Source organism: Cryptomeria japonica, chromosome 10 (genome assembly GCF_030272615.1).
Source record: "Cryptomeria japonica chromosome 10, Sugi_1.0, whole genome shotgun sequence".
NCBI classification, from domain to species: domain Eukaryota; kingdom Viridiplantae; phylum Streptophyta; class Pinopsida; order Cupressales; family Cupressaceae; genus Cryptomeria; species Cryptomeria japonica.
In genome coordinates this window covers 406,335,965-406,408,053 of record NC_081414.1, presented here as the reverse complement: position 1 = coordinate 406,408,053, position 72,089 = coordinate 406,335,965, and positions in this window count along the sequence as shown.

Below are 72,089 nucleotides of genomic sequence, written 5' to 3'. Positions count from 1 at the left end.
TAAACTATTTGGTGGGTATGCAACCCTTTAAAGGGTCAATGTCTCAAACAGTTTCTTTGTGGTTGCTACCCACAATGGTAGCTCTATAGAAAAGAGGCTCAAGGTGGCCTTCTGCTTATGGCCTAAAAACTAAGTCCTATTTCCAATGTTTTATATCACCCTTGACCCGTTATCATCCGTGAAATTATCATCAACATAAATAATTTCCAAAATCATTACACTCAACCAAACCCTAATGTGGTTTTCTATAGTTTAACTGAACAAATGCTAGTTCATTTAAAATTTAACTTTTTAGGCTATCGATCCAAGTGGGATTACCCACCCCTTGGGTTTTAATTTTCAAATGACTCTTATTTATCCCTAGAAATTTATAGGGACGATGCCACAAACGTCATTGTTGCAGCTTTATTAGGTGTTAAGTGTAATAGTTCAGCACACTGATATTACTCATAAGTGTGACCTAGAGGCACCATAGATACCAAACACTACTAGGTTTTTGGTTTCATATCCTCTTGTTTAGTTGTCTAATTAAGAATTCAACTATAAATTCATGAAAGATTAATTAAAGTGTTATACTAAAGAAACTATGAAAATGAAACTATTACATGCAAGGAATTATTGCTTGAAAATTAAAACTAAGATATAAATTTTTACATAATTGAAAGGAAAATTTTTTGAGAAGGAAAATAAATCAACTACTTGGAAAATATTATTTCTTGAAAAGTAAAGACTATTAAATCTAACTTATTGAAAGGTAAATTTTCATAATAACAAACAAATATTCAACTTCTTGAATTGAAGGAAATTTCAACTAAACATTAATTCACATAATTTGGAATACATAAATTATCTTAAAGAAAACTATGAATCTAAATACATTTGCCTGGAAGGTTAAATATTTTAATATTTAATACTTGTAATAATAATAAGAACTCAAGTGATTGAATGCTTTGAAGGGAATCTAATTATTATTAGAACTTATTTGAGACTAACTAGTGATACTTGATGAAAAGAACCAATATTTCGTAATAAGTTCGTTTGTTTTAACTTGTGCAAAAGCTTTCCAAAGTGTATCATTGAGACAATTATTATTTTTTGTTTTTTTTTTGTTTTATTAAATCAAGCTAATTTATTTTATAAGGAGATTTAACTATTATAGCAACATCCTAAGAAAAAATAATCAAGGTAATGGATCTCTTAATGTTTGATTATCCATTTGAATCTAGATTTGTTAATTGATCATTTTCTCCATTGAAATGTAAATATATTTTGATCTAAAAGTATTCATTTTCATCATGAAGAGATAATAACAAATCTTTGTTTGGAAAGAAAGTCTAAATTTGTAAATTAAATTTCCTTTGATAATCTCCTTTAAGAAAGCCATAAAAATAGGTTTTGAAAAAGAAATAATTAATTATAACTTTAATTTTTTTTAATGTTTTAATAAATTAATTTATCACACCCCTTTTTGTAAAAGTCATTTTAATTAAAATAAAAAAAATTAATCATTTTTTAATAATGTATATAAATTTTAAATTCAAACTTAAAGAATTTTTTTAATTATCAATAGTATAAGTTAAATTCTTTCTTTATAATATAAATAGATTGTAATTATTTAAATAAACTTAATACATAAATTTAATTTTAATAATATAACTAAATTTCAAATATTTAAATAAATTCAAAATTATTAATTAATTTTAATTGAATTAAAACTCATTTATTAAACAATTTTAATTATTAAAATTTATTTATAAAATAATTTTAATTATAAAATTTTGATTGTTTTATCGAACAATAAAAAAAACATTTTAAAATGAAAAGCGCGCGAGGGGGTTACGCACCCCTTCCTGCCCTTTGCAAATTTTTTTTGTTTATTTAATATTTTATTTTAAATTTTATTTTTATCTATTTTATTATTATTATTATATACACTATTTGTTTTTGCAGAATCGACTTACTGGTCTAAGAGAAAAAAGATAGACATTTGTTTTTGACAAAGGTAACAAGAAATTTTTGAGAGAGTAGAAAACTTCTACATTATTTAACTCATCATATTTAAAATCCACTTTCATATTTAAATCCTTTAACTACATTCAATTACTAATTCTTCCCAAGAAATTATAACATGCATGTAAACAAACTCCCCTCTTTTTCTATTTTTTCTTGAAAGAAATACACAAGTAACTATTGAGTGGAAAGGAGAAATGCGAACCTGGACTTGCAAGAAGATTGAAACCCTGTTGTTGAATCAAGCACCTATTTCTAGTTGTCCTCCTTCAACTTCTTCTTGAAATCTGATAAGGATCTCCTCCAAAGAGCTTCTAAAATCCTACTTCATACTGTGAAATTCATTCACAAAAAAAATTCCTACACAACTAGCATAATTCTATACAAATATCTTAAGAAATTCAAAGACTAAACATGTCACATAACAGTGACCTCCATTTAAAAAAATCTAGCATCCAATATATAGAAATTGAGAGTCATTTCCCTTTTCAAAAGAAATTAATGATTTAGAGATTCTTTATCCAAAATAATTTCATGCAAAACTATTATTGTCATATTCTATGACATATTCCTTGTGACTTGTCATAGTGGGGTTAACACTTGTCCATTATTTCCTCAACTTTGAATTTGAAATTTATTTTCCCTTGATGTGCCACGTGTCTAGACTTTCTCCCATTTTCCTACACCATGTGCTCAATTAATTTGTTGAGTGATAAGTAATTTCCCAATTTTACATATGGTGGAAGTAACTAGAAATTAATAATCTCATGTGTGTGTCAACAATTAATATTTATTTTTATTTAATTTTCAACCTTATTCTATTTATTATTTCTATCTAACATTACTCACAAAATTAATAATTATAATAATAATAGGTTTCATCAAGGTCTAAAAATAGGGTTATGACATCAGAATTCTGATATAGATCTCCAGACAACTAACAACATAACAATGAGCTTCAAAAAAAATCTTGACATTGCACATTGACTTATCTTAGATTGAATAAACCTAATTGCTTACATCAAATTACTTATCGAGATGATCACATGTGTTATGACAAGAAAACATATATATGACAAGAAGGTTCAATGGTTGTTTCTTGATTTTTGTTATCATGTTTCCTATGATACTCAAGGATGTCTCACACTACAGGAGCTATGATAGATCATGCTTATTTGCTTTGTTTTCTATTTGTGAATTATTCTTTATTAATATATAAACTTGTCTAAGAACATAATTGGAAAAATATCATTGAGGACATTATGGGTTTATATATGAATGGGGATAATCCTTGTCTATTGGTACATGCAAGTGATACTCATATCATCTTGGTTTAATTTGTTGCATATATGTGTCTTTACTATCATTCATGTCAAACATAGTGGTCCAGGTATATTCTAGTCTAGACAACTGGTGCAGATAGAGTTCAGTGTTGAGAAGATGTTGAGCTATCATGGTTCTTAGACTGGAGAGTGTTTTGGTAGTTCTACGTCTTGGCAAGGTGTGTTGAAATAAGTGTCAGCATGTTCTTAATGACGAATTCTGCTAGAAGCATATTTTGGATGGTCTGAGTATTATTTGTTTTGGACCAGACTCTTTTCTTTGAGCAGAGATATATTAGGTGCAAGCTTTCGATCACATGGATAAATAATGTTTCTCAAGTAGTATAAATAATTGATAAGGTGAAACTAGTAATTGTTAGAACATGGATCATCCCGGGCAATGAAATAACAATAACTATGGCAGTAATCGATACCAACATGACGACCATGGTTATATCCCACCCCTCAACATAGAAATGGATATCCTATGCCAATAGATAAATGATCTCTAACAACAGATAAAATATTCATAGAAAAGGTATTCTTTAGAGAACATATGTCCTTATCCATTTGATAGGAACATAATCATGGCACCTTATCCTAGGAACTTTGAGGCTCCCAACTTTGACAAATATAAAGGAAAGGGTGATCCTAGGGATTATATTAATGAATTTTTTACAGTCTACTCAAAGGTTTCTCATGATGAAACATACTTAATGTGCCTCTTTCCTAAAAGTCTAGGAGGATCGGCTATGTAGTGGTTTTCATGGTTTCCAAGTGGAATCATGATATTTGATGACTTAGTTCAAAAATTTGTTGCTCATCATGTACACAACATAGAACATGAGGTCTCAATGACTGATTTATGCAACCCTAAACAAAAAATGGAGAGTTATTCTTATCATTCTTGCAAAGGTGTAGACACCTAGCCAACAAACATTCCTTCCACATTCTCAAGGAACAATTAGTCCAAATCTTCATTTCAAACTTAAATGAAGAGATGGAATTCCACTTGCAAGTCAAATGTTCAAACTCTTTTGAGGAGCTGATAGCCTAAGGAATCAAAATTGAGAAAGCTCTTATCAAAAAGGGTTTGTTAAAAATCTTCAAAGACAACAAAGATGGTCCCCACCCGACTTACAACAATGATAAGGCAAAGTTCTAGTCTAAAAACAAGAACATTATCAACGATGACATTATTGATGCTAGAATCATGAAAATCACACTTGTGAAATTTTCAGGACCCAACATGAACAACAACAATAACCCCACAAACAACCAAGTGAGAAACACTAAACAAGACGTACTTAAGAGCATGTACACTACATACAAACCAAATCGGACTTACACACCTTTTAAGGAACCCATAGAAATGGTGTTAAGGAAGCTTGTATTATCCAATATTATCATGCTTCTGACAACATCCAACTATGAGACTCAAGTGAAACCTCCCTGGTGGAAGGATAATGAATATTGTGAATTCCACAAAGGAAAAGGCCATAGAACGAACAATTGCCATCGCTTGAAGAACATAATCCAAGATCTTATTGATCGAGGATAGGTGGATGTTGGTGACATCAACTAGACAAGCTCAAACATCGACCATACAATGTTCTAGAATCCACTCCCATCATATGAAAAGGGGAATAATTTCCATCAAGGGAAGAACAATGATAATAATGACAATTATACACGAGCATCCTATGATTAGATTGTCAATAATATAATTGAAGATACTAAACACATTGAAATGATAACCATCAAAGACAATCATCCTGAATGCAATGTTGTTACCCATAATAGCAAGGTCACACTACAAGGTGTACCATAAAAAATGAAATATGGTCCAAAGTAGTATAACATTGTTGACTAGTTAGAAAAGACACATGCACTAATTTCAATCCTTGAGATTTTATGGTTGTCACCATCACATAAAATGATCTTGGACAATGCTCTCCAATTAGTGTTTGTCCCATCCAACATTAATACCGATCAGTTTCAAGATAGGGTGGGTAATCTTAAATCATCTCATTACCTCATTTTCACCTATAATGATGATTCATCCATACAACAACCGCATAATGCTCCACTTCACATTGAAGGTTTCATTAACAAACACAAAGTCAAGCGAGTCTTAATAGATGGTGGACCTTTTTTGAACATATGCACATTGCAAAGTTAGTAACAACATTGGGATACTCAAAAAATGTAGTAGATGCTAGAAATAATATCACCATCAAGTCCTATGATGATGCAAAATGATCCTCCAAAGGATGTGTCACTCTACCAATCAGGGTAGGACCTATGGTGAAGGATGTGGTTTTCTAAGTCCTAGATCTATCCCTCCCATATAACCTTCTTGTAGGGATACCTTGGATACATTCCATGCAAGTGGTACCCTCCACATACCATCAATGCATCAAGTTTCCCCATAATGGAGTGGAAATAACAATTTTAGGTGATGCAAACCCCTTTGGCTTTTGCGACAATATAAGGCATCAAGATGATACTACTATGCCTAGCAACAGAGAAGCTAATTCCTCATCGTCCTATGTTAACCCTACTTCTCTTAGTGGTAATCCAATCCCTACACTAGACAACGCCAAACTGAAGATGAAGGTAAAGGATGTTCATGCCCAATAAAATATAACATTAGCCAAATTTTTTGTGTTGGCCAACTACCTCTCTCACCTTGAACATATAGAAAACCTCAATCTTCATGATAGAAATCCACTATATCTAGCACATGTAAATTTGCTAGGTTCACTCTAGGAAGAAGGCAAGATGAATAAAATGTTGAAGAAGATTTTACAAACTGGATCTAGAAAGAGGAGTTAGCCAACGGTAAACACCTATAGACACCTAAATTTGGTTAATTAACTTAATCAAATTTAAATCCTTTTATTTCAATTAATTAATCTAATTAATTAATTTCCCTATCCCTTCCTTCTAATTAATTAATTAACCCCCCAACCCATTTCCTCCTAATTAATTAACCTAGTTAATTAATTCCCTTGTTGCCATCCCATTTGATTAATTACCTTATTAATTAAATGTCCCCTCTCCAAGCCCATGGATTAATTAATTTAATTAATTAATTTTGTTCGAATTCCTATTTGAGCACATGGCTCCTAAATTTTCTCCCTAACCTCTTTCCAAACCTATCCTTCCAACCCACTTCCCTAGCCTAGTCATCCCTCCAACCAACCTTATCATATCCCTTCTAACCTCCCACACATGTATGCACATCCTAACCGATTCCTTATTTTGGGTGGCCTTTTTCCAAAATAGAAACGTGTCCTCAGGGACACATGTCACTCTTCCTATTTATTGGTGGCTTTGACCAAAATAGACATGTGTCCTCATGGACACATGTCATTCCTTTTCCATATAGTTGATCCACTTGTCCTTTTTTGGAGGAGAAGTGTCTCCTCTTCACCTCCCCTTCCCTTCCTCATCTTGCCTATTTAATCCCCCTCATCTTAAGACCAAATCATCCACTTTTATTTAATTATATCATCATAATGCCGAAATAATCTCTTTTTGATCCATCTTCATTCCATGCATCATCACTCTGCAGAAATCACCACTCAACCCATCCTTTATCATTTTTATTCATCATTCCATTTATCATTGCATCAATATCTTGGAGCAATATCAAACATCCAAAGATGTCATCGAGCATACAAAAAAATCGAGGAACTATCAAATCTAAGTGGGATTTTTGTTTGCATTTTCTATTTCATTTGAATTTCATTTTCATTTTATTGTTCTAATCTTGAGGTGTATGATGTCTTGTGCTTGTTTGGTTAATTAGCTTTCTTTTTAGCCCTTAGTTTAGCACACACATTTTCCATCACACGACACCCTATAAAGATACCCATAGAAAACTATGGAAAAGGATTCAAAATGATGCACAAGATGGGTTATGATGGACATAGTTCTTTAGGCTTACAAAAGTAGGGCATGCAAGAACCTTTACAATCTTCATTACAACCTAGAAATCAACTCAAAGGACTAGGATACAAAGCAAATCAAGTAAGCACTTCTCAATCAAAATCCACTAATAAAACAAACAGGCAAAAGGGTTATGTTGCACAAAATTCAATGACTCCAAGGTTCAAGCTATTGTCCATTTTAGACACACAAGCAACATCATCAAGCCCATTAGATACAACACCTTCAATAGCCATTGGCAAAACTTTCACACCTAAAGAGATACGTATGATACTGTGAAAAACTTCTATAAAGTGATTATGAGATAGATTCACATGAATATGAATGGGATGATTTTGATTCTTTTGAAGATAAAAGAGTGGAAGGAGAGGCATGGATCAAATTTTTTAGAGATCTTGTTGAATAAAAGTCACAATGTCCTTCTGATAGAGATGTATCACCCCCTAAGCCTGCATATGAAGAGGAGAGTACTAACAATGACCTCAATATCTTCATCTTCACCTTAAATGCCACATCCTATAACTTTAACCTAGTCGATGAGGTAATGCCACTTATCCATCCCCAAATCATTGGTTGGGACCAACAAGGTCCCCCATGCCTAGATGTGTTTGAAAATGATGACGCGATTATTGACTTCCTTGAACTTTAGGATAACATACCAAGTGGGGATTACAAGGTTGGTTTTTCTATTGAACTCAACATCAGAACTTACTTCAAAGAGAACTTCAAACCTTTTAGTCACAAAAATATAACAATAAAGAATGGATCTTATAGTGAAAACCGCACTGTGACACTTCCAGATCCTAGAAAAGTAAAAATAAAGGACAAATCTAATAGTGAAAACTTTTCTAAGGCACTTGAGGATGGAAGGCTTTATGTTATCACCTTCAACACAAATCAATAAAGATCATCTATCCTTGTGGAAGAAACAAAAGAAATAAATTTGGGAACAATGATAAATCCCCACATGATACACTTATCAGCATCATTGACTCTAGAAGAAGATCCTAGTTTTGTAGAATTCTTTCAAAAAAGACAAATCAACTTTGCATGGTCCTATGTGGACATGCCATGACTAGACCTAGATCTAGTGATGCATCACTTAACAGTGGTAGAAGGAGAAAAACCAATGAAACAAAAGCTAAGGAAAACGCATCCTCAGATCACACTCTTAGTAAAGGGTAAACTCAAAAATCTATTTAGGCAATTTGATTATGGAAAATGGATATCTAATATTGTAACAGTGGAAAAACCAACTGGGGGCATCTGCATTTGTACAGATTTCAGGGACTTAAAATAAAGCTTGTCCAAAAGATGAATTCCCCCTTCCTAACATCGACATGATTGTGGATATGACTGTTGGACATGAAATACTCTCACTCATGGATGGATTTTTTGTGTATAACTAGATCAAGATATCACCTGAGGATCAACACAAAACAACCTTCACTTGTCCATGGGGCACTTACTATTGGAATGTGATTCCATTCAATCTAAAGAATGGTGGAGCTACATATCAACAATCTATGACTACTATCTTTTGTATCTTTCTCCATGAGCAGTTAGCCTTGGATAGAAAGTCTGGAGCAGTGAACTCTATCCTTTTTATAATCATTTTATATATAGTGGATTATCTTGTGGGTTGACTACCACCATGGGTTTTCCCTGTTCGATTTTTCCATGTATAAGGATTGGTGTTCCTATGTGAGTGCTTATGCTACTATTGTTTAATTCTTTATGATATGGATAAATGAATTAATTGTGTTATTGAGTTCTAGAATTTAGTTTATGTTGATTATGTTGGCAATTGACACTCATCTGGTTTAGTTCTATTGTCATTGATGAAAACACATATCATTTCAGGTTGGACACTTAACTGGTACTCATCGGTATTCATGATTCGACAACCGACAAACTAGGAACCGATACATGATGTCGACATAGGAGATGAATCTGGTAGGTCTACACAGTAGCAATCACTGGCATCGGTCATGAAGTTTAATGCATTTATTTTTGTCTAGGAAAACATGTAAATAAATTGTAATATCATTGTAAGCCGACATAAGGCATTTATGTTTATGTTTGGGAAGGGTATTTAAGTCAGTTCAGTTAGGATATTTTGGGATATGATGATATTGAGAGATATACATATGATGCGAGATATAGTGCGAACAATATTGATTGACTATGTGCAAATATAATATTTTGTAGTCTTCTTGATTATTGGTTTAAAGGTTTGGGATGCAGAGCAATTTACTGGTAAAGGAGTACATAGTGGAAACCGGTATAGTTAGTGCTTGAACCGGAACTCATCTAGCATAGAAAATGCATTCTCTGAGTTGAAGATTTTGTTTGTAAACTAGTATTTGGTGCTTGTAGTTAGTGAGGCTCCTTTTGTGATGAGCAGTGTGCTCTAGGTTGTTGGCCTTCCTGCATGTATAGCCCCCTATTGTAATATTTATTCATTTGGCCAGTGGATAGATATTGTGGGTCACCAATCCCACCGTGGTTTTTCCTCTTTGAGGTTTTCCACGTATAAATATTTGTGTTATGGTGTATATTCTTGTGGTTGCATTATTTATACTTATTGTTATATTCTCGTATGGTTACCGAATACTTAAGCACTTTGTTAATAAGGTTAAATTTTATCTTATTGGCACAACATTGATTCACCCCCCCTCTTAGTGTTCTTGGATTCCAACAGATTCACCCCCCTCTCTGCATCTAGTGTGCTCAACAATTGGTATCAGAGTGTGGTTCCTCTTGAGTAAGATTAATTGCTTGAAAAAGACCCAGAGCCTTGAACACTATGTTTGAAGAAGAGATGAATGCTATGGATGGTTTAGATCAAGGTGATTGGAATGATATTGAAGGAGTTGTTGATATGGAAGGAGAACTGAGAGTTACGTTGGTTGATCTGGATGATTGCAAAGAAAAGTACAAGAAGGTTGTGGAGAAGATTACTTTTTAAAGGGTTTAGTTGACAAAGGAAAAAGGGACATTGATGATTATGAAACAAAGCTTGATGGGAGGTCTAAGAAATTATTGAAACTAGAAGAGGAAGTGTCAAATCTGAAAAAGGAACTTAAAGATGCTAGAGATTAGATTGGTAATGGCTTAAGTCTGAAAGGTGGAAAATAGATTCGGGAATCCATCTTGCAGTTTCAAAACTGTGGAAATATTGAAGAATGTTATAAGGAAAATGAAAGAAAGGATGAAGGATTGAAGAATTCTATTGAGAATAAGAAGACCTTTTCATGCCTAATCAAAATTTTTGGAAGTCTATAATGGGCTAGATACCTCCTCCTATTTCTTGTAGTTATTTATATTTTAAAGGAAATATTTTTCATACAATCAGGTAGGGTACAAAGCAAGTGGGTGTAGAAATCAAATAAAGAACCACTCTTTTAATGGAGATTGTCATTTTTGAAACAAGTTTGGACACAAGGCTAGTGAATGTAGAAGCAGAATGAATGTGAACATAAATATCAAATCTTTCAATGAATATTGTTATGTTTGCAATAGATATGGGCACAAAGTTGTTGAGTGTAGGAATAAGAATTTCAGGAGAAATGTGATTTGAATTATGATGTATAATGGTTCGGTATGTTATAATTGTAATGTTGTTAGGCATATTGAAAAGTTTTGTAAAAATGTTAAAAGAAGGAATGCTTGTCCGATGAATGAAGTGGACTCTAAAGGAAAAGAAAATACCATATGGGTAAAGAAATCAGAAGAGAAGGCTGAAGGAAGCATATTTGAAGGTGGTTCGACATCCACTATTGATGCAATTCCTTATTTTGGTAATTGACTCAGGCTACAGAGTCTGTGGCGGAGCATCAATGAAAATATATTTTTGACCCCTCTTGGTTTGATGCTGTATTCCTCTCAGCATGAGAGATATGTGTGATAATTTTCCAAAGGTTTAGGGTTTATCATATGACCAAGAAGCAATTTTTCAGAGGTTTAGCAAAAAGTGTATCAACTTTTTAAAGACCTAATTTGTGAGTATTTATTTTGGCAATTATGATCATTTGTACTCTTGTGAATTGAGAAGCGAAGGAGAGTGAAAGGAACGTATTCAAGGAGAAGTGTGAGAAAGAAATTTGCAGAGTAGAAATTTGGCATTATGACAAAAATTGTAAGTATCAACAATAATCCTAGACCTGTGTATGAATTGAAGTCTTTTATTCCATTAGAAATAGATCTTGTTGGAGTTTTTTATGGAGTCGATGATTGAATTATGTGTAAGGAAGATGCTTTTCAATATATTCCTGTTGCTTTCTAAGAATATGATCATAAAAAGATTGGGGATTTTAGGCAGAGGAATCTGGTTGATAATTCATAGAGGTTGAAGAATGAATTTGATTCCCTAGGTCGCAAGGGTTTGGATACATGGAATATCTTTCCAATGATCGAAGATGAAGATATTGTCAAAATTATTTTGAGTAGAGTTCATGGAGAGTATTTATGGCTTGAGAAATCATACATAATTTTGAAAGAAGCATTGTAGGCTATGATAGGGTTATGTTTAACCGGTGAACTGTCGATGTTGAAATCCATTAAAAATGTTGAGGTAAATCATCTAAGAAGTGTTGCATCAGATGGAAGAGCCTTGATAATTGACACCATTAGAGATATGGACATTAGGTATGTTACAATGAGAATATCATACAAAGTCTATTATAGAAATATAGAGGGTTCGTGTGCATCTATCAGTGTTCATGTGGCATACAAGATGGCTCGAGAGAATTTCAATTATGATCTGTGTGAGATTTTGCGATGAAAATTGTTCGACAATATGGATAAGACGAAGAGTGATATGTATCCGTTTAGGTATGGTTCTCTGATTGTGTGCTTAGTTTTCTATTTTTTGCATCAATTGCCTAGAGTTGAAAATATTGCTTGGAGAAATGATACGACCATTGGGTTCTAGATTAAAGGATATTTAGATGGTTTGGGTAATTGTTCAAATATGTGCAAGAATTTCTTTGAGAAGCTATGAAGTGTTCTATTTTTGAGGAATTGGATTCCTCCTAAGATTTTGGACTGGTATGGAAATTTCATTGTGTTTTTAGTTGATAAATATTGTAGACACCTATTTCTATCCACTTAATTAAATAGATATTTGATATTTATTTGATTATTTAACCATCATTCAACTATTAATTAAACTAAAAAAACATATTTGTTTAATTAATTCCTTATATCCTAAAATCCTCTCTCTCACATTTAAATAAATTAATATTTATTTAAAATCCTAAAAATCCCATCTCTCACATTTAAATAAATAAATATTTATTTAAATTCATAAAAATCCCTCACCCACTTGCATCTCTTAGAAAATGCAAGTTGCAAGTTAACCCTCCTCCTAATCATTTCTAAACCCACGATTATTAGCCTAATCACCCTCTAAGTGCTTGCACATTCCTAAACCAAGGGATTAGGGAAGAGTCACTTCTTAAACATTTAAGGCTCTTACAAAGCATTAAAGGCCTTCTCCCTTCCACAAGAAAACCCACATGGGTCTTTGACCAATATAAACCATCTTTAACCCTTGCAAATTCTCCCAACCCTTGGTTAAAGGATTATCAATTAGCCCAACCATCCATGGTAACCCTCAAGTCCCCTCAAACCCACATGGATCTTTAACCAATCTAGCCCACCTGTATCCCTCGCACATTCCTTTAACCCTCGGGTAAAATCCTTGTCCATTAACTTTACCAATCATGGTAACCTTCATGTCTCTTTAAGCCTTTAAGACTTTGTCCATCCTCTCTCAAGTCTTTGCTTGTTGACACTTGTCAACATGTGGCTTCTTGAGCAAAAGCACATGGATTGAGGATCATGGAATCCTCAAGCAATCCTGACCCTTCCTCATCCCAATCAATATCAACCCTTCATTGCCTCATTTTCCCTATAAATAGATCTCTTTCCTTCATTGTTAGAGGTCCCAATAATTATCCATAGGCATTGTTACTTTACTTAGAATTTGAATGTTTTGGTAGGAAGGATTTGTATTATTTTTTAGCTCTTCCACTTGTTGGAATTTCTATTTGACATCTAATACTTCATTTACATCCTCATTCAATACTTCTTATAATCAACCATCTCCCATCATCCATTTGAAATCCTTTTGCACTAGTTATCAAGATAAGGGCATACTTCATGTAGTAATGGGATCTTGGAGAGGAGGAGGAGAAGAAAGAGATAAAGCATGGGAGCATCATGATGAAAGTAATATTCGTGTTTGTTTATTGTTCCTAACTTACTTTTTCTTTACTAATATTTCTTGATATATTTTGAAGGGTTTTGAGTTCATTATGTTTATGGTTGAGCATGTTATTTAGATGAACTCATATTGATTTTCCACTAATCTCCATTTTCATGATATCATTTGGTGAACCTGATGTGAATCCTTGTCCCATTTGCTAATGGTTGGGTTTTAATATGAGAAAATTTTATTGATTACTATTCGTGTCTATTTTTGATATCATCATTTTGGTATGCATAGTTTGATCTTTCATTGGTGGCTTTTGTTCCTTTGGTTGCATAGTTACATGAACACCCTCACTGTCAATAACATATCCTAAGTATCTGATACTTTACATACCAAAGGAGCACTTTTCTTTGTTTGCATAAAGCCCATGTTCTTGTACAGTTGAGAGAATTTTTTCCACATGTTGCAAATGTTCATCCCAAGTTTTGTTGAAGATGACTATGTCATCCAGATATACCACCATGAAAGAATCGGTGAATGGTTTGAGTACATCATTCATCATTCTCATGAATGTCACTGGGGCATTTGTTAGACCGAAAGGCATCACTATCCACTCAAACAATCCCTCTTTAGATTTGAAAGGTGTCTTCCACACATTAGTCAATTCAATTGGTACTTGATGGTATCCCGATTTCAAATCAATTTTTGTGAAGAATCGAGCCCCTCTAAGCTGGTCCAAGAGGTCATCTATTCAGGGAAGTGGATACTTATTTTTGACTGAAATTTTGTTCAAGGCCCTATAGTCAATACAAAGTCTCCAAGTTCCATCCTTTTCCTTTGCCAGAACAATGGGACTGCCACAGGGTGATGCACTTGGACGAATAAGTCCTTTCTCAATCAACTCTTGTATTTGCCTCTTAATTTCATTATTTTCTAATACTGATCTACCATAGACTAGTTCATTGGGCAATGGAGTTCCTGGTATAAAATCAATAGTGTGTCTTACTTGGCAGTGTGTAGGTACCCCTGTTGGCAACTTAAACAAATTCTCATATTTTATCAAAATTTGGTCCATTGATCTTTGCTACTGTGTTGTGGTGTTTGTGATGGCATTGGATTTATATACAGACTTCCTTTCTTCTTCAAAATGAATCATCAATAATATGAATGTTCCTATTTTGGCAACCAACCTCCTACATTGCTTAGCACTAATCAAAGAGGTAGTGTATGCAGGGCTTACCTCTAGTATTCGGTATTTCTGCTCACCTAATCTGATTGTCACGCTGCGAGGTCTAGACTCATAGACACCATGGTGCTGGTACATATATGGTTGTCCCAAAAAAACATCACAAACATCTAAATGAGCCACATCACATATTGCTTCATCTTTGAAAGGCTTTATAGAGTAGGAACGATGACACTATTGGTGCACTTGGATATCTCTCCCTTGACTTACCCATCCCATAGAATAGGGTTGCGGATGTACTGTTGTTTTTTAGATTCAATATTTTCATGGTCTCTTCTGATATTAGGTTTTTTTGACTTCCACTATCAACAATAAAGTGCAGGGCTTTTCCTTCGACCCATATCTGTGAGTGAAACAATCTCTCCTCATCCTCCCGGGGCAATATCTTTGTAGTAGCTACCATTGCATATGGATCAACCTCAATGACCTATTCATGACTTTCTTTTGTGCAAGATTCTGCCACCTTAGGTTCTTCCTTGTCCTCATGCGTCTCCATCATTAAACTTTTTATGGTTCTATAATCTTTTGTGTTGTGAGAGGGACTCTTATGGAATTCACACCACATATTATTCTCTTGTGTCTTCTTCATACCCCATGTCTTTTTCATTGGTGAATCGGGAGAAGATTCCTTGGAGGTTTGTTTCCACATAGTTTTGCTACCTTCACTCTTCCATCTGTTATTTGCGAAGTTATCCCTCCTTCCTTTCTGTTTGAATTTCTCCTCAATTTTCATAGCAAATTTATATGCACTAGGTAAAGTCTCTATGTTCAGGAATTCCATTTTGGTTTGAATATACCTATGGAGTCCACTCTAATATTTTAAAACTTTGTGCTTCTCACAATCTTTGACACCAAGTTTTGCTGCTAAAGCATGAAACAGATTAGTCTATTCTTGAACAGTTTGGTCTTTTTTCTATCAAAGCAATTGTCATTGCATATATTTCTATTCATATGTATCTACAGGAAAATTTTCTTCTTTTATGTGCTCCATGAATTCTCCCCATGTGGGTTTTTGATAAAAAATGAACGTATTGCCAGTTTCTGCTGCCTTGGATGCTAACTTCGCTTCCCAAGAATCTTTCAAATGATTTTCAACTTTGAGAAGAGAAAAAGTTATTTTCTCTTCATCTGAGAACTGGTTGATAGAGAAATACCTTTCCAGTTTTAAAACCCAATCATCAACAACATCTGCATCAATCTTTCCTTGAAATGTGGGTATATCAAAATTCACTTGCACCTTGAATGGTGTATGAATGGTGGGTTTGCAGGTGACCCATGAATTTCCAACATTTGCTTGAACTACTCCATCATTTCTTCATGTTGTTTTGTTAATGCATCTACAACCAACGCTTTAATGTCATTGTCAGTCTGCAACTTAGCCATCTGCGATCTTGTGCGTCTCAAAGGAAGGTAGTTTGAAGGATTCCTTGTTTCCAACCCCAATCTTTGATATGTTGATCACATATGATATGACATATAGGAGCAAACTTACTCTGATACCACTGATCCGAATTATGGATTTGGACGACAACATCTAAGTGAGAACCTACAGTATTGTGGATGAACAAGATAACACAGAATTGAAGCAAGCCAAAAAGTGATCTATTCCATTCTAAAATTCAACATATAGTAGTTCATGAGATTCCAAGGGTCACAAAAACCCCTCGATAATTGAAACCCAACAGTCACATTTGTTTATTACATAATAAAATCTAAAACTACGAAAATTTCAAAAAAACTATATGAAATTTTGTCCTAACTTTAACTAGGCATAACTTTCTACTCAGGACTTGAAATTACAAGCCATTTAACTCATTGGAAAGGTCTCCAAGAGTTGGAAATGAAGTCCTAAAAGAACCTGCCTACGAAAATGTTTGAAAGGATAGACCAAACTTTCAAGGATTGAAAATGCCTCGAAGGCCTTAAAAAATGACAATTACTAACATATAGAAAAACTAAAAAAAATATATAAAAATATTTCAAATTTTCTTCTGATCAACATATCTGCCAATCATTGATTCCATGAGATACACTTTCTTGAGGCATTCTATAAACAATGTAGGAATGTAGGTATGTTGACTATTATTCCACGTTTTGCGTGCATGTCTACCAAAAAAGCATTTCCAACTATCATATTTGTTAAAAAAAAATCTCCCTACCATTATGCTATGATGTGGTTCTATACCCTATTTGAGAAGCTCCCATTTTTGCTCAGTCCTTGAGGTCATAGGAAAAGAATTTAGGTGTATGCAGCAATTAGCATTTTCTAAGAGTTTTCAAAGCCATTTTAACAAAATTTGTTTTGTGGATATCCTACAGTCAATGCATTCCATGAATGAAATCTCTTTGAGGCTCGAAGCTGGCATAGGTTGTTAAATTTGACTTAACACCTGCTATGCATTTGCTTGCAAGTTTCTAAAGCCCTTTCACAAAATCTACTTTGTGCATATCCTGCAAATCAATGCATTCCATAAAATGATATCTTTTTGAGGCATTTTCTCAAACAATTAATACATTTGACTGTACACCTGCAAATTACATTTGCTTGAAATTTTTTAATGCCCTTTTATGCTAATCCATTTTATGCATAACTTGCCATCATTGCATTTCATGATATGATGTCTCTTTGAGACATTCTAGGAAAGAGTTCAAACTTGCATCACACTTATATGTGCTTCCATATTCTGTGTCCATTTGAAACGGCTCTTGTGCCTTACTTACACTGTCACAGCTTGCATATGTCTTCCCCAGTTATATTTACTTTAAAGTTTCAGAATCAATCTCAACAAAATCTATTTTGTGTATCACACTGAAATGAATGGGTTTGGCTGCCCATACTGACAAGTAGATGTACCAAACTTTCTGATCTAGATCAATAATACAATTCACCAACACTGTTACTGCAGATTCTTCATCAACACAGTCCATTTAATTTCAAAAGGTGTATATTATAAACATAATAATTATGCAGCTTTGTCAATGGACAAAACTTTTGAGGTGAAAGTCTAGGCATGTTGTTGTTGATTTTGAAGTTGGAAAAAATTGCATGGTAGTGAAGTAAATTGAGAGAGAAATGAGTCATTGGATAATAAGTGCTGATATCACTTCTCAATATTGTACAAGGAATTATTGTCTAAACATTTTCACATGATATAAGAACTCACTTACAAAGTGTTTTCTTTTCATTCAATATTGTACATGCACTACAATATAAAGTGCCAACAACAAGGGGAGACTACTCAAGGGGAGACTTGTCATTGTGTGATGTCTTGATCATTTGATTTTTGTCTCATTTCTTGTTCTAGGATTTTCTCAAATTCAAATAGGACGAGAGAAGCAAAAAGTGGAAGAAGTAATGTGCAAGAATGGATCACATAAGCGGTGTAAGTTTTATTTGTCTCTTGCAATCATTTTGGAAAGTCATTTTTAAAAAACTTTGATTGTTGCTAACTCTTGTCTAACCAAGGTGCAGGTGCAAGACATCAAGGAGAGTTTTTCTAACAAATTGTTTTTTCAAGTTTTGAAGACTTCATATTTGCAATCTTTCTCTAAACAATCATTTAATTGTGCAAATTGATCAATCCTAGGATAGTCATCTTTATTTTGCACAACAAATGGTAAAAAGAGAAAACACATTGTGCGATGTTGGCATAAAATGAATCTTCATGCATGATTGACAGTTCTACAAACTCACATTTTACTATCTTGGTTTAAAAATAGCTCCATGTTTGTTGGAGCAATATCTCCATGATATTATTCACAATTGTGATGAAGGACAAAAAAGAACAAGTGTATATTGTGATTGGTGCATTTGCATGTTCTGTTAACATAAAAGCCATTTTCATTTTTTAGAAAGGCCTGCCAAGGGACACATCACCCTTGGGATGAACTTAAGTGGTAAATCCTTCAAGCCACTATAGAAATTAGGTGAGAGCTAAAGTTGTAACCTTAGGTGTATCTGTTCCTATAGTGTAACTTGCTAAAAGGACGTATGGGCCCTATCATGAGTTACTAGGCTCTTAAGTGAGTCACTGCAAAATGAACTTACATCTAAAGCTATCAAACATTACTAGAACCTTTTTAGTCTAGAGGCCCACTTGTTTTATTGATGGAGTTTTGTGGTAGTTTCAGTATAAGGGCATAGCTGGTTTTGCCCCCAAGATACTCACCATACATGTTTCCTTGAGATGAGATAGAAATTTTTGGGTCGTACAATTTGTTTTCAACTTCAGGAAAGAGGGTGATTAGGTCATCCTTCCAAACCTAGAGGTCCCTATCTATTCGCTCTCACAAAGATGAAAATACAACATGCTCCTTAAGGTGAACTGCATATTGGATTTGAAGAAGCATCAAGTGTGGGCTGAAATTACTACAATTGGCCATCCTTAGGGGTAAAAAGTGTCTGATTTGTCTTCATTTGTTTAGAACAGTGGAAATTTAGGCTGAATTTAGCCTAAGAACATACATTTTTCATTGAGTTCATGTACCAAGAAAAGATGTGTTCATGTGATTGATGTGTCTTTTATCAAAATCAAAACATTCAAAACAAAGTACATATCATCAACCAAGCAAAACAAATCCTCAACCAAGAACAATCTTGCACAAATGTCAATGCTTAGGGTTTGGAAATCTCTCAAATACATCAAGAAATCCATCTACCACCATTTTAAGAAGGAGAGGCTTAGTGAAAAGAAAGTCCAAAAGAGAAGAATTTTTTTGTACAAAAATTGTAAGCTCTTATTGAAACACCAAACATTCATGAATCGTTATCAAGACTTTGAAAACAGTTTTACAATAGACTTTGAGCTAGAACCTGTGAGATCACAAGTCATTTTTCCAAAGAAGAGCCTTATCACAATCACATAACAAAAGCTTTAATACATTCCACCATCCTACATTCCACAACTATAAATCTCCTACTAGAAACTTCAAAGTTTGAGCTTACTGTGAGAATCCAACACCAAACCGTAATCCATTCAACTTTCAACATTAACAAGTTTTTGTACTTAGTCCTTTTAGATTTTGTACATCTTACCAACATATCAACTTATTAGTATATCTCTAACATCTAGGATCAATCATCCTAAGAGATAATACTAGTCATCTATGGTAGGTAAAAATAACTCATGAGTGCATCCCATCATAGTTAGATAGCTTATGGTTGTCAATCACAACATTCGCAATACCTCACTCAAAACTGTTGTACAACAAACTAAAGATCTGAAGAGTACTTTTTTGATGAACCTTTAGTATTGAGGATCATTCATTCACAACAACACATTCATCCCATTTTTTGCCAAACATTGGAGCTATAGAAAGAGATGGACCATCATAATCCCACTTTCATACACTATATTTTCACATGGCTGAGACTAGATCCATGAGGCGTAAGTGAGAAGAATCACCACATGAATCAAAGGATGATGCAACTGTCAATCCTTTTCACCATAAACAATTCATAGGAGGAGAAGATTCATAAACTCCTACACAAGAGGAAATAGAAGAAGCAACGACTGATCCTAGTTTCAACAAGCTCTTTAACATAATACTCAAAGAGAATGCAAATACTCACTCTCTCAAACTTCCACAAGAAGGGGCAAAACTCCCACCTTACTATGATGTTTCCCAAGTAGTATAAATAATTGATAAGGTGAAACTAGTAATTGTTAGAACATGGATCATCCCAGGCAATGAAATATCAATAACTATGACAGTAATCGATACCAACATGACGACCATGGTTATATCCTACCCCTCAACATAGAAATGGATATCCTATGCCAATAGATAAATGATCTCTCACAATAGATAAAAAAATCATAGAAAATGTATTCTTTAGAGGACACATGTCCTTATCCATTTGATAGGAACATAATCATGCCACCTTATCCTAAGAAATTTGACGCTCCCAACTTTGACAACTACAAAGGAAAGGGTGATCCTAGGGATTATGTTCATGAATTTTGCACAATCTACTCAGAGGTTTCTCATGATGAAACATACTTAATGTGCCTCTTTCCTCAAAGTCTAGGAGGATCGGCTATGTAGTGGTTTTCATGGTTTCCAGGTGGAATCATGACATTTGATGACTTAGTTCAAAAACTTGTTGCTCATCATGCACACAACATAGAACATGAGGTCTCAATGATTGATTTATGCAACACTAAACAAAAAATGGAGAGTTATTCTTATCATTTTTGCAAAGGTGTAGACACCAAGCCAACAAACGTTCCTTCCGTATTCTCGAGGAACAATTAGTCCAAATCTTCATTTCAAACTTAAATGAAGAGATGGAATTCCACTTGCAAGTAAAATGTTCAAACTCTTTTGAGGAGGTGATAGCCCAAGGAATCAAAATTGAGAAAGCTCTTATCAAAAAGGGTTTGTTAAAAATCTTCAAAGACAACAAAGACGGTCCCCACCCGACTTACAACAATGATAAAGCAAAGTTCTAGTCTAAAAACAAGAACATTATCAATGATGACATTATTGATGCTAGAATCATGAAAAACACACTTGTTGTGAAATTTTCAGGACCCAACATGAACAACAACAATAACCCCACAAACAACCAAGTGAGAAACACTCAACAGGATGTACCTACGAGCATGTACACTACATACAAATCAAATCAGACTTACACACCTTTTAAGGAACCCATAGAAATTGTGTTAAGGAATCTTGCATCATCCAATATTATCACGCTTCTGACAACATCCAACTATGAGACTCAAGTGAAACCTCCTGGGTGGAAGGATAATGGATATTGTGAATTCCACAAAGGAAAAGGCCATAAAACTAATAACTGCCATCGCTTGAAGAACATAATCCAAGATCTTATTGATCGAGGATAGGTGGATGTTGGTGACATAAACCATACAAGCTCAAACACCGACCATACAATGTTCAAGAATCCACTCCCATCATATGAAAAGGGGAATACTTTCCATCAAGGGAAGAACAATGATAATAATGCCAATTATACACGAGCATCCTATGATTATACTATCAACAATATAATTGAAGATACTAAACACATTGAAATGATAATCATCAAAGCCAATCATCCGGAATGCAATGTTGTTACCCATAATAGCAAGGTCACACTACAAGGTGTACCATAAAAAAAAAAAATGGTCCATGTTGGCATATGATGAACCCATATGATGATATGATGATAATGTATGTTGTCATTGATCTCAATAAGTGCAGGTGAGCTGATATGAATATTGGAAGAGGGTGTTATTGATGTTCAAGTTAGAGAACTAGTATGAAGGGATGAAGTGGACCGATATCAGGGTTTCACTAAGTGTGACTACCGGTTGGTAGTCTCAACTCTAGGGTTTTCAGTTTGGCAATCTAGCTTGTGTGATGCAACCAATGACACTATGTGATGAGTTAGCTAAGAAATAAGGATAATATCGAGATGTCATGTCAGTTTTGTGCACATGAAGGACTTCCTTGAGGATCTTGCATGTGAAGATCGATTACACTAAATGTCTACCTCGAGAATGAACATTCTTCTTAGCGGTATGTGAAGAGAGTGTGATGGGTTACTGATTTCCATGTGTAGTGAAGAATGGACGATGCACAATGACTTGTGATCTGTTTGAGATTGTTTTATTCTATGCAAAGTGTTTTTTATGGTTAGGATTGGACCACTTGTAATTGTAAACCTAAAATGTTTAGGGTTTAGGGTTTATGCTACTGACCTAATTGTTGTTTATAAGGTCGATGAGTTTTGATATTGTAAGTGTTGGCAAATGTTGTGTTATGTATCCGAGTGATGAGATACTTGCCAGACCAGTGAGTAGAAAACTACAGAGTGTGATTGTAGAGTAGAGGAGCTAAAAAGGATCTACCTTAGCATGTAGTGTTGTTATCAGATCAGAGCTTTACCTGTTGTCTTCTAACCATTTCAACAGTAGGAAAATCCCTTTGTCGGGTAGCTAAAATAGGCTTATTGTAAATCTTCTAACCAGGTGACTCAAGATCATTGAGTTCTTCAAATCCTCTAGCAAGGTAACCTTTAATAGGGTTTCAACCTTTAACAGGGTATATAGCCATCCCTTAACCGGATGATCTTTAATAGGATCGGTTCCTAACAGAACCTTATTGTAAAGTCTTTAACAGGACTAGGATCCTAACAAAGTGAGCTTCAAAAGAGTTCAAAAACAAGCTTGTGGGTATTCATCCCCACCGTGGTTTTTCCCATTTGGGTTTCCACATGAAAAATTTGTGTCATGAGTTGTGCATTTTTCATGTGATGATTGAGCAGTCTTTGTTTAGGTGAATACGCATGCAAAGCTAATGGTTATGGTATTACTGATACAACACATACATGAGTATATTGGTGAAGTAGTTATCAAGTGTTGAATGTTATTTGAAGTATTTAGTTTTACTGGTTTAGCTATTTGAAGTCTTATTGTGTTTAACCGGTATTGCCATGGTTTAGTTCAGTGATGAAGACAACCAGTTAGCATTGTTTTAACTTGATAAGTTGTTGAGAAGTTTTTGTCCGTACTGATTCACCCCCCCCCCTCTCAGTACCAGTTAGGGTATTTTTTGTTCATCATAATTCATCAATTGGTATCAGAGCAACTCCAGGTCCTTGGTGATATAAGCTTAACCACTTGAGGTAAAAGATCCTTCTTTAATGATGAAGAGGGAAGGTCCTAAGTTCAATAGAGATAACTTCAAAATATGGAAGGACAGAATGAAGATTTATATCAATATTTTGGGTGCTCAACACTGGAGCTATATTGAGAATGCCTATGTAATCCCGACTGGCACTCTAACTGATGATCAGAAAAGAGAGATTCAAGAAAATGGGCAAGTCATGGAAGCCCTTATTAGTAGCTTGTCCGATATTGAGTTCATTGATGTACAAGAAAGGACACTCCTAAGGATGTATGGGACACTCTGGAAACCATTTATGGTGGTGATGCGCATGTCAAACAAGCTAAGAAAGAGAGCCTTAGAGGAAAATTTGAAGACATGAGGATGGTTGAAGGAGAGACCATTCAGCATTATGGCATAAGGATCAAGACTCTGGTTGGAGATATCAAGAGCACTGGTGGAACAATTGATGATGTCACCATTGTCAGTTAAGTTTTGAGATCATTTTTACCAGTCTATGTAATCAGAGTTGCTGCTATTTAGGAGCTAAGGTCTATCGACAAAACCAAGGTACCCTTAGACTCTATCATTGCAAAGTTGATTGAGTATGAGTTGAATAGCTATGATGGCAGTGTTCAGAAGACTGAGTTATCCTTTAGAGCATCTGCTGCATTAACCAAAAAAGGAAAAGAAGTAAGTACCAGTTATGAATCCAGGAAATGCAGAGATATGGATGATGAAGAGATCTTGATGGAGTTTGAAGCTCTTCTTGCCAAGAGACTTTCAAAAGGCACCAGAAAATAAAGAGGTAGGCTTCCTTTAAAATGTTTTTCCTGCAATAAGATAGGACATATAGCTATTAACTATCCTAACAATGACAAAAAGGATAAACTGGAGAGGTTTATAAAGTATAAAGGAGGAGGTAGGAGAAATTGTCTTGTTGTAGTGGATGAAGGTGTTACTGATGAAGAATCTGAGGATTAAGAGAATGAGGACATAGTGTTTGTAGTTGTAAAGGAAGAAGTGTCTGATAAGAAAACCCTTGTCTCTCGCATTGACAACACTAATGAGTGGATTATTGATAGTGGGTATTCTCACCACATCACTAGTGACTAGAGAAAGTTTCTATCTCTGGAAGAATATGATGGAGGTGTTGTTTGGTTTGGCAACAATGCACCATGCTTGGTGAAAGGTAAAGGATACATCTCACTGAATGGAAAGAGCAATGCGGATGATGTCTACTGGGTAGAAGGTCTTAAGCATAACCTTTTGAGTGTTGCTCAACTAAATGACAAAGGACTCATTCTGGAGTTCAAAGGTGGAGTCTGTAGTATAATTGAAAAGAGTGGTGAACTTATTGCCACCAGTAAGTAGACCAGAGGTAACTTGTTTCAGTTGAGTGCCAAGATTAGTCAGTGTCTGATGGCAAAGTTTGATGACAGTTGGATATGGCATAGGAGACTTTATCATATGAATTTTGATAATATTGTAAAGGCAAGTAAGATCAAGGCAATAAGAGGATTTCCTTTGTTGAACAAACCGGAGAATTCTTTGTGCAAAGAATGCCAACTTGGGAAGATGTCTTCCTCAACTTTCAAAGGTAAGTCTTTTTTAGCAGAGAACTTACTTGATCTTGTGCACACCAATCTGTGTGGTCCAATGAAAACTAGAAATATTTAAGGAGATAGGTATTTCATGATTCTTACTAATGACTGCTCAAGAATGATGTGGGTCACATTCTTGAAAGACAAGTCTGAGGCATTTGGAAAGTTCAAAGTCTTTAGAGCATTGGTAGAGAAGGAAATTGGTCAAAGGATAAAATGCCTAAGAACTGATCAAGGAGGTGAATTCAACAAGTACTGTGAAGAGAATGATATCAAGAGGCAACTATCTGCCCGAAGGACACCACAACAGAATGACATAGCAAAAAGGAATAACAAAACTGAAGTTGAAGTGGCCAGAACAATGTTGATCCAAGGAAAGGTTGCTCACACTTTTTGGAGAGAAGTGGTGAGCACTGCAGTCTATACTATGAACTAGGTACTCATCAAGAAAGGTAAAGATAAAACCCCTTATGAGTATTGGACCGAGAAGACTCCCACTATGAGTTATTTTAAAGTATTTGGCAGTAAGTGTTATATCAAGAAAGGTGAGAATCTGAGCAAGTTTGATGCTAAATGTGATGAAGGAATATTTCTTGGATATTCCACTAAGAGAAAAGCTCTCAAATGCTACAACAATAGGACTTAGAAAATTGTTGAGAGTATCAATGTCAGGGTTGATGAATCCTCTGAGGAGCCTGAGGAAACCTGCAGCAAGCAAGTGGAAGATGAACCGGGTGTAGCCTTCTAGGAACTAGTTAAGAGAGAAACAAGCAAAGACCTTTGTGTTCCTATACCAGTAGAAGTTGTAGTAGGTGAAGAAGAAGATGGAGAAGAAGATAAAGAGGAAAAGCAAGTAGAACCAGCTAGAGTCATTCCTAGATATGTGAAACTACATCATGATACGAAGCAGATCATAGGAGATAAAGATGCAAGGATACTCACAAGAAGAAAGGTGAAAGAAAACTCTTGCATGATTTCTGAATTTGAGCCTAAGACCATTAGAGAGGCACTTACAGATGAAGAATGGATTAAGGAAATGTAAGAGGAGCTAGACCAGATAGAAAAGAATGCAACATGGTCCTTAGTATCTAGACCGGAACACAACAATGCCATAGGTACCAAATGGGTCTTCAAGAATAAGTTGAATGAAGAAGGCACAGTTTTAAGGAACAAGGCAAGACTTGTAGACAAGGGATATGCTTAGGAGGAGGGAGAAGACTATGGAGAAACATTTTCCCTAGTGGCTAGAGAGGAAGGTGTTCAAATGCTACTTACATTTGCAACATTTAAGGGATTCAAGGTATACTAGATGGATGTGAAGTTTGCATTCTTGAATGGAATCCTAGAAGAGGAAGTGTATATTGAGCAACCAAATGGGTTTGCCTTATCAGAAATAGTAACATGGTGTCTAGATTACACAAGGCTCTGTATGGATTGAAAAAAGCATGAAGGGCATGGTATGAATGATTACACTCTCATCTTGTGAAGATAGGATTCAGAGAACAAGTCAGGACAACAACATCTACCTGAAATCTGAAGGTGATCAGATTCTGATCTATGAAGTATTTGTAGATGACATAATCTTTGGAGGAGATGATGAAATGAGCCATGCATTTGTAGATGAAATGAAGAAAGAGTTTGAGATATCTCTGATTGGAGAGATAAAGTTCTTCATTGGTCTATAGATTCAGCAGATGAAAGAGGGTATCTTTATTATCCAATCCAAGTATGTCAAAGAGGTATTGAAGACCTTTGGCATGTAGGAGAGCAAACCAGTTGGTACACTGATGGTGACCAGCTATAAATTGACTAAGGAAGATGATTCAACATTGGTGAATGAGGAGGAGTATCGGTTAATGATCGGTAAGCTTCATTATGTGGTACACACCAGACTGGATATTGCTCATGCAGTGGGCATTGTGGCTCGTTTTCAGAAAAAGTCCAAGAGAATCCCACTTGGTAGTAGTCAAGAGGATTCTTAGATACCTGAAAGGAACAGTTGATTATGTATTATGGTATCCATACAATGGTGATTTTAATCTCAAAGTATTTACCGATGTAGATTGGGTAGGTAATGTGGATGACCGGAAGAGCACAACCGGTGGAGCGTTCTTTCTTGGTGGAAAACTAGTCTCATGGATGAGTAAGAAGCAGAGCTATATTTCCCAATCTACAACTGAAGTGGAGTATGTGGCAACATTTATGAACTGCACTCAAGAAATCTGGATGAAACATGTATTGGATGGTTTTAAAGTACCTATATTTGAACCGGTGAGTATATTTTGTGACAACACAAGTGCAATAAACATTTCCAATAATCCGATATTGCATGCTAGAACTAAGCACATTGAGTTCAAGTATCATTTCTTGAGAGAGAAGGTTCAAAACAAAGAGGTTGTATTAGAACATGTTTCCAGTAAGGAGCAGCTAGCAAACATATTCACTAAGCCCTTACCGAAGACTGCATTTACCTATTTGAGAGGTAAATTAGGGGTTCTACCCCTTCATGAAGTAAACTAAAGTTTTTTGCTCCACATCAGTCAGGTACTACAATATCAAATCTTTCAGGATTGATGTGTTGAAGGATGCTACTCCATAGGGGGAGCAACATAGTGGAGCTTGGAAGCTAGTGCCTCCACTTTGGCATTGTTGTCAAAGGGGGAGAAGATATTTGATGTATGGGGGAGAAGATATCTGATGATGAAGATATATGTTATAATTGCACTGGTCTATATTTTTTTATAGTTGCAATGCTACACTGAGTATTGCCATCAATGCCAAAGGGGGAGATTGTTGGCATATGATGAACCAATATGATGATATGATGATAATGTATGTTGTCATTGATGTCAATAAGTGCAGGTGAACCGGTATGAATATTGGAAGAGGTTGTTATTGACATTCAAGTTGGAGAACGAGTATGAAGGGATGAAATGGACTGATGTCAGGGTTTCACTAAGTGTGATTACCGGTTGGTAGTCTCAGCTCTAGGGTTTCCAGTTTGGCAATCTAGCTTGTGTGATGCAACCAGTGACATTTTGTGATGAGTTAGCTAAGAAATAAGGATGAGATCGAGATGCCACGTCAGTTTTGTGCATGTGAAGGATTTCCTTGAGGATCTTGCATGTGAAGATCGATGGCATTAAATGTCTACATCAGGAATGAACATTCTTCTTAGCGATATGTGAAGAGAGTGTGATGGGTTACTTATTTCCATGTGCGGTGAACAATGAATGATGCAGAATGACTTGTGATCTATTTGAGATTGTTTTATTCTATGCAAAGTGTTTGAATGGTCAGGATTGAACCGCTTGTGATTGTAAACCTAAAATGTTTAGGGTTTAGGGTTTATGATACCGACCTAATTGTTGTTTATAAGGTCGATGAGTTTTGATATTGTAAGTGTTGGCAAATGTTGTGTTGTGTATCCGAGTGATGAGATACTTGCCAGACCAGTGAATGGAAAACTACAGAGTGTGATTGCAGAGTAGAGGAGCTAAAAAGGATCTACCTTAGCATGTAGTGGTGTTATCAGATCAGAGCTTTCACTATTGTCTTCTAACTATTTCAATAGGAGGAAAATCCCTTTGTCAGGTAGCTTTAACAGGCTTAGTGTAAATCCTATAACCAAGTGACTCAAGATCATTGAGTTCTTCAAATCCTCTAGCAAGGTAACCTTTAATAGGGTTTCAACCTTTGACAGGGTATACAACCATCACTTAACCAAGTGATCTTTAACAGGATCGGTTCCTAAAAGAACCTTATTGTAAAGTCTTTAACAAGACTAGGCTCCTAACAGAGTGAGCTTGAAAAGAGTTCAAATACAAGCTTGTGGGTATTCATCCCAATCGTGGTTTTGCCCATTTGGGTTTCCCCGTGAAAAATCTGTGTCATGAGTTGTGCATTTTTCATGTGATGATTGAGCAGTCTTTGTTTAGGTGAATATGCATGCAAAGATAATGGTTATGGTATTATTGATACAACACATACATGAGTATATTGGTGCAGTAGTTATCAAGTGTTGAATGTTATTTGAAGTATTCAGTTTTACTAGTTTAGTTGTCTGAAGTCTTACTCTATTTAACCGGTATTGCCATGGTTAATGATGAAGACAACTGGTTAGCATTGTTTTTACTTGATAAGTTGTTGAGAAGTTTTTGTCTGTACTGATTCACCCCCCCCCCTCTAAGTACCATTTGGGGTATTTGTTGCTCATCATTATTCATCAGTCCAAAGTAGTATAACCTTGTTGACTAGTTAGAAAAGATGCATGCACTAATTTCCATCCTTGAGAGTTTGTGGTTGTCACCATCACATAAAATGATCTTGGACAATGCTCTCCAATAAGTGTTTGTCCCATCCAATATTAATGTCGACCAATTTCAAGCTAGGGTGGGTAATCTTAAATCATCTCATTGCCTCATTTTCACTAAAAATGATGATTCATCCATACAACAACCGCATAATGGTCCACTTCACATTGAAGGTTTCATTAACAAACATAGAGTCAAGTGAGTCTTGATAGATGGTGGTGCTCATTTGAACATATGCACATTGCAAAGTTAGTAACAACATTGAGATACTAAAAAAATATAGTAGATGTTAGAAATAATATCACCATCAAGTCCTATGATGATGCAAAATGATCCTCCAAAGGATGTGTCACTCTACTAATCAGGGTAGGACCTATGGTGAAGGATGTGGTTTTCCTAGTCTTAGATCTACTCCTCTCATATTACCTTCTTCTAGAGAGACCTTGGATACATGCCATGCAAGTGGTACCCTCCACATACCATCAATGCATTAACTTTCCCCATAATGAAGTGGAAATAACAATTTTAGGTAATGCTAACCTCTTTGCCTTTTGCAACAATATAAGGCATCAAATTGATACTACTATGCATAACAACAGAGAAGCCACTTCCTCATCATCCTATGTTAACCCTAGTTCTCTCACCAGTAATCCAATCCCTACACTAGACAACGCCAAACTGAAAATGAAGGTAAAGGATGTTCATGCCCATGAGAATATAACATTAGCTAAATTTTATGTGTTGACCAACTACCTCTCTCACCCTGAACATATAGAAAACCTCAATCTTCACTATAGACATCCACTATAGCTATAACATGTACACTTGCAAGGTTCACTCTAGGAAGAAGCCAAGATGAAGAAAATGCTAAAGAAGATTTGACAAATTGGATCTACACAGAGGAGTTAGCCAAGGGTAAACACCTGTAGACACCTAAATTTGGTTAATTAACTTAATCAAATTTAAATCCTTTTCTTTCAATTAATTAATCTAATTAATTAATTTCCCTATCCCTTCCTTCCAATTAATTAATTCTTAATTAATTTATTAACCCCCCAACCCATTTCCTCCTAATTAATTAACCTAGTTAAATAATTCCCTTGTTGCCATCCCATTTGGTTAATTACCTTATTAATTAAATGTCCCCTCTCCAAGCCCATGGATTAATTAATTTAATTAATTAATTTTGTTGAAATTCCTATTTGAGTACATGGCTCCTAAATTTTCTCCCTAACCTCTTTCCAACCCTATCCTTCCAACCAACCTTATCCTATCCCTTCTAGCCTCCCACACATGTATGCACATCCTAACCAATTCCTTATTTTGGGTGGCCTTTTTCCAAAATAGACATGTCCTCGGGGACACATGTCACTCTTCCTATTTTTGGGTGGCTTTTCCCAAAATAGACACGTGTCCTCATGGACACATGTCATTCCTTTTCCATATAGTTGAGCCACTTGTCCTTTTTTGGAGGACAAGTGTCTCCTCTTCACCTCCCCTTCCTTTCCTCATCTTGCCTATTTAATCCCCCTCATTTTAAGACCAAATCATCCACCTTTATTTAATCATACCATCATAATGCCTAAATAATCTCTTTCTAATCCATCTTCATTCCATGCATTGTTACTCTGCAGAAATCACCACTCAACCCATCTTTTATCATTTTCATTCATCAATCCATTTATCAGTGCATCAATATCATGGAGCAATATCGAACATCCAAAGATTTCATCGAGCATACATAAAAATCAAGGAACTATCAAATCTAAGCGGGATTTTGGTTTGCATTTGCTATTTCATTTGAATTTCATTTTCATTTAATTGTTCTAATCTTGAGGTGTATGATATCTTGTGCTTGTTTGGTTAATTAGCTTTCTTTTTAGCCCTTAGTTTAGCACACACATTTTTCATCACACAACACCCTATAAAGATACCAATAGAAATCTATGGAAAAGGATTCAAAATGATGCAAAAGAGGGGTTATGAAGGACATAGTTCTTTAGGCTTACAAAAGTAGGGCATGCAAGAACCTTTACAATCTTCATTACAACCTAGAAATAAACTTAAAGGACTAAGATATAGTGCAAATCAAGTAAGCACTTCTCAATCAAAATCCACAAATAAAACAAATAGGAAAAAGGGTTATGTTGCACAAAAGTCAATTACTCTAAGGTTCAAGCTATTGTCCATTTTAGACACACAAGCAACATCATCAAGCCCATCAGATACGACACCTTCAATAACTGTTGGTAAAACTTTCACACCTAGAGAGATACACATGATACTATGAAAAACTTCTATAAAGTGATTCTGAGATAGATTCACATGAATATGAATGGGATTCTTTTGATTCATTTGAAGATAAAAGAGTGGGAGGAGAGGCATGGATCAAAACTTTAGAGATCTTATTGAATAAAAGTCACAATGTCTTTCTGATAGATATGTATCACCCCCTAAGCCTGCATATGAAGAGGAGAGTACTAACAATAACCTCAATACCTTCGTCTTCACCTTAAATGCCACATCCTATAACCTTAACCTAGTCAATGAGGTAATGCCCCTTATCCATTGCCAAATAATTTGTTGGGACCAACAAGGTCCCCCATGCCTAGATGTGTTTGAAAATGATGACGTGATTATTGACTTCCTTGAACTTCAAGATAACATACCAAGTGGGGATTACAAGGTTGGTTTTTCTATTGAACTCAACATCATAACTTACTTTGGAGAGAAATCCAAACCTTTTAGTCCAAAAAATATAACAATCAAGAATGGATCTTCTAGTGAAAACCACACTGTGACACTTCTAGATCCTAGAAAGGTAAAAATAAAGGATTAATCCAATAGTGAAAACTTTTCTAAGGCACTTGAGGATGGAAGGTTTGACGTTATGCCCTTCAACATGAATCAATAAAGATCATCTATCCTTGTGGAAGAAACAAAAGAAATAAATTTGGGAACAATGATAAATCCCCACATGATACACTTATCAACATCATTGACTCTAGAATAAGATCCTAGTTTTGTAGAATTCTTTCAACAAAGACAAATCAACTTTGCATGGTCTTATGTGGACATGCCATGACTAGACCTAGATCTAGTGATGCAACACTTAACAGTGGTAGAAGGAGAAAAACCAATGAAAGAAAAGATAAGGAAAATGCATCCTCATATCATGCTCTTAGTAAAGGGTAAACTCAAAAATATATTTAGGCAAATTGATTATGCAAAATGGATATCTAATATTGTACCAGTGGAAAAACCAACTAGAAGCATCTGCATTTGTACAGATTTCAGGGACATAAATAAAGCTTGTCCAAAAGATGACTTCCCCCTTCCTAACATCGACATGATTGTGGATATGACTGTTGGAAATGAAATACTCTCACTCATGGATGGATTTTTTGTGTATAACCGTATCAAGATATCACTTGAGGATCAACACAAAATAACCTTCACTTGTCCATGGGGTACTTACTATTGGAATGCAATGCCATTCAACCTAAAGAATGGTGGAGCTACATATCAACAAGCTATGACTACTATCTTTTGTATTTTTCTCTATGAGAAGTTAGCCTTGGATATTAAGTCTGGAGAATTCAACTATATCCTTTTTATAATCATTTTTTATATAGTGGATTATCTTATGGGTTGAATACCACCATGGTTTTTCCCTATTTGATTTTTCCACGTATAAAGATTGTTGTTCCTATGTGAGTGCTTATGCTACTATTGTTTAATTCTTTATGATGTGGATAAATGTTTTTAAGTAGTTAATTGTGTTATTGAGTTCCAGAATTTAGTTTATGTTGATTATGTTGGCAATTGACACTCATCTGGTTTATTTGTGTTGTCATTGATGGAAACACATATAATTTTGGGTTTGAAACTTAACCAATACTCGCTGGTATTCATGATTTGACAACCAACATTCAGGAAAATTGAAAAACTAGGAACTGGTACATGAGGCCGACATAGGAGATCAATCTGATGCGTCTAATACGGTAGCAATCAATGGCATTAGTCATGAAGTTTAATGTATTTATTTTTGTCTAGGCCGACATGTAAATAAATTGTAATATCATTATAAGCCGACATAAGGCATTTATGTTTATGTTTGGGAAGGGTATTTAAGTCAGTTCATATAGGATATTTTTGGATATGATGATATTAAGAGATATACATATGATGCGAGATATAGTGCGAACAATATTGATCGACTATGTGCAAATATAATATTTTATAGTCGGTCTTGGTTATTAGTTTAAAGGTTTGGGATGCAGAGCAAGTTACCGGTCATACAGGCTAACATTTCCATGTATAAATAAGATTGCAGAGTATGAACCCTTGATCACATGACTCAAAATGGCTATACAATGGAACCTGAAGGACCTACAAGTCTATGGTGACTCTCAACTGGTAATTTGACAAGTTAATGATGACTACCAAACCAAGGATAAAAAGATCATGCCTTATAAATGTATGGTCGATAGCTTTAAGCAAATATTCACAACTATTAATTTTGAGCAAATCCCATGAAACATAACAAAGCTATAGATGCAATGGCTATGATAGCCTCTCTCCTAAATCTACCACAAGATTCCACATGCTATGAGTTCTTAGTCGAACAACCATGGATCCCCATTTATGATATCCCAGAATTCAAAATGGTATGTCAAATTGTTGGTCCTAATTTCCCTCGGTATGGTGATTGCTATGCTTACCTTCATGATCAAATCATTCCACCAGACCTATCAAATAACCAATGTAATACCTTCATATGCCAATCATCTCGATACAAAATAATGTCGATACCCTATATCGACGAGGTCTTGATGGTACTCTCCTAAGATATTTAGATAAAGGAGAGGTGACGACAAATTTACAAGAGGTACATGGAGGTATCTACAGAGCTCACTCTAGTGGCCCTTCTTTGGCTAAAAGGATCATGAGAATAGGATACTACTAGACTACAATTGAGAAGGACTCTTATTATTTTATTAGAAAGTTAAAGAAATGCCAAGTTCATGAAGACCTAATACATGCACCAACGCAAGAACTACAACCTATTGCAACACCATGGCCTTTCTGCCAATGGGGACTTGACCTTGTGTGTAAGATACATCCATCATCATTAGGTAGTCATAAATTCATTATGACTGCCACTGAATACTTCACAAAATGAATAAAAGTTGTTCCATTAACACAAGTCACCGGTAAGAAAATTGCATCCTTTATTCTCAATTATATCATATGTCAGTATGATGTTCCCATGTCCATTGTCATAGATAATAGTCCTCCATTCAAAAACCAAGATGTCCATGAACTTTGCAAAAAAATCCATATCCAGCACCGATTCTCCACCCCATACTATCCACAAGGCAACAATCAAGTGAAAGCTTCAAACAAAAATATCCTAAAAATCCTGAAGAAAATAGTCAATGACGTCGGTCGTGATTGGCACATTCATCCACATCTTGCACTATGGATGTATCGAACTAGCATTTGAACCCCTATAGGCTCAACACCATATTCACTTGCTTATGGAGCAAAATTTATCTTACTTATTGAGGTTGAGTTACCATTCATGTAGGTATCACTGCACAATGTAATTGATGATGAGGAATACAAGGTCTCACATCTTCAAGACTTGGAATTGTTAGATGAGAAGTGACAATCTTTCTTCAAACACCTTAATGCATATCAGTAGCACATGAGCAAAATCTACAATCATAGAGTCAAGCATAGAGAATTTGAAGTTGGTTGTAGTGCCTCTTCTTGATTCGTCTTTCCTTTTTGTGCATCATTAGATTATATTGGCATAGCTTAGACTATTTTTATGATGCTTCGAATAGATGTTTATGGATTTATCTATGTTTTAGATGCTTCTGTATGGAAATTAGAGATATTATATGTGCTAGAATCATGATTGCATGTTGATGATGATATTTCTAGACTATTATGATGATGGATTACTCTTTGTTGATTGATATGTGTGCTCATTCCTATGTGTGTATCATGTTTTCTCTATGTTAATTTGATGATATCTTATGATTTTGTAACCCTATTTCATGATTATGATTCTATGCAATGTCTTGATGTTATATTGTGTGACTATTTGCATGAGTAGAGATGATTTCATATCACTCATTGTGAGCATGATATGCCATCATGATTCTCTATCACTTGCCTGTTTATTTCATGTTTTATGTATGATTGCATATGTCATTGTATATGTATTGGTGGTGACAGGTTTGTAGGTACCATACATTGACTCCACCTGGCTCCATAGGTCTGAGTGTGTCTTATCCCAATGGCAGGTTGATCGAAGATGACATGAGAACCCACCCTATACTCTAGGTTTAAGTTGATCACCCTTGTTAGTTTAGTGTCTTGGTGTGATTTTTCATTTGTCATCTAGTGATTCCTTGGGTTATTCTATGTTTGATTGCTTGTACAATGTTGTGTTTATTGATTGGTTTAATTATTAATTAATTTATTAAATTGACTCATATAGTTTAATAATATTAAATTAAACTAATAGATTAATATAGTTTATAATAATAAAATAAATAATTAGTTGGTATAAATATTTAAATATTAATGTGAGATTATTATTGTTATTGTTATTTATTCTTGGTTTATCAAGGATTATTTATTGATATTAAAGATTAATTATTATTTAATTGATTATTTGTGGATATTTATTTATATACCTTTGAATTATTTTTTATTGGAGCCTTTATTTAATTTGTAGATTTTGATTTATTATTTGTCCTTGATTTATTTTATTGGGCTTGGTCTACTATTATTTCATTTGGTTTTAAATTAATTACTTATGTTTCTTGTTTTATGGGTAAATGGAATATACATATTACTTACCTACCCTATTTTACCATTGGTTGTGAGCACATTGGATAAATATTATTTTATTATATTTGCCTTGTAATATGGTATGGTAGATAGAAAATATATTATTTTTCTATATTTTGATTGGCCGACATTGGCATTGGTTATGGGTTGATTTTCTATTTAATTGGCTTCTTGTGCATTCACCTGGGTTGGCTTTCGGGAAGAATTTTCTATGCATTCAGCTTGGCTTTGGATTTTTGTTGCTTGAGGATTGTTCTCGGTTGCTCTTCATCAGATTCTTGACCATAACTTCTATATTTTAGGTTGGAGGAATTTCTCCTTATGTATTTTATTTTCAAAGAAAGATTGTTTGCTTCGTATATGTTGAGAAAGACTGTTCTCTGGCAAATTGGGGAAAATAAACTTGTTATATAGTTTTGTTTGGAATTATTTCATATTTATTTTATATCCTAAGGTTAAACTTTATAGCTGGGGAAAAATAATTGGGTTTTGGTTGTACACAACAGTGAATGCATCCTGTCTGTGTATTCTGGATTCCTTTCTGTATGTGATTTTGTTGGATCTGAGTGTGTTGGTTGCATTGGATTCTTTTGTTATGTTTTGGGAAGAGTCAGGAAGTTTTGGTTGTCCCTATGAGTTATCTCGTGTCTTCATTAGATATTAGTTTCCCTAGGACTGTGATTGTTGTTTTGATATATTCTTTCCTTATGACTTGTGATTTAAATTTTGGTTTATTTCATTCATTTCCTCTTCTTTGGGCATTTCTAATGAGCCCTTATTCGAGTCTTTTCGATACTTATTTGATTTTATTTTTCATCCATAAGTTTTTCCTTTTCAATTGTGTTCTCAGAACAAATGCATGAAAACTATATATGCGCTACTGAATTATGTATATGCACTACAAAATTATGTATATGCACTAAATAATTATGTATATGCACTACAAAATTATGTATATGTGTCACACGACTATGTATATACGCTGCAGGATTATGTAAATGCACTATTCTGTATAGCAAATGCGTTGTTCTATCTGTTTGTTAGACTTTGAGTGATTTTTGAGATTTTGATTTGGTTTTCTAGTTACCCAGAGGTTGTATTCGATACTTGAGATGTTCCAGGTCTATTTTATTGATTGATTATTGGTTAATTGTGATTATTTGGCTTGTATATGAGTTTATCTTATAGCTGGGCTCCTTGGTTGTATTCTTATATGATGGTTTCCATGTTGCATGGTATGTTATTGACTGATTTGATACCTTGGTTGCTAGGTCTTGTATTGTTGTGAGTCCATGGTTATGTTGAGATATTTTGTGCATTGCCTTGTTGTTACCCTAAGGTCTAGGTGTTGGAACACAATGGACCACTGAGAGGGGGGTGAATCAGTGGTGATCAATAAAAACTTTTACCATCTAAAAGACCTAAGCATTAACAACTTTAATCACAAGACTATGAACAAAGATATTAAATAGATCAATAGACACACACAAGAGGCATACCACATAACACTAGATGCATGAGGAAAACCCACAGTGGGAGAAAAAAATCTTAGTGAGAAATGCTGCTGAAGTCTACTGCTCCAATCCAGCCTCATTGGAAATCACTTGTTACAACATTTAGGGCACCAAAAAAAGGAGAACCAACCCCTAATATTTATGGGCTACAATGCAAAGGAGCACCAACCCCTACTTCTAAGCACCCACTTAGAGATTACAATAAGGTATATTCAAATACATATAAAGAACCTTGTTATAGATGATATTCTATAACATCTAACTGATTTCCTCTTAACTTTCTTCTCTCTAATATATTCTCTTTGTTCTACTCTCCTCTCGGCTCTCTATTTTGGCCTACTCTATACACTTCTAGTTTTTGCTACTTTCTGATCTCTGCCTCCTTCACGTGTCTCCAAAAAGCACCCTGTTTTCTACCTTCCTTTGTCTTCTACAGATAACACTATTTTCTCCTCCCTTAATCTCTATTTGCATCTCTCTATCTCTTTATAGTCCTTCTGCAACTACAAACCTATCAGCTCGGTTGCTATAGCACCTTGTCTATTCACCTCTCTCTATCTTCAGTAGTAATCAATTCAAGAATAATATATGGTGGTTTATCGAGTCTTTATGTAATCTCCAACCACCTTCATAAGGTCGGTCAGATCATGACTCATCACAGATCACACAAACACATTCTGTCTCATTGTCATCCACATGATCTATTTAAGTTCCTAAGCATATTGCAAATCATTCACATAAATGGTTTGTATTTGACCAGTAAACAGTTCAAGTTTCTAGACATGCCAACCTGTGTGACATGAGCCACTTTGAATCTAAGTCGTTGATCTTGCATGATTTAACTAGATTGACTTGATCATAATCGTCATCGTGGTAGTTCCACGCACCACATCATCCCTATGTTTTTTGGCATGCAATGTGTCCTCAAATTATCCTCAATTTTCATCCAGGTCACTTGGTCAAACCAGGTCAACCATCCACGTGGACTGTCAAGCTACCCAGATCGATTGATTTCCATGTTGTCGCTAACCTTCGTGTTATGCTGCAAGTATCACACCTATCAGAATTACAATAAGCTATTATACAGATCCACTATGTTTCCATGTTACTCGTATCAGGTTAACTCATTTTAATACATCTCCTTGAAGCTCTATCAGAATAACTTTAACTATCAGGTTGACTTCTTGCCTCTATTCTGTCTTCACTAGCTATCCCAATGAGCATTTGATTCCTTTGAACCCTCTCATCACCATTGGTTACTTGGATGAAAAATTACACCTTTGATTTCACCTATCGCCATAGGTTATACTGAAATGTAATGTCCATGTTGATACACCTTATTGGCATAAGTTACCCTAATCGTAAATCATCATGCAAAAATGACTATCATCGGAATAGTCAACACTATCGGCATAGGGAAAACTTGTCAAAATGACATAACAAGTTACTCTGATGACATATTGTTTGCTTACCCTTCATTGACATAGCTATCCCGAACTCAACCTCCATGATGACAAGATTCATCAGCATAGGGTACCCCGATACACATACCCATCAGAATAGTTAACACTATCGGATTAACATTTGAATTCTAATTTGTTAATACAACCTTATTCCAATGACTTAATCTTGAGAAAACATCAACGTAGCTATTCTAAAATCAAACTCCAATGGACTTCAACATATCGGTATATGTTATTCTGATGACCTTACTAGAAATTCTTCTCTTCGTTCTCCTATGTCGCAATAGTTTGGTCTATTGATATAGAGGAAATTAGTCATCCCGCCTTTAGTAGCTATTCCAAAAACACACACTTGATCTCTCGGTCGGCATAAGCTATTTTGATATACTGGTATCAAAGTAGTTTACTCTATTGATGTTACTTGAAAATTTTATTGCCCCTATGTTAAACTATCCCGATATGTAACACAAACTTTGTATTCGACATTATTTTGATATGACCACCACACCTGCATAACACATGATTGGTATAGCTATCCCGATCTGATAATTTTTGCACCTACAACCTAGAAAACACTTGATTCTCTTGTTCTGATATCTTCTTCTTTGCATTCTCTTGGCATCCCTGCAAAACTTGTTGACATCAATGGCAATAATTCCAACACTAGGTGCATGCTAGGGGGAGTGGGCTTCCAAGTGAGTGACTGGGATTGCAAGGGGGTAGACAACTAGGTTACCCGAGGTCTAGATCATCGGTTATCTCATTGGGAGTTTGACTTTGTAATCAAGTGATAACTTAATATTAGAATTCTTGGATTTGGCTATAATAGTTCATCTTAATAAGATAAGAAATGGATGGTGGCCCCTCTGCCTTGCCTAATGACAGTGAACTGGGATAGGATTGGGAAGGCTTTGGTAACCTAGGTAAGATAATATCCCTTACCCCATTAAGGTTGAGATGGCTACACATGTGCATCTAGGATGAGCGGGACATGATATGCCCAGGTTCCTAGTTGTTACATGTGATGAGACTCTTTTCCCTACATGTAGGTCCTAGTGCCTTGAGCCTTGTTGACGTGTCACCTCTTGAGGTTTATGTTGGATTTCTTATTGGGTTTTATGATTTTGCATTCTTGTTTCTTGTGTTTGTTGTATTGGTCTTCCTTGGATGTTAGGTGTTAGCCTAGATCTAGAGTATGAGTGGGATCTTGTGTTATCTCCTAGAATGGGGGGTGGTTCCTTATGGTTCCACATGGTTGGGTGGTTTGATGCCTTCTTCCATTGGGATGTTCTTCATTGGATGCTCTTGTGTGAAAGTGGATATCTTGTCTTCTCAGCTATGGATGTATACTTGTAGTAGATTGATGTAAATGATTCTTACAACATATGTATGTAACTGGATTCATGATGTAATTGTAATGTAATGAGAACTATGTACCTTATTGGGAGAAGATATTATATTCATGTAAAAGGTAGTTAGCATTCTAGGAGAATAAATGGTGTAGTATGTGACATTGGTTTATTAATGAAAAATAATTTATAGTTATGCGTATAAACTCTTGTGATGTTTTTAATGTGGTAGTTATCTTGAGAATAGTTATTAATGATGATAGAAATGAATATGAGATGGAAATTAGAAACATTTGGTATTGGTGCCTTAAAATTAACTTATAAGGGATTGGTTAATGCTTGCATAGTAGATGAATGTATTAATATTAAGAATAATAGATGATCTTATATGCATGGGAAGGATAAATGATGTTAGAATTAGTGTGCATTAGTTCATTGGTGGTAAATGTGTTATCATGCTTATGAAGTGGTGTTTTTGCTTTGGATAGGTTTAGGTAATGGCATTGTGATGCCCTAGGGAATGATAATGATGTTGAGTTTATTTCCGCTTGCATTATTTTCTATTGTGATTATGTTAAGATAATTAAATTTTAATGGATGAATATTTCACTTTGAATAGATAGTTAAATGTATTGCTTTAGTAAATGTAAATTTTTATTTATCACTATGTGCATGTTAGATTAGTGTATTTTTCTAGGGTGTTTTGGTGGGAATTACATTGGTGATCTTTTCCTTAGAGAAAATCCTCACAACCAACCAAACAAGGAAAAGAGAGGAAAATTTGAATCAAATTGGCTAGGTCTCTATGTAATTGCTATAGTCTTTGGGTCGAGGGCATATTAGCTGGCTACTTTAGAAGGGGAAACACAATCAGATCCAATCAACAACATGCATCTCAAGAAGTTACATACATAGTGTCTAGAGAATTAAGGCCCACATATTTCAAAAACATTCAGAAAAAGTCCTGAAAAAAGTATACAAATATTGAAAAAAAAAATAGTAAAGAGAAATCATTCACCCAAATGGTGAAAACCACTCAGGTGGTGCCTTGGACAAGTATGATGGTGAAAACCTCATAAATAGGCACCATGCATAAAGAATTTTCTCTATTGTCTTTCAGATTCATTGATCAAATCCTTTCATTCATCCACAACATTCCATACTTACCATGGCTTGATATTGATCTATCATTAATATTTGTCCTACAGTCCCACCATCACACTTAGCACCTACACCTAACTGGGGGCAATTTTCCTTTGCATAATTATGGGAGTGGATCTTAAATATCATTGATTCATAGAACTAACTTACTGTAAAAATCCAAAAACATTTTAAAGATGTCCTAAAATAATCCAAAAATATCGCAAAAATCAATCAAAAACATTGCAATGAATTGATTCTTGTTCACACAAACATTCGGTCATACACAAAAATAGAATAAGCTTACAAATCAAATACTCAAACAAGAAAAACTATCTATTAGTTCATAGACAATCAAATGCCTAGGCTCAAACATGGAGAACTCATCTCATTTGGTTCTAAGACTATCTTGGGTAACTTTGTTACCTTATGAGGTTTCAGAAGATGAATGTATGAAGTTGGCTAAGAAGCTTTTGATGATGCCTAAAGATCCAAATGTAGAGAGATTTGGCACAAGGAATGAGATAATTGGAAGGTCTAGAATGCTAGTACTAGTGAAGAAGTCTAGAATATTATCTAGAGATAGTCTCCCTCTAGTTATAAGGTTCAAAAAAGGTCCACAAAAGGAAATTGTATCGGTGGATATTGATAGTGATGTTGAGGAAGAAATGATAAAAGTAGAGCATGAGTTAGTTCAGGATGAGGAGAGAGAAGAAGAGCAATAATTTTTTGAAGAAATATCTAATGATGAAGTGACAATAGAAGAAAAGGTATTGGAGGTGATCGAGATGATTGGCAGTATGGAGTTGACTAGTCATTCTTATCATGATAATGTATTGTATGAGAAAGATGTAATTGAAAAGACTTTTGTAAAGTATTTAGTGCAAAACAATTTGGTTGTGACTGATATTGCAGATTGTCTTCCAGAGGAACTTGTCAAAGTTCTTGATGAGAGAATGGCTGAGAAAGATGTCGATGAAGAATTTACCAAAGCAGATGTGTAGAAATTGATGCTTGTTAAATGCAGGAAGGCACACCATGTGTTAATTCTTAATTTGTTGAACTTCAGGAAATCAATTAGTGAAGTTGAAAATTTGTACAAATACTATTTAAAGTGGTTGGCTGCGACACAAAAAATTTAAAGGTGAAATTGATTGGATTGAATCTTAGTTGGTTGAAATGGGTAAAAATTACAGAGTGATAATATATGTTTATGGTAAAGAAACAAACAAAGCACATGGATTGCATATGTTAGGATTCCCAAAGATACTGAGAGGGGGGGGGTGAATCAGTATCTGACCGGTATTTGATTTTCTTAACTTATAACATGAAAAACATATCAAACCTGTGTACCAGTAAACCAAAAATAATGCAGTAAATAAGAATAGCAACCACAACATAAGAGACACACCATAACACAATATTTTAACGAGGAAACCTGGTGTGGGAAAAACCTCGGTGGGATTTGTGACCCACAATGGCCAATAAGAGAATATTATTGCTTACAATAGGGGCCTGCACATGCAAGAAGGCCAAGTGCTTAGAGCTCACTGCTCAATTAGAAAGAAGTCACACTAACTTACAAATGGATTATACAAATCCAATGTCTTGTACTACTTCAGATCAACATCTACTATGCTAGATTCAGTACCGGTTTAAGCTCTGTAATATACATAAACCCTTATCCAATATTTGCCTTATAATTCGCATATTAGGTCTGCATTAATCCTTCCATCTCTCTATCCATATCTCTCCTAAATGATCTACAATGATCTCATACATATATGAGTCATATTACAATCTACCAATTTGGCTTACAAAAGATTTTACAATTAATTACAAAATATATTTATACAAAATTCTTGTCGGCCAGGGTGCCGGTAATCTTTCTTTTGGTGTCGGTGATCTGTATGCCAGTGTAGAGTCTGACGGTGCCGGTGCCTATGTCTGCCTGCTGGTATCACATGATTGTAAGGTTTCCATCAATGACAATGCCTTCAATCACCTACAATTTCTCATTGGAGTGTGCATTTGCCAACAATCGCCCCCTTTGGCATTGATGGCAACACTCATGAGAAAAATCAAAAGGTGTCCAAAATGATGTCCAAAAAGAATTTCTTACCAAAACTGTGTTGTCAAAAATCCATGCTCCCCTTGAGCTGATGATGTCCTATTCTGATCATTTTTCTCATCTCACTACTCCCCCTCTGACATCAATGACAAAGGTTGTCATTCACTGTCAGTGGAGTGTGGTTCCTACCTAGATTCTTGTAACCGGTGGGTTATAATCCGGAAAAGATCTACCAAAACCAAATTTAAACTGTCACTGAATCTTTTGCTATCTGTTAATGTGACTTGTGTTCTCTGAACTGTACTGGTTAGTATGTGCATTTTCTCTTCTGGTGACTTGAGTCCAGGGACCAGAGCCTCAGAAATTTCTTTTCTCAAAGAACTGAGGTAATCTAGTTTAGGACCTAGTTTGCATTTTAAGCTCTTTGCCTTATGCTTTATTGTCTGTTTATCCTTTTCTAACTTCTCAATTTTCTCTTCAAGATTTGCAATTTTCTTTTCTATTTCCAAAACTGAATCTGATGTGCCTATTAGATTGTCATTAGTATTGTTAATCTCAGTTTGTGTTTTGCTGATCTCTGAATCTATGTCCTGTGTCAAGATGTCAGTTTTGCATGTATCCCTGTACAGTTTCTTGAAATCCAAAATTGTTTCTCCTAGTGCTGGTAATAAGGTTTCTGTTTTCGCTTTATTCTTCTTTACTATTTCCTCAAAGAATTTCTCTTTCTCCTTATTCATCCTCTCTTTGAATGTGTCTTCATTGATTTGATCAACTACCAAAATGTTACCGGTGATGAATTTAGACAATGTCTAGTTGACCTAAAGAATCTTTATTATCCACAATGCACTTGGGTGCCATCAATTTAAGAATGGGGATTGTATCATCAATAGCCTTATAAGCTTGTGCATTACACTCTGTGATTTTCTTTATTGAGTCCAATAAGACCTTTGTCACATTTGTAGGCCAGAATTCTGCTATAGAAATACTAGATGTCTGTCCAACTATTTTTACAATTTCCATGCTGCCGGTTGTAGTAATAACCTTTCTTTTCTCTTTCTTAGGAGGATCTGTCTGGGTATGCATTTCTATTAGCAAAGGTTTTGGTTTTTCAATCTTTGCCGGTGGCACTGTCTCAGTTTGAACTTGTACATCAACCTGTTTCTATTCCAGTGCCTCAGATGGTTTCTCTGAGCTCTCAATTGTCGGTTTCTTGGATGTAGTCTCTGAATGTATTTCTGATTTTTGTGTATTTGCCTCTGCACTATTCATTTCTGGTTTCTCTGATTGTTTCTTAGTAGAGTCCTTTGCTGGTTTCTCTATCTCTGTGCTAACATTAATTTCCACATCTACAGTCGGTGGCTTAATAGCCACATCTTTCTTCTTATCCTCAGTGGTTTCTTTATCTACCACAATATTCACCTCTTGTGTATCAATATTCATGGTATACAAAACTTTAGATTCAAGATTTGTATCCTCTAGAGGAGTTTCCATACTCTCAGTAGTGGGTTGAGTGTCAACTCTTTCTACCGGTGGAGTATCAGAAAGAGGTGGGGGTAAGTTATAAATTATTTTTAGGTTCGGAGGTCCACTTCCTTGCCTTTCCCCTTATCCCTATCTTTTTGATATACTCTGATAGTCTGGGTCTTTTGATTTCTTCCTATTCCTCTTTTTCAACAAAGAATATGTCCCATTGGTCCGCAGTCTCTTCTGAAATTTCATTCATTCTCCCTACCATCAGTGCTACATGCCGATGACCGGTTGAGAATACAGCTTGGTTGGCCTCACTGATTAATTGATCAATTTCTTACGGTGAGTTCACTTGGTGAACTACAAGTAATTTCTCAATTTTTATTTTCTTATCCAGCTCAACAATAGCTACCCTTCTAGCTTCAAGTCTTCTGTAAAGATCAGTGGGTATTTCATCAACAATTTCCATCAAAAATTTCTTGTAAATATCTAAGTGTAAAATTACATTATTTTCTATGCTTTCTCTATCATGAGCGGAAAGTGTATTGTATAGTTTGCTAATGTTCTTCAAATTTCCATCCTCTGTTATTTCACTAAGGAGCTTATCTAGTGGAGCAATGTCTTGTTTTACCTTTTTCTTCTTAGGAGTCAACTTCTTTATTGGAGGCCTCACTTCATGTTGCTTTTGTCTGGTTCTCTTGGGTGTGGCTGAGGGTGCCAGTGAGGGTTTTCTTTTTCTTTCCACCCTTTTGAATACTACTGGTATATCACTCTTAGAAGAAGTTCCAACTGGTGAAAGATGAGCTTCCAGTTGAAGTCCTTCCAGCTCACTTTCCTTGATACCAGTTTGTTTCAAAACATCTTCCTTAATTGCCTTTTCCTGTCGGGTTCCCTTCTTCACAGTTTGTTCAAATTTATTAACCCTTTTCCCATACTGAATTCCACTTTCAATTGTTTTAGCATTTCCAAAGACTTTCTCAGTGGGTTCCTTTGGTGCTTCAAGGAGGGCTTTTGCATAAGTTTCTATGATGTTATCATCTGTTTCATAGCCCATTTCAGTTACCCAGATAGTCCTAGGGACAACTGCCTCCATCCAGATTTCATCTTTCTTAATTACAAAACATATTTCCTTTTGATATTTATCCACAAGCCTATGACACTCTTGTTCTAGTCTTTATTCGAGCTTTTAGTGCCTGAAAATGTTCATTTATGTTTTTCTCCCTATTATCTCCCATGTTGTTTAGTGTATCCAAAAGTTGCTTTCCTACCGGTATGTCAAAACCAAAATCTCTCCTACCAATACCGGGTACTTACTTAGTAATATACAACATTAAACATACAAGTAAAATTCCAAATTTAAAGGTTCCTTTCTTATCTCCCTTTATCTTCTTCAGATTTTCTATTAATTCATCTTTGAGCCATTCACACACATCTATTCTAGCATTTTTGTTAACCATATCATATGCACTTTTGATAGATAGGCTTGATACTAAGTTTAACCTATTTGCATGTGTAGCCTTGTAGCCTAAAATCATACTGACAAATCTAACAATGATATCCTTCACATCATTTACCCTTAGGGACCTTTTGTCAAATGTTGTGCCGGTTAGGTCTATTATTGTGTCATTGGAGACCTTTTTAGTTCTGTCAGGCCTGCTACCGGTGGAAGGTAACCTTGTTACTACCTTTACTGCTTCTTTGGTGATATTATGGATTGAATCCAACCAAAATAATTCCCCATGAACTCTGCTTAGCACAATCCTTATAATATCCTTGGGAAAATCTGGGACACTAAGGATTTCAATAAAACCTACGGTTTCCACTATCTTATTTTCCAGTTTGATATTTCTAGATTCATCACAAATCACAGTCCGATACATTTCTTGATTTCATCATCTCCTAATTCCTCTATATGACAATGTATGTATATCCTAGGGTCTTCAGCATATACTACTCCCTTAGAAATTTGAGAAAATGCACCTATGGTATCATCTTTCTTCGCAATTTCGGTAACAAGCTTGAGTACGAGTCTAGGGTGCTTGATTACTTCAATCACAGTAGGGTTTGAAATAAATTTAGGAGTGGATGAGGAAGCCATAGTTATAAATACCTCAATATGCCTTTAGGATGACTGCTTGGATGAACTTCTTCGCTAAGGATGCCTTCGCTCGGGAATTTTCACACTCTCAAAGATTTGAATGCTCGATGAATGAAAAAGGAGCCAAAACACTTGCTTTATAATATTATTTTCTCCAACTACCACATTTAATGCTTGTCGGTTAAGTCATAACTTAACTCATCTGGTAAAGAAGTAATTTCAACTTCTCATCGTCAACCGAGGGTATGTTAGCATGTTTTTTCAGTTTGTTGCTAAACCCCCAAAGGATTTTCCTTCAGTTAGAAGAAGAGTCTCTTGCCGGTGGAGTGATATTATGTTCTACCGATTGAGGAGTATTCCCATCAACATTCTAATCTAACTTTCGGATCCATTGTTTTGAGAATTCTTGCTTTACCTATTCAATTTTTTCTTTACCTTTCAAACTAGGACCTTTGTTATTTGTCGATGAAGTCTTGCTTCTACAAAATTTTGCAATATGTCCAATTTTATTACAAGCATAACAAGTCACATTGTTTTCTGAATAGCTTTCCCATATCCTATGCCGGTATGTGTTCTACATTGATTAGATAAGTGTCCAAATCTTCCACAAACATAACATCTTACATTCATTCTACAGTTTTCTGAATTATGACCAATTTTGTTGCATTTAGAATATTGACCGGTGGGTGTATTAGTGTTATGATAATTTATAGATCTACACTGATTTTCTCTATGAACATACTTGTTACAGTTAAAGCATTTCCCATTTAATTTGTAAGCATTAGGTTGTCTTACTGGTTTACTATGATCATGATTGTTTGCAGTACCAAAGTTTTCACCAATTTCAAAGCCAAGGCCATTTGTATCACCATTAGGTTTCTGATTCTTCAGCATGTCAACAAGTTCTTCTGAACTTTTCTTGAATTTCTCCTTGTGTTGATTTGTAGCAGTCAGTTAATTCTCCAACATTTCTTTCTATCTCATGAGTTCAGTTCTTTCATTTTGTGTATGCATCAAATCTGTCTTCAACATATCATTTTCATGACTGAGTCTTGTGTTTTCATTTCCAGCATCATTTAGTCTTCTAGCCAAATCATCTTCATTCTTCTTTCTATCTTCAATTTCTTTACAAAATCTCATAGTCATATCCTGCATCTCATTCTTCATTGTATAGTTATCCTATCTTAGTTGGTTCACCAGATCATTAAGAGTTTCCTTTTCATCTTCATCATCTTGCATCTTTTCACAAAGTTCTCTTCTTTTATTCCTTTCTATAGTGAAATTTTCTTGAAGTCCTCAAATGATATCCTGTGCAGCCTTTAGATCATCCTCAAGTTTGATAGATATTAATTTTTTTGCATCATAGTCTAAAAGAGCTGTTTCCAATTGTTTTCTCAAATTTTCCATCTCTACCGGTGTCAAGATCCTCCTCAAGCTGTTAGGCTTTTGAAAATAGAGGACTAGGCTCTGATACCAATTGTTAGGATTCCCAAAGATACTAAGGGGGGGGGGGGGGGGGGGGGGTGAATCAGTATCTGACTGGTATTTGATTTTCTTAACTTATAACATGAAAAACATATCAAAACCGTGTATCGGTAAATCAAAAATAATGCAGTAAATAAGAATAGCAACCACAACATAAGAGACACACCATAACACAATATTTTAACGAGGAAATCCGGTGTGGGAAAAACCTCGATGAGATTTGTGACCCACATTATTCACTTACAGGCCAATAAGAGAATATTACTGCTTACAATAGGGGCCTGCACATGCAGGAAGGCCAAGTGCCTAGAGCTCACTACTCAATTACAAAGAAGTCACACTGACTTACAAATGCATTATACAAATCCAATGTCTTGTACTGCTTCAGATCAACATCTACTATGCTAGATTTAGTACCGGTTTAAGCTCTGTAATATACATAAACCCTTATCCAATATTTGCCTTATAATTCACATATTAGGTCTGCATTAATCCTTCCATCTCTCTATCTGTATCTCTCCTAAATGATCTACAATGATCTCATACATATATGAGTCATATTACAATTTGCCAAGTCGTCTTACAAAAGATTTTACAATTAATTACAAAATATATTTATACAAAATTCCTGTCAGCCAGGGTGCCGATAATCTTTCTTTTGGTGCCGGTGATCTGTATGCCAGTGTAGAGTCTGCCAGTGTCGGTGCCTGTGTCTATCTGCCGGTATCACATGATTGTAAGGTTGCCATCAATGACAATACCTTCAATCACCTACAATTTCTCATTGGAGTGTACATTTGCCAACAACATAATCAGTTAACCCTGAGGAAAAGTCAGAGAGATGAGTTCATCAGAATGTTTACATAGTTGAGAGTTGATGTTGAATTAAAACTCCACTTATTTGAGGTTGTTGATTGATGTTGAAAATGTAGAGAAAGGAGCTAAGAGTGTAAATTTTTTTGATGAGGATGTGAGTAAATGTGTTGATTGTAAACGCCAAAGTAGAATTTTGGATGCTTCTACTCATGCTTGGAAGGCCTCTAAGATAAAATTGAAGAAGTAGTTCAAGGATATCTAGATGAGTGACTTTGAATGAATTCCATGTTTATTGATTTGGTGTTTTATGGCCTTTGTCCTTGATGGAAAAAGGGGGAGAAATATTATTAAAAAATGTTCATATTTCATCTATTCTATGTTTATCTTGAGATATTGTTGTTAGGGAGAGTTGTTGGCTATTGTTGATTATTTTTGAAGTTATTTTTTAAGACATTTCATTTGGTAAAGATTTTTGTTGTTTGACATCAATGACAAAGAGGGAGATTGTTGCATATATGTGTCTTTATTGTCATTATTGTCAAATGGAGTGGTCTGGATATATTCTGGTCTAGACATCTAGTGTGGATCTAGTTCACTATTGAGAAGTTGTTGAGCTATCATCATTCTTAGATTAGAGAGTATTTTGGTAGTTCTGCATATTGGCAAGGTGTGTTGGAATAAGTTTCAACATGTTCTTATTGATGAATTTTGTTAGAAGCATGTTTTGGATGGTTAGGGTATTATTTTTTTTGGATTAGACTCTTTTCTTTGAGCAGAGATATATTTGGTGCAAGCTTTAGATCACATTATTGCAATTAGATATATTGTATATGTGGTATGGTGATTTTATAGGAAGTGTTCTTTTGGTCCAGTATTGCATGTTGGATGTTGTTCTTGGTCCGACTTATATTTTGCATTTTTTCTTTTTGGTCTGTTTGTATATCTTAAAGTGTATATGTTTCAATCCTTCTTTTCGTTGACTTGGCAAGAATGTAGGTGTGTGTAAAGGAGAGAGGATATGTGAATAATATGTGAACTGATAACTCAATGATAAATGATGAGTACCAAACCGGTATTGAGAGGGGGGGGTGAATTAGTATATGCACATAAACTTCTCCAGAGCCGGTTTCATTGCAGACTGTAAACTACTGGCAATCTCTAACACCGGTCCAAACCAGACTAATACCGATTAAACATAGTGCAACTATCAAAGACATGAACCGGTCAATCTTCTTAGCTTTCCACACAACCTACTTCCTCATTTCCACTTTGTCCTTATGCATAAACATATAATCTATCATCAGAAATATAATAACTTACTAGCATAACATGATTCACCGCTTAACAAAAAATAACAAAGCATCACATGAAAGAGGCATCACACATGACACACACATTTTTCACGTGGAAACCCAATTGGGAAAAACAATGGTGGGGAAGAACACCCACAAGCTATTTTTGAACTCTTTAGAAGTCCTCTCTATTAGGAGCCTATTCCGGTTAAAGACTGTTACAACAGGTTCTATTAGGAACCAATCCTATTAGGGATCACCTGGTTAAGGGATGGCTAGAATACCCAGTTAAGGGTTAAACCTTGTTAGAGGTTACCTTGTTAGAGGATTTTATGAACTCAATGACTTTGAGTCATTGTGTTAAAGGATTTACAACAAGCTAGTTAAAGCTACCCGGTTAAGGGATTTTCCAACTGTTGAAGTAGTTAAAGATCAACAGGTATTACAATGATCTGGTAATAGCACTCAATGCCAATGCAGATTCGCTTTAGTTCCTTCCTTCTACACACACACTAGGCACGTATCAATCCTCTTATCTGGTCTGGAAAGAATCATGTATCTCTATTTAGATACACACACATCATTTGCCAACAAACTCAACATGAAACACAACATCGACCTTATAGAACACAGATAGGTTGGCAGCATAAACCCTAAACCCTAAAGACTTAGGTTAAGCAATTGATTGGTTCAATCCTAACCATTGAGAACTTTGCATTTGAATACAATGGTCTTGAATAGATCTCAAGACATTCTCCATCATTTGTTCTTCACTGCTTCATGGAGGTGATAACCCATCACACATTCTCCATCGTTTGCAAAGACTTCGCACATCCTGAGGTAGATAGGATCAATCTCCTTCATGCAAGATCCTTCACGTGCATGAGACTGACGTGGCAACATGATTTGATCTCCATTAAAATGCTAACTCATCACACACTGTCATCGTGTTGGCATTATGTGAACCGGTATGAGGAAATGATGACATTGTATGTTGTCATTGATGTCAATATGCTGAAGAAGAGAGAACTAGTATGTTACCAAGAACCGGTATATGTGACAACCGGTATATCATTGTGAATCGGTATATGTGCCAAAGTGAAGCGATGTGTTTTTTCAAGGTGAACCGGCATGTGGTTATGGGAACCGGTACATGGAAGCTTTGTATGACTACTAGTTGGTAGTCTCAACTTCAGGGTTTCCGGTTGAAGTACTTCAAGCCTGTGTGACTCAACCGGTGACTTTGTGTGATGAGTTAGCATTGTAATGAAGAATAGATCATGTTTCCATGTCAGCCTTATGTGCATGAAGAATCTTGCATGAAGGAGATTGTTCCTATCTACCTCGAGAATGTGCGAAGTCTGTAAATGGTGATAACGCGTGATGTGTTATCAACCGCCATAAAATCGGTGGAAAATGAACGATGGAGAACATTTTGAGATTGGTTCAAGACTGTTGCATTTAATGCAATGTGCTCAACGGTCAGGATTGAACCGTTTCAATTTCTTAACCTAACAGGTTTAGGGTTTATGCTACTGACCTATATGTTTCCTATAAGATCGATGTTATGTTGCATGTTGAGGTTGTTGGCAAAAGTTGTGTGTGTGTATCCAAGAGAAGAGCTACATGATTCTTGCCAGACCAGAGGAGAGAAGTGATACCTGTTGAGTGTAAGTGTAGAAGGTGAATAGGAGCTAAAGCGGATCTACATTGGCATTGAGTGCTGCTACGAGATCATTGTAATACCTGTTGATCTCTAACCACTTCAACAGTTGGAAAATCCCTTAATAGGGTAGCTTTAACCGGCTTACTGTAAATCCTTTAACAGGGTAACTCAAAACCATTGAGTTCTTCAAATCCTCTAAAAGGTAACCTCTAACAGGGTTTAACCCTTAACCGGGTATTCTAGCCATCACTTAAATAGGTGATCCCTAACAAGATCAGTTCCTAACACAACCTATTGTATCAGTCTTTAACTGGACAAGGCTCCTAACAGAGCGAACTTCTAAAGAGTTCAAAAATAACTTGTGGGTATTCATCCCCATCGTGGTTTTTCCCAGTTGGGTTTCCATGTGAAAAAATATGTGTCATGTGTGGTGTTTTTCATGTGACGGTTTAAGTGATTTTTGTCTGAAGGTAAATCATGTTGATCTAGCTATTTATATATCTTTGATGATAGATTACCTGTTCATGCACTAGGGTGAAATGGAATGAAGTATTAGATTGTATGAAAAGATAAGTGTCAACCAATTTATGCTTGTCTCAGTTATTCTTGATTTTGTCATTTGAACTCTGTTTAAGATCGGTGTTGTTGTTTGTCTGCCAAAGCATAGAGTCTGCTGACAAACCGGCTTAGGATTGTGTTTTTGTCTGTACTGATTCACCCCCCCTCTCAGTACTAGTTTGGTACTATCCATTCATCATTGAGTTATCAATTGGTATCAGAGCATCCTCCAGGACCTCTTTGTTATAAGTGTAACCGCTTGAGGAAAAGATCCCAGTCTAATGATGAAGAGGGAACGTCCAAAGTTCAATAGAGATAGTTTCAGTATATGGAAAGACAGAATGAAGATATACATCAGAAGCATGGGTGCTCAACACTAGAGCTATGTTGAGAATTCCTATGTTGCCCCTACCAGTACTCTCACCGATGACCAAAAGAGAGAGATGCAGGAGAATGGGAAAGTCATGGAAGCCCTAATTAGCAGTTTATCTGACATTGAGTTTGTTGATATCCAAGATAAAGTAAATCCCAAAGAAGTATGGGATACTCTTGAAAATATCTATGGCGGTGATGAGCATGTAAAACAAGCTAAGGAAGAAAGCCTTAGAGGGAAGTTTGAAGACATGTGGATGGTTGAAGGTGAGACAATTCAACAGTATGGAATAAGAATCAAAACTGTTGTTGGAGATATCAAGAGTGCAGGTGGTAAAATGGAAGATTCCACCGTGGTAAGCAAAGTTTCGAGATCCTTATTACTGGTCTATGCAATAAGGGTTGCTGCTATTCAAGAGTTGAGATCAATAGACAAGACTAAGGTATTCCTAGACTCCATCATTGCAAAGTTGACAGCCTATGAGCTAAATAGTTTTGATGGTAATGCTCAAAAGACTGAATCAGCTTTTAAAGCTTTTGTTGTACCATCCAGAAAAGGAAAAGAAGCTAGCACTAGTGGTGAACAAGGACAGAGTAGAGAAATGGATGATGAGGAGATTTTGATGGCATTTGAATCTCTTCTTGCCAGGAAAATTCCTAAAGATCATCAAAAATATAATAACTTACTAGCATAACATGATTCACCGCTTGACAAAAAATAACAAAGCATCACATGAAAGAGGCATCACACATGACACACACATTTTTCATGTGGAAACCCAACTAGGAAAAACCACGCTGGGGATGAATACCCACAAGCTATTTTTGAACTCTTTAGAAGTCCACTCTGTTAGGAGCCTAGCCCGGTTAAAGACTGTTACAATAGGTTCTTTTAAGAACCGATCATATTAGGGATCACCCAGTTAAGGGATGGCTAGAATACCCGGTTAAGGGTTAAACCCTATTAGAGGTTACCTTGTTAGAGGATTTTATGAACTCAATGGCTTTGAGTCACCCTATTAAAGGATTTATAGCAAGCTGGTTAAAGCTACCTGGTTAAGGGATTTTCCAACTGTTGAAGTAGTTAAAGATCAACAGGTATTACAATGATCTGGTAATAGCACTCAATGCCAATGCAGATTCGCTTTAGTTCCTTCCTTTGGAACACACACTAGGCACATATCAATCATCTTATCTGGTCTGGCAAGAATCATGTATCTCTGTTTAGATACACACACATCATTTGCCAACAAACTCAACATGAAACATAACATTGACCTTATAGAACATAGATAGGTTGGCAGCATAAACCCTAAACCCTAAGCACTTAGGTTAAGCAATTGATCAGTTCAATCCTAACCATTGAGCACTTTGCATTTGAATACAATGGTCTTGAACAGATCTCAAGACATTCTCCATCATTCATTCTTCACCGCTTCATGGAGGTGATAACCCATCATGCATTCTCCATCGTTTGCAAAGACTTCGCATATTCCTGAGGTAGATAGGATCAATCTCCTTCATGCAAGATCCTTCATGTGCATGAGACTGACGTGGCAACATGATCTGATCTCCATTAAAATGCTAACTCATCACACACTATCATCGTGTTGGCATTATGTGAACCGGTATGAGGACATGATGACATTGTATGTTGTCATTGATGTCAATATGCTGAAGAAGAGAAACCGGTATGTTACCAAGAACCAGTATATGTGACAACCGGTATATCATTGTGAATCAGTATATGTGCTAAAGTGAAGCGGTGTGTTTGTTCAAGGTGAACCGGCATGTGGTTATGGGAACCGGTACATGGAAGCTTTGTATGACTACTAGTTGGTAGTCTCAACTTCAAGGTTTCCAGTTGAAGTACTTCAAGCCTGTGTGACTCAACTGGTGACTTTGTGTGATGAGTTAGTATTGCAACAAAGAATAGATCATGTTGCCATGTCAGCCTTGTGTGCGTGAAGAATCTTGCATGAAGGAGATTGTTCCTATCTACCTCGAGAATGTGCGAAGTCTGTAAATGGTGATAACACATGATGTGTTATCAACCGCCATAAAATAGGTGGAAAATGAATGATGGAGAATGTCTTGAGATTGGTTCAAGACTGTTGCATTTAATGCAATGTGCTCAACGGTCAGGATTGAACCATTTGAATTGCTTAACCTAACAGGTTTAGGGTTTAGGGTTTATGCTACCGACCTATCTATTTCCTATAAGGTCAATGTTGTGTTGCATGTTGAGGTTGTTGGCAAAAGTTGTGTGTGTGTATCCAAGAGAAGAGCTACATGATTCTTGCTAGACCAGAGGAGAGAAGTGATACCTGTAGAGTGTAAGTGCAGAAGGTGAGAGGAGCTAAAGCGGATCTACATTGGCATTGAGTGCTGCCACGAGATCATTGTAATACCTACTGATCTCTAACCACTTCAACAGTTGGAAAATCCCTTAATAGGGTAGCTTTAACTGGCTTACTGTAAATCCTTTAACAGGGTAACTCAAAACCATTGAGTTCTTCAAATCCTCTAACAAGGTAACCTCTAACAGGGTTTAACCCTTAATCGGGTATTCTAGCCATCCCTTAAGCGGGTGATCCCTAACAGGATCAGTTCCTAACAGAACCTATTGTATCAGTCTTTAACTAGACAAGGCTCCTAACAAAGAAAACTTCTAAAGAGTTCAAAAACAACTTGTGGGTATTCATCCCCACCATGGTTTTTTCCAGTTGGGTTTCCACATGAAAAAATCTGTGTCATGTGTGGTGTTTTTCATGTGATGGTTTAAGTGATTTGTGTCTGAAGGTAAATCATGTTGATTTAGCTGTTTATATATCTTTGATGATAGATTACCTGTTCATGCACTAGGGTGAAATGGAATGAAGTATTAGATTGTATGAAAAGATAAGTGTCAACCAGTTTATGCTTGTCTCAATTATTCTGGATTTTGTCATTTGAACTCTATTTAAGACCGGTGTTGTTGTTTGTCTGCCAAAGCATAGAGTCTGCTGACAAACCGGCTTAGGATTGTGTTTTTGTCTGTACTGATTCACTCCCCCTCTCAGTACTAGTTTGGTACTATCCATTCATCATTGAGTTATCAATTGGTATCAAAGCGTCCTCCAGGTCCTCTTTGTTATAAGCGTAACCACTTGAGGAAAAGATCCCAGTCTAATGATGAAGAGGGAAGGTCCAAAGTTCAACAAAGATAGTTTCAGTATATGGAAAGACAGAATGAAGATATACATCAGAAGCATGATTGCTCAACACTGGAGCTATGTTGAGAATTCTTATGTTGCCCCTACCGGTACTCTCACCGATGACCAAAAGAGAGAGATGTAGGAGAATGGGAAAGTCATGGAAGCCCTAATTAGCAGTTTATCTGACATTGAGTTTGTTGATGTGTAAGATAAAGTAAATCCCAAAGAAGTATGGGATACTCTTGAAAATATCTATGGCGGTGATGAGCATGTAAAACAAGCTAAGGAAGAAAGCCTTAGAGGGAAGTTTGAAGACATGTGGATGGTTGAAGGTGAGACAATTCAACAGTATGGAATAAGAATCAAAACTGTTGTTGGAGATATCAAGAGTGCAGGTGGTAAAATGGAAGATTCCACCGTGGTAAGCAAAGTTTCGAGATCCTTATTACTGGTCTATGCAATAAGGGTTGCTGCTATTCAAGAGTTGAGATCAATAGACAAGACTAAGGTATTCCTAGACTCCATCATTGCAAAGTTGACAGCCTATGAGCTAAATAGTTTGGATGGTAATGCTCAAAAAACTGAATCAGCTTTTAAAGCTTTTGTTGTACCATCCAGAAAAGGAAAAGAATCTAGCACTAGTGGTGAACCAGGACAGAGTAGAGAAATGGATGATGAGGAGATTCTGATGGCATTTGAATCTCTTCTTGCTAGGAAACTTCCTAAAGGAACCAGCAAATACAGAGGTAAGCTCCCTTTGAAATGTTGTTCTTGTAACCGGATAGGACATATTGCTGTAAACTGTCCTAATGGTGACAACAAGGATAAACTAGAAAGGTTCAAGAAATTCAAACAAGGAAACTGGAAAAAATATTTTGTGGCAATTGATGAAGATGTCATAGATGAGGAGTCAGAAGATGAAGAAAATGAAGGTATTGTGTTTGTTGTTGTCAAAGAAAATGTGTCAGACAAGAAGGCTCTTGTCTCCCGCTTTGATAAGTCCAATGAGTGGATTATTGATAGTGGTTGTTCTCACCATATGACTGGTGACCAGAGTAAGTTTCTATCCTTGGAAGAGTATGATGGTGGTGTGGTTTGCTTTGGTAATGATGCACCATGTATGGTCAAAGGTAGAGGGTCCATCTCTCTGAATGGAAAGAGTAGTTCTGACAATGTGTATTGGGTTGATGGTCTAAGACACAACCTTCTGAGTGTTGCCCAGCTGAATGATAGTGGTCTCACTCTGGAATTCAAGAATGGAGTGTGTAGAATCAAAGGAAAGAATGTTGAATTGGTGGCCACCAGCATACAAACCAAAGGTAACCTATTTCAGCTGAATGCAAATATAAGTACATGTCTTATGGCTAAATTTGATGATAGCTAGATATGGCATAGGAGACTCTACCATGTAAACTTTGATAAGATTGTGAAGACCAGTAAGATCAAGGCAGTTAGAGGGTTGTCGGTGCTGAGCAAACTGGAAAATACCTTGTGCAGAGAGTGTCAACTAGGGAAAATATCTTCCTCAACCTTTAAAGGTAAACCTTTCACTGCTGATAATTTGCTTGATCTTGTCCATACTGATTTGTGTGGTCCTATGAAAACTAGGAGTGTGTAGGGTGATAGGTACTTCATGATTCTCACTGATGATTGCTCAAGAATGATGTGGGTCACATTCTTGAAAGATAAGTCTGAAGCTTTTGTAAAATTCAAAGCTTTAAGAGAATTAGTGGAGAAGGAAAGCAGTAAAAGGATCAAGTGCTTGAGAACTGATCAAGGAGGGGAATTCACTTCCAGTGAATTCAACAAGTACTGTGAAGAACATGGCATCAAGAGGCAACTGTCTGCCCCCTGGACTCCACAACAGAATGGACTAGCAGAGCGGAATAACCGGACTGTGGTTGAAGCAGCAAGAACAATGTTGATTCAAGGAAAGGTTGCTCACACCTTTTGGAGAGAAGCAGTGAGCACTGCAGTCTACACAATGAACTAGGTACTCATCAAGAAAGGTAAGGATAAAACTCCTTATGAGTATTAGACCGGTAAGACACCTGTGGTTAGCTACTTTAGAGTGTTTGGTAGCAAATGTTGCATCAAGAGGAGCGAACACCAGAGCAAATTTGATGTGAAATGTGATGAGGGAATATTCCTAGGGTATTCCACCAAGAGCAAAGCTCTTAAGTGTTTCAATAATAGGACTCAGAGAATTATGGAAAGCATCAATGTAAGAGTTGATGAAACCTCTGAGAAAACTGAGGAAACCGATAGTGAGAAAGCGGTAAATGAACCAGTTGTAACCTTCTGGGAACCGGTTGCTAGTCAACCAAGTACTAGTAATAGTGTTCCTACACCGGTAGATGTAGATGCTGATACTAATGGAGATGAGGATGAAGAAGAAAAGAAAGAGGAATCTATCAAGACCATTCCTCGGTATGTCAAGCTAAATCATTATCCTATGCAGATCATAGGAGATAAGGATGCAGGAATCCATACAAGAAGAAAGGTCAGAGAAAACTCATGTATGATCTCCGAATTTGAGCCTAAATCATTCAAAGAGGCACATAAAGATGAAGACTAGATCAAGGCAATGGAAGAGGAACTTGACCAGATAGAGAGAAATGGTACATGGTCTTTGGTACCCAGACCAGAGCATAAAAATGTCATTGGTACCAAATGGGTTTTCATAAATAAGCTGAATGAGGATGGCATAGTGATTAGAAACAAAGCCAAACTGGTGTGTAAAGGATATGCCCAAAAAAAAGGAGAAGACTATGGATAAACCTTTTCTCCAGTAGCCAGATTGGAAGGAGTTCGTATGCTTCTTGCATATGTAGCTTTTAAAGGATTCAAAGTATATCAAATGGATGTAAAATCTGCATTCCTAAATGGTGTACTTGAAGAGGAGGTGTATATAGAGCAACCAGATGGGTTTGCCCTATCTGAAGACAATGACATGGTGTGTAGGCTACATAAAGCCTTATATGGTCTAAAGCAGGCACCTAGAGCATGGTATGAACGCCTGCACTCCCATCTTGTGAAAATTGGATTTGAGAGAACAAGCGAAGATAGCAATATCTACTTGAAGTCTAAAGGAGATTAGATCCTGATCTGTGAGGTATTTTTTGATGACATTAAGTTTGGTGGAGATGACAAGATGAGTCATGAGTTTGCAAATGAGATGAAGAAAGAGTTTGAGATGTCACTCATAGGGGAGATTAAGTTCTTCATTGGACTGCAGATTCAATAGATGAAAGATGGAGTCTTTATCACTCAGTCCAAGTATGTCAAAGAGGTGTTGAATACCTTTGGCATGGAAGATAGCAAACTGGTTGGTACACCGATGGTGACCAGTTGTAAACTATCCAAAGAGGATGACTCAGCATTGGTTGATGAGAAGGAATAGCGATCAATGATTGGTAAGTTGCATTATGTACTGCATAGCAGATCAGATATTGCACATGCAGTTGGCATTTCTGCAAGGTTCTAGAAAAGTCCAAGAGAATCCCACTTGGTTGCAGTCAAGCGGATTCTTAGGTATCTGAAGGGAACTATTGATTATGGGTTGTGGTATCCATATAGCAAGGATTTCAACTTGAAAGTATTCACAGATGTTGATTGGGCAGGTAATGTGGATGACTGGAAGAGCACAAGTGGTGGTGCATTCTTTCTCAGTGGTAGACTGGTCTCATGGATGAGTAAGAAGCAGAGTTGTATCTCTTAGTCTACAGTGGAAGCAGAGTATGTTGCAACTTTCATGAACTGCACTTAGACAATTTGGATGAAGCATGTATTAAATGGCTTCAAAGTTCTTGTATCTAAACCAGTAAGTATATTTTATGACAATACTAGTGCAATTAACATCTCCAAGAATCTAGTTTTACATTCTAGAACCAAGCACTTTGAGCTTAAATATCATTTCTTGAGGGAAAAGGTTTAGAACAAAGAGATTGCACTGGAACATGTTTCTAGTAAGGAGCAGTTAGCTGACATATTCACCAAGCCTCTCCTAAAGGATACATTTATGTACTTAAGAGGTGAATTAGGGGTGCTACCCCTTCATGAGGTAAACTAAAGGTATATGCTCCACATCAATCAAGTATTGCATAGTCAAATTTTTCTTCAGGATTGATGTGTTGAAGGATGCTACTCCTCAGGAGGAGCAGCATAATGGAATAGGGAAGCTTGTGCCTCCACTTTGGCATTGTTGTCAAAGGGGGAGAAGAAGTGAAGTGGAGAAGATATCTACAAAAATTGGGGGAGAAGATGTGAAGCGGAGAGATATCTTTGTATATTTCCATCAATGCCAAAGGGGGAGATTTTTGGCATTATGTGAACCGGTATGTGGACATGATGACATTGTATGTTGTCATTGATGTCAATATGTTGAAGAAGAGAGAACTGGTATGTTACCAAGAATTGGTATATGTGAGAACTGGTATATCATTATGAACCGGTATATGTGCCAAAGTGAAGCGGTGTGTTTGTTCAAGTTGAATCGGCATGTGGTTATGGGAACTGGTACATGGAAGCTTTGTATGACTACCGGTTGGTAGTCTCAACTTCAGGGTTTCTAGTTGAAGTACTTCAAGCCTGTGTGACTCAACCGGTGACTTTGTGTGATGAGTTAGCATGGCAATGAAGAACAGATTGTGTTGCCACATCAGCCTTGTGCGCGTGAAGGATCTTGCATGAAGGAGATTGTTCCTATCTACCTCGAGAATGGGCGAAGTTTGTAAATGGTGATAACGCGTGATGGGTTGTCAGCCACCATGAAATTGGTGGAAAATGAATGATGGAGAACATCTTGAGATTGGTTCAAGACTATTGCATTTAATGCAATGTTCTCAATGGTCAGGATTGAACCGTTTGAATTGCTTAACCTAATAGGTTTAGGGTTTAGGGTTTATGCTACCGAGCTATCTATTTCCTATAAGGTCGATGTTGTGTTGCATGTTGAGGTTGTTGGAAAAAGTTGTGTGTGTGTATCCAAGAGAAAAGATACGTGATTCTTGCAAGACTAGAGGAGAGTAGTGATACCTACAGAATGTAAGTGCAGAAGGTGAAGAGGAGCTAAAAATGGATCTGCATTGGCATTGAGTGTTGCTACCAGATCATTGTAATACCTGTTGATCTCTAACCACTTCAACTAATGGAAAATCCCTTAACAGGGTGGCTTTAACTCGCTTACTGTAAATCCTTTAACAGGGTGACTCAAAACCATTGAGTTCTTGAAATCCTCTAACAAGGTAACCTCTAACAGGGTTTAACCCTTAACCAGGTATTCTAGCCATCCCTTAACCGGGTGATCCCTAACAGGATCAGTTCCTAACAGAACCTATTGTATCAGTCTTTAACCAGACAAGGCTCTTAATAGAGAGAACTTCTAAAGAGTTCAAAAACAGCTTGTGGGTATTCATCCCCACCATGTTTTTTCCCAGTTGGGTTTCCACGTGAAAAAATTTGTGTCATGTGTGGTTTTTTTCGGGTGATGGTTTAAGTGATTTGTGTCTGAAGGTAAATCATGTTGATCTAGTTGTTTATATATCTTTGATGATAGATTACTTGTTCATGCACTAGGGTGAAATGGAATGAGGTATTAGATTGTATGAAAAGATAAGTGTCAACCAGTTTATGCTTGTCTTAGTTATTCTGGATTTTGCTGGTTGAACTCTGTTTAAGACCGGTGTTACTGTTTGTCTGCCAAAGCATAGAGTCTGCTGAAAAACCGGTTTAGGATTGTGTTTTTGTCTGTACTAATTCACCCCCCCTCTCAGTACCAGTTTGGTACTATCCGTTCATCATTGAGTTATCACATCAGGCTTGGAATACTTCAACCGGAAACCCTGAAGATAAGACTACCAACTGGTAGTCCTACCACATTCCATGTACCGGTTCTCATTCCGACATACCGATTCTAGTTCACAACATCATACAGGTTCACTTGGACAAGAATACCACTTCACTTATTGCACATATACCGATTTACACCACCATACTGGTTCTCTTTGCTAGTTGCTTAACTTCAATATACCGGTTCACTTCTCAGCATATTGACATCAATGACAACATACAATATCATCATGTCATCATACTCTTGCACATATGCCAACAATCTCCCCCTTTGGCATTGATGGCAATATAAAAAGATATCACTCAGCATCACATCCTCTCCCTATTGTTGTAGATATCTTCCCTACTTCATATCTTCTCCCCCTTTGACAACAATGCCAAAGTGGAGGCACAAGCTTCCCTGTTCCACTATGTTGCTCCCCCTGAGGAGTAGCATCCTTCAACACATCAATCCTGAAAAAGATTGGACACTGCAATACTTGACTGATGTGGAGCACATACTTTTAGTTCACCTCTTGAAGGGGCAGCACTCCTAATTCACCTCTCAAATAGGTAAATGAAGCCTTTGGTAGAGGCTTGGTGAATATGTCTGCTAACTGCTCCTTACTGGAAACATGTTCCAATACAACCTCTTTGTTCTGAACCTTTTCCCTTAAGAAATGATACTTGAGTTCAAAGTGCTTAGTTCTAGCATGTAAAACCGGATTCTTGGAAATGTTAATTTCACTTGTATTGTCATAGAATATACTTACAGATTCAGATATAGGAACTTTGAAGCCATTCAATACATGCTTCATCCAAATAGTTTGGGTATAGTTCATAAAAGCTGCAACATACTCTACTTTTGTTGTAGACTGAGAGATACAACTCTTCTTTTTACTCATCCATGAGACCAGTCTACCACTGAGAAAGAATGCACCACTAGTTGTGCTCTTCTGCTCATCTATATTACTAACCCAATCAGCATCTGTGAACACTTTCAGGTTGAACTCATTATTGTATGGATACCATAACCCATAGTCAATAGTTCCCTTCAAATATCTAATAATCCGCTTGACTTCTACCAAGTGGGATTCTCTTGGGCTTTGCTGAAACCGAGCGGTAATACCCACTACATGTGCAATGTCTAGTCTGCTATGCACTACATAATGCAACTTACTAATCATTGATCGATATTCCTTCTCATTTACTAGTGCTGAGTCATCTTCTTTTGATAGTTTACAACCGGTCACCATTGGTGTACTAACCGGTTTACTGTCTTCCATGCCAAAGGTCTTCAACACCTCTTTGACATACTTGGACTGAGTAATAAAGATTCTATCTTTCATTTGTTGAATTTGCAGTCCAATGAAGAACTTGATCTCCCCTATGAGTGACATCTCAAATTCCTTCTTCATCTCATCGGCAAAATCATGACTCATCTTGTCATCTCCTCAAAAGATGATGTCATCAACAAATACTTCATAGATCAAAATTTGATCTCCTTCTGATTTCAAGTAGATTTTGCTATCTTCACTTGTTCTTTCAAATCCAATCTTCACAAGATGGGAGTGCAAGCATTCATACCATGCTCTAGGTGCCTAATTTAGTCCATACAAGGCTTTATGTAGCCTACACACCATGTCACTATCTTCTGATAGGGCAAACCCATCTGGTTGCTCTATATACACCTCCTCTTCAAGTATTCCATTTAGGAATGCAGATTTTAAATCCATTTGGTATACCTTGAATCCTTTAAAAGCTGCATGTGCAAGAAGCATACGAACCCCTTCCAATCTAGCTACTGGAGAAAAGGTTTCTCTGTAGTCTTCTCCTTCTTCTTGAGCATACCCCTTACACACCAGTCTGGCTTTGTTTCTTATCACTATCCCATCTTCATTTAGCTTATTTCTGAAAACCCATTTGGTACCAATGACATTTTTATGCTCCGATCTGGGTACCAAGGACCATGTACCATTATTTTCTATCTGATCAAGTTCCTTTTCCATTGCCTTGATCCAATCTTCATCTTTATGTGCCTCTTTGAATGATTTAGGCTCAAATTCAGAGATCATACATGTGTTTTCTTTGACCTTTCTTCTTGTAAGGATTCCTGCATCCTTGTCTCCTATGATTTTCTTTGGATCATGATTGAGTTTGACATACCTAGGTATATTCTTAATAGCTTCCTCTTTCTTTTCTTCATCATCCTCATCTTCATGAGCATCTATCGGTGTAGGAGCACATTTGCTGGTACTAGGCAAATTTACAACCAGTTCCCAGAAGGTTACTACCGGTTCATCTCCTACATGCTCTCTGCCGATTTCCTCATATTTCTTAGAGTTTTCATCAACCCTAACATTGATGCTTTCAACAATTCTCTAAGTCCTATTGTTGAAACATTTGAGAGCTTTGCTCTTAGTGGAATACCCTAGGAATATTCCCTCATCACATTTGGCATCAAACATGCTCTGATGTTCTCTCCTCTTGATGTAACATTTACTACCAAACACTCTAAAGTAGCTTACCACTGGTGTCTTATTGATCTAGTACTCATAAGGAGTCTTATCCTTTCCTTTCTTGATGAGTACCCAGTTCATTGTGTAGACTGCAGTGCTCACCGCTTCTCTCCAAAAGGTGTGAGCAACTTTTCCTTGGATCAACATAGTTCTAGCTGCTTCAACCACAGTCCGATTGTTCCTCTCTGCTAAGCCATTCTTCTGTGGAGTCCAGGGGGCTGACAATTGCCTCTTGATTCCATTCTCTTCACAATATTTATTGAATTCACTGGAAGTGAATTCCCCTCCTTGATCAGTTCTAAGGCATTTGATTCTTGTACTGCTTTCCTTTTCTACCAGTGCTCTAAAGGCTTTGAACTTTCCAAAGGCTTTAGACTTGTCCTTCCAGAATGTGACCCACATCATTCTTGAGCAATCATCTATAAGAATCATAAAATACATATCCCCCTGCACACTCCTAGTCTTCATAGGACCACACAAATTAGTATGCACAAGATCAAGTAAATTGTCAGCAGTGAAAGATTTATCTTTGAAGGTTGAGGAAGACATTTTCCCCAGTTGACACTCTCTGCACAAAGGATTTTCTGGTTTTCTTAGCATAGGTAATCCTCTAACTGCCTTGGTCTTACTGGCCTTCACAATGTTATCAAAGTTTACATGGCAGAGTCTCCTATGCCATATCCAGCTATCATCAAACCTAGCCATAAGACATGTACTTATATTTGCATTCAACTAAAATAAGTTACCTTTGGTCTACATACCGGTGGCCATCACTTCACCGTTCTTTCCTTTGATTTTGTAGGCTCCATTTTTGAATTCTAGAGTGAGTCCATCTTCATTCAGCTGGGCAACACTTAATAGATTGTGTCGAAGACCTTCCACCCAATACACATTGTCAACACTGGTCTTTCCATTTAGAGAGATGGACCCTCTGCCTTTGACCATACATGATGCATCATTACCAAAATGAACCACACCACCATCATACTCTTCTAGGGATATAAAATTGCTCTGGTCACCAGTCATATGGTGAGAGAAACCATTGTCAATAATCCATTCATTGGAATTATCAAAGCGAAAGACAAGAGCCTTCTTGTTTGACACATCCTCCTTGACTGCAACAAACACAATATCTTCATTTTATTCATCTTCTGATTCCTCATCTGTGACACCTTCATCAACCGCTACAAAATAGTTTCTCCAGTTTCCTCCTTTGAATTTCTTGAACCTTTCTGGTTTGTCCTTGCTATCACCATTAGGATAGTTTATAGCGATGTGTCCTATCTGGTTACAAGAGAAGTATTTCAAAGGAAGCTTATCTCTGTATTTGCCAGTTCCCTTAGGAAGTCTCTTGGCAAGAAGAGCTTCAAATTCCATCAGAATCTCCTCATCATCCATTTCTCTGCTCTGTCTTGGTTCACCGCTGGTGCTTTCTTCTTTTCCTTTTCTGGATGGTGCAGTAGATGCTCTAAAAGTTGATTCAGTCTTCTAAACATTGCCATCAAAACTATTTAGCTCATAGGCTGTTAATTTTGCAATGATGGAGTCTAGGGATACCTTAGTCTTGTCTATTGATCTCAACTCCTGAATAGCAACAACCCTTATTGCACAGACCGGTAATAGGGATCTCAAAACTTTTCTAACAACAGTGGAATCTTCCATTTTACCACCTGCATTCTTGATATCTCTAACAACAGTTTTGATCTGTATTCCATATTGTTGAATGGTCTCACCTTCAACCATCCACATGTCTTCAAACTTCCCTCTAAGGCCTTCTTCCTTAGCTTATTTTACATGTTCATCACCTCCATACATATTCTCAAGAGTATCCCATGCTTCTTTGGGATTGTCTTTATCCTGGACATCAATAAACTCAATGTTAGATAAGCTACTGATTAGGGCTTCCATGACTTGCCCATTCTCCTGAATCTCTCTCTTTTGGTCATCAGTGAGAGTACTGGTAGGGATAACATAAACATTCTAAACATAGCTCCAATGTTGAGCACCCATGCTTCCAATGTATATCTTCATTCTATCCTTCCATATTTTAAAGTTATCTCTGTTGAACTTTGGACCTTCCCTCTTCATCATTATAATAGGATCTTTCCCTCAAGTGGTTAAGCTTACAACATAGAGGACCTGGAGGATGCTCTGATACCAATTGATAACTCAATGATGAACGGTGAGTACCAAACCGGTACTGAGAGGGGAGGGGTGAATCAGTATAGGCACATAAACTTCTCCAGAGCCAGTTTGATTGCAGACTGTAAACTACTAGCAATCTCTAACACCGGTCCAAACCAGACTACTACCGGTTAAACACAGTGCAACTGTGAAAGACATGAACTGGTCAATCTTCTTAGCTTTCCACACAACCTAATTCCTCATTTCCACTTTTTCATTATGCATAAATAGATAATCTATCATCAAAAATATAATAACTTACTAGCATAACATGATTCACCGCTTGACAGAAAATAACAAAGCATCACATGAAAGAGGCATCACACATGACACACATTTTTCATGTGGAAACCCAATTGGGAAAAACCATGGTGGGGATGAATACCCACAAGCTGTTTTTGAACTCTTTAGAAGTTCGCTCTGTTAGGAGCCTAGCCCGGTTAAAGATTGTTACAATAGGTTCTGTTAAGAACCGATCCTGTTAGGGATCACCCAGTTAAGGGATGGCTAGAATACCCAGTTAAGGATTAAACCCTATTAGAGGTTACCTTGTTAGAGGATTTTATGAACTCAATGGCTTTGAGTCACCCTGTTAAAGGATTTACAACAAGTTGGTTAAAGCTACCCGGTTAAGGGATTTTCCAACTATTGAAGTAGTTAAAGATCAACAGGTATTACAATGATCTAGTAATAGCACTCAATGCCAATGCAGATCCGCTTTAGTTCCTTCCTTCTACACACATACTAGGTAGGTATCAATCCTCTTATCTAGTCTGGCAAGAATCGTGTATCTCTGTTTAGATACACACACATCATTTGCCAACAAACTCAACATGAAACATAACATCGACCTTATAGAACATAGATAGGTCGGCAACATAAACCCTAAACCCTAAACACTTAGGTTAAGCAATTGATTGGTTCAATCCTGACCATTGAGCACTTTACATTTGAATACAATGGTCTTGAACAGATCTAAGACATTCTCCATCGTTCGTTCTTCACCGCTTCATGGAGGTGATAACCCATCACGCGTTCTCCACCATTTGCAAAGACTTTGCACATTCCCGAGGTAGATAGGATCAATCTCCTTCATGCAAGATCCTTCACGTGCATGAGACTGATGTGGCAAAATGATCTGATCTCCATTACAATGCTAACTCATCGCACACTATCATCAAGCTTGGAATACTTCAACCGGAAACCCTGAAGCTAAGACTACCAACCGGTAGTCCTACCACATTCCATGTATTGGTTCTCATTCTGACATACCAGTTCCGGTTCACTTGGACAAGCATGCCGCTTTACTTATTGCACATATATCAGTTCTCTTTGCCAGTTGCTTAACTTCAATATACCGGTTCACTTCTCAGCATATTGACATCAATGACAACATACAATATCATCATGTCATCATACTCTTGCACATATGCCAACATGAACTAACTATATATGGGATATTGGTCTAGAAAGACGTGAGTAAGTTTGAAATCCAAATGGTAAAGTAGCAAGGATTAGTAAGGGTGTGACGCAAGGTAGTCAGTCAGTTGTTTTGTTGTAGTAGATATAGATGCAATGATTTAGAAGGTTTGATGGTTTGAATATTCTTGTAAGAGAATAGTTTTTATGTTGTAACAATGATTGCAATCTGCATTCTGAGATGCCTCTATTCATATAGTTCTTTTTCTAATATTGTAATTCTATATCTTGCCCTGGGTATAGTTAGATTTCGGTTTGTAAGTCTCTTTTTTATCTTGCTCCATGAGAAGTTAGCCTTTGATAGAAAGTCTAGAGAAGTGAGCTTTATCCTTTTTGTAATCATTTCATATATAGTGGATTATCTTGTGGGTTGACTCCCACCATGGTTTTTTCCTGTTCAGGTTTTCTATGTATAAAGATTAGTGTTCTTGTGTGAGTGGTTATGATGTTGTTGTTTAATTATTTATGATGTGGATAAATGAATTTAAGTAGTTAATTGTGTTATTGAGTTTTGGAATTTAGTTTATGTTGATTCACCCCCCCTCTCAACATCTGGCATGTTCAACATAATTATACCTAGATGCTTGTATTAACTTGCTACATCAAAATCCATGTAAGAGATACTTGGGTCATCTTGATTTAAATATGCCAAGGTGCTTGTATTTTCTTACAACATTTAAAACTCAATGATGACAAAAAGAACTTAAAAAATGATTACAAGATGACTGTGTTTGATTCATGTTTGTTAGTCTCCATATTATCTCATTTCACTTATAAGAATCTTCATCCATAGCATGATAGAAGTTATTTTATTCATGGCTCATGATCCTAAGTCTTTTTCTTTTGAGTCATCATCTTTCTTATTTAATGATTGAGTACACTAGGCATTACAAAAACAAATAAATCATTTAAGGTAAATTGTAGTTACATTTTTCATTTAGATCAAATTTGTTACCAAGGATTACTATAATATCATAAGCATTAGGTACATTATTTTAACATTTAGATAATAATAGTAAAGTTTCATCATTTGCATGTCATATGTATGTATACATTATTAAAAGTACTTAAATCAATACACAAATCATTAAGTATGCATTCCATTTTTAAAATCATAAGGATTCTTACATGTAGATTATGTAGTGCCCCTCCCTGACTCATCTTTCTTTTTATGTATTGATCGACTTTATAGACTTGGTTTAGACCCTTTTATGATACTCATGATGGATATTTATGATATTACTTATGCTTTGGATGTTGTAGTTTTTACGTTAGACATTTCTCTAGATATTTGATACATTTATGGTTTTATGTGTATGCTGATATACTCTATTATGATGGTTGGACATATGCTTGGATATTTATGTGTGCTCATTATATGCATGTGGTGGTTTATATTGATTGTGATGATATCATGTTATGTGCTAACCTTACTTTATGATTATATTGGATATGATTAGGTTATTGATGATGATGTATTACCATGATTGTATTCTTGTTGCGGTTGTGAAAGGGACAATTCTATACCACTCGTTTACGACCAGGGTGTGATGTAGCGATTCTCTTTCACTTGTTTGACTATTTATGATATATGCAATATATATTTTGTTGTATGGATATTGGTATCGTGCAGGTATGCAGGTACTAGATATCGACTCCACTTGGTTTCATAGGTCCGAGTGTGTCTCTAATCCCAATGACAAGTTGATCGGAGGTGACATGAGGTCTTATCACACTTTGGGCTTAGTTGGTACATTGTTAGTTCTTGAGTCTTGGCTAGAGTTGCCTTGTTGGTTGCTATGTTGTATTTTATTTAATCCTTTGTTGGGTTATATTGTGGAGTTGTGGTTATTAAATAATTAATTAATATAGTTCATTGGTGTTAAATTATTATAGTTGTTGGTATTAACTTAAATATTAAAATATAATTAATTATTTGGAGTTTATAATAAATTAATATTTATTTTGTGGCATTATCTTTGGTTGAGCTTTAATGCTATTGGTGCATTTGATTTATTGATATTTAATTTATTTGGTTTATTTGGTATTTGATTTATTAGTTTATTTTATTGTCCAATCCTTTTATTTATTTGTTTATTATTTATTTACTTACCCTTCCCTCCTATTGGTTGAATTGGGAGAACAATATTATTTAATAATATTTTATCTCTATTTTGGGAATGGTTGGTAAAAATTATTATTATTTTCATTATTTTTGGTTTGGCTGTGATGAGGTATGATTTTTGGATTATTTTAAATATGGAGATTGATTTTTGTCGAGAGGTTCTTTGGCTGGAGAAATTATTGAAGTTTTAGAATTTGATTTTGGGTGGATTTTTCTATGAAAATTTGAGGAATTGAAGTTTTGGCTTTGGATTTGCATTGTTGCTTGATTTTGGGTTGACTGGTGGGTAAAAGTACAAACCTGTGTCACACTTTTATAAAGGAAAAGGTTAACACAACAATAACTGTTCAATTTCGATGCCATAAAAGTGGCATTTTTATTTTGAATTTGAAGATGATGCAAACTGATGAAATGTGTAAAATTTGATGAAGTTTGAGTCTATTATTTATTAATTTTTTTTTTGTCAAGGACTGATATGGTTTTTTTTTTTGGTTAGTAATTTTTGAGCTTTTATTGATATATATAAGGAAATAGGGTTTACATTACATATACTTGGGCTATTCATCTTCCAAAAAGGCCCATAACCTCAAATACAAACTACTGCTAACTAAATTTTTACAAAATTTCTTCGACAAACTTCATGTAGCAGACATTCTACAGACTACTAACCCCTTCAAGGAGATATGACATCATCAAAAAACACTATCCCCACTATTTTTAGTAGAATAATAGACCATCAAACAAAAACATTCACTACCAAAATGGTTTCCAAAGGGTTTTACAAAAATCAACCCGGAAAGGACTGTATATTACTTCTAAGACCACCTAGATTCAAACCTGTTGCTTTCTAAAAATTGCATGTCTACTATTCATAGTCAAGTAGCCAAAATTAGGACACCAGACTCCATCAGTGGATATATTCACCATTGAACCAGTCAAGATCTAACATTGCACCTCCTTCTAGGAAAGGTAGTCGGAACCCAAGGCCTTGGACTCCCACCAGTCACTTGATAATCCCTTATTGTCGCCTTTAAAGAGTTCCATTCTGCATGAATGTGGTTCAAATGGAGTCATTGATTTACCATGTTGGGCCAACGCACAACAGAGACAAAACCCAGCTCCTCCACCATTTTCTAGCTTTCAAAACACTCTCCATAATCAAACCCATATCCCGGATAAGCCCATTCCAAGATAGTATCAATACCAACTATTGAATCCTGCTCAAACAAGGAATTCATAACTCATCGAATTTTACCTTCATCATTGCCTAACTCAAGACCCCGCGCCATGATCATCACTGC